This window comes from Lactuca virosa, chromosome 5 (genome assembly GCF_052849685.1).
Source record: "Lactuca virosa cultivar CGN04683 chromosome 5, Lactuca_virosa_CGN04683_v6, whole genome shotgun sequence".
In the NCBI taxonomy this organism is placed as follows: domain Eukaryota; kingdom Viridiplantae; phylum Streptophyta; class Magnoliopsida; order Asterales; family Asteraceae; genus Lactuca; species Lactuca virosa.
This window is the reverse complement of record NC_136430.1, coordinates 230,693,432-230,765,520: the sequence shown is the minus strand read 5'-3', so window position 1 is coordinate 230,765,520 and position 72,089 is coordinate 230,693,432. Positions and strand designations below refer to the sequence as shown.

At 41.5% G+C, this 72,089-nt stretch overlaps 2 protein-coding genes and 1 long non-coding RNA gene across 3 annotated transcripts; 2 read left to right on the top strand and 1 right to left on the bottom strand.

The window, feature by feature from the left end:
- Positions 1-38,006: 38,006 nt before the first annotated feature.
- Positions 38,007-38,957, top strand: LOC145117188 (protein FANTASTIC FOUR 3-like). The gene has a single exon (XM_079053487.1). The coding sequence runs from the start codon at positions 38,057-38,059 to the stop codon at positions 38,657-38,659; it is 603 nt and encodes a 200-aa protein (XP_078909613.1). The 5' UTR covers positions 38,007-38,056; the 3' UTR covers positions 38,660-38,957.
- Positions 38,958-44,736: 5,779 nt separating this feature from the next.
- Positions 44,737-49,660, bottom strand: LOC145115776 (mitogen-activated protein kinase kinase kinase NPK1-like). Its single transcript, XM_079052137.1, has 17 exons — positions 49,136-49,660; positions 48,994-49,035; positions 48,450-48,515; positions 48,125-48,235; positions 47,952-48,032; positions 47,795-47,872; positions 47,623-47,705; positions 47,438-47,519; positions 47,232-47,332; positions 47,118-47,157; positions 46,897-46,956; positions 46,771-46,817; positions 46,475-46,679; positions 46,177-46,386; positions 45,260-45,576; positions 45,111-45,178; positions 44,737-45,027 (listed from the first exon to the last, which is right to left on the bottom strand). Exons 1-17 carry the CDS (start codon positions 49,457-49,459, stop codon positions 44,927-44,929), a joined length of 2,016 nt encoding a protein of 671 aa, XP_078908263.1. The 5' UTR covers positions 49,460-49,660; the 3' UTR covers positions 44,737-44,926.
- Positions 49,661-53,576: 3,916 nt separating this feature from the next.
- On the top strand, positions 53,577-54,364 carry LOC145117413 (uncharacterized). Its single transcript, XR_013712647.1, has 3 exons — positions 53,577-53,748; positions 53,878-54,177; positions 54,329-54,364. It is a non-coding gene; the product is annotated as an uncharacterized LOC145117413 (long non-coding RNA).
- The last annotated feature ends 17,725 nt before the right edge of the window (positions 54,365-72,089 follow it).

Below are 72,089 nucleotides of genomic sequence, written 5' to 3'. Positions count from 1 at the left end.
ATTGGGAAGAAAAACCTTTTTTGGACCACTATTGTTGCCATTGTCAATGTCCACGGAAATTTGGGAGACAGATCCTTCAAACACTTTTGCTTCACTTGTGCTCTTAAGCATTTCTGCTTCAGCAACAATCAACATAGGAGTTAGATCAATTAGGGTCACGTCGTGGTTAGTCATATAGTAGTCCTTAATGAACTGACTATATGACTCAGGAAGTGAAAGTAGATCCAAGTCAATGGCTAGCTCCCTTGGGAAAACGACACCCAACATTCCCAATCTATCAATGTACGATTTCATATTCAGAACATGTGCACACACAAACTTTCCATCTTGATGTTTGCATGCCAACAGGGCTCGAGTGACTTCGTATTTTTTAGCTTGAAGGAAACTTGACTTGGGGAGAGTCACTGGAGGAGGAAGAAGAATTGAATAAGCATGACCTCCATTTCCACCATTTCTAGAAGAAGGGAACACACTTTCACCTTGACCGGAATGTGGAAGGTCATCTTCAGAAGGTAGAGGAAAAACATTTCCTAAAGAACGAGGAAGACCATTCTTGTTTAAACTTGACATCTAAAATAAGAGATAAGAGAATTTAAGTTAGTTGATTTTAATCCTTAATTTATTAACCCATAAATTTAAACTAAGGCTAGGATCCCTATTTTCGATTCGAACTTTGAAGAGGGATGTCGTAATCAAATTTGAATCTATTTTAGGTAGGTAAAACATTTACCAATTTCAATCTCATGAAACTCCTAGATCATTTGAGATTCATTGAATCTAATCAATGGCATGTTTAATCTTGATTATGCTCTCAATTTTGTGACTAGGATGCCGAGGATCACAAACGAGATGTGAATAACCATGAAAATTAGCTTGGTACTCTCGATTTTGTTTATCATCTCCTTTTAATGTGCCGGTTAACCATACACGCTCCATTAATCAACGATAATTTTTGAGACACCCATTACCACCCTTTATTAGTCCCATATTAATGTGCCGGTAATCCACATGCACTCCACTAACGACCTATAAAGTGTAGTGTGATATTTCATGGATTAGCATGTAACACCAGTCAAAATAGGTCAATAACAATCACATGTGATTATGCCAATCATGTAATGTGATTTTGTTAAACTAGTAATGTGATAAACTTACTATGTAATTCATGATAAAGTATGAACTTTCATACATAATTTATGATACAACTCAAAGTATACATCCATACGATTCCAAAAATATAGAGAACGTCTGAATCTGACTTCGCATGAAGAAGTTATGATAAACCGAACACTATAAATCTCTATAATAAGAGGAATTTAAAATTGACTTATAATTAGCTATTGGACTCTAAAATAGAGTTGTAGTGCTCGTAAATACCTACGTGTGGATATAAAGAACGTCAAAAACGGAGTTCGTATGTAAAAGTTACAACCTTCCGAAGATACAACTGTCAGAAACCCTAATCTGACTGGACTCACGACGTAAGCATAAAAACTCACGACGTGAGGAGTCAAACCGCCACATTTTGAAGCTAGAAGTCTACGTAACGATAACCCAAAAGCTCACGACGTGAGCAAGGTTTTCTAACGACGTGAGGACGCTGCAGGACACGAATCGGAGCTAGAAAACACACGTTAAGGCTACGGGATGACTCTTACCATAACTCACGATGTGAACCTATCATGTTCACGACGTGAATGGGCCAAAATCAGCCTATAAATAGCGATCAAAGCTCATTCTCTCATTACACCTTTTCCTTTCATTCTCTCTCGTTTCCGAAGTTCGTTTCCCTTCCCGAGCCTGACTACGACGAGCCTCTGACCATTTAGATTCTATAGATCACGCTACTAGGGTGAGTTTCACGGCCCCACTTTTAAAATTTTCGGTGGAAAACGCATGCTAAATATTGTATACACGTTAATATTATGTCTATATGATAGTATATTAGTATCAACGTAAATAGTTATATTAACCGCGATATAGTTGTTTAAATATAATAATTTGAATATATACAAGTATTATCAACTTGTTAGCATGTTATTATACTAATGTAGATCTTGAGTTATACTTAGGATTCTATATATATGTTGTGTGCGATATAGTTCCGAAGTTATATTCGGAAGTTCTATATGTTAATTTATAAAGTATGTTGCTATTATTGGTTTTATGTCAAGATAAAACTTGGTATGCTATATGTTGTTATTGTTAGTTTTATGACAAGATAAAACTTGGTATGTTATATATTGTTGTTGGTTTTATGATAAAACCTGTTTTTTTCCTCAAGTTATAACTGTTATACTGCCTAAAGTAATATGAACTTAGGATTAATGTTTAAAAGCAAAGTCTAATAACTTAGGGTTTTAGACACGAAAATGCTTTTGTTGTTAGATCTATAGGAAGTCGTTGAAGTCTACATGAGTAATCGTATTCATCAACTAAGATTGGGGATCTTAGTAGAAATCCTCTGAACTGTAACCGTTAATCCCGTGTGAGCGAGGAAGTCGTGTATAATTAGTATACGGGTTGACAACCCCACTCGTGGTTGCTAGCTACAATCAAATTTAAGCGAGTGACGAACTATCCTTTTATTTGTTATTTGTTCCGGCATCGATGAAGCGTGCGGTGTTCCTCATGGAAATCATGAGTGGGTTGTCCTCATGGAAATCATAAGTGGGTTTTATCAGAGGTATTATGTCAAAGCAGTGGTTACAGGCTCATGGTAGCAAATTTTAGAAGCATTATACTTTGACGATATACAAGTATAAATGTTAAGTATAAGTTTCCCAAGGACTTATACTCTAAGTATAAAAATCGGGTAGGTATATTACTTGTATATTAAGTAGACCACTATACCTATTCTACTTACTTGTATAGAATTGAAATAGATTTATACGTAGCGGTTTTACTCGTATAGAATTGAAATAAGATTTATACGTAGCAACTTAGTTTGTATGGAATTACAAACATTTATATTTATAATATATAAGACTTATAGGTATATACTTATTTGGTAAGTAAACCATTATACCTAGGATATATATATATATATATATATATATATATATATATATATATATATATATATATATATATATATATACACTAAATGTTTGAGAGTCAAAATGATACTTTCAAAACTAAACTTTTGAACTCAGAAAAAGTATTATTTTTATATGGAGTCAAAACCTATGAACTCACCAACTTTATGTTGACGTATTTTAAAATGCATGTGTTTTCAGGAAGTTGATAACTATGATACAAGAAATGATGTTACACTGCCCGGTATTTCCGCCGACGGTCGGGGTGTGACATAGCATCAAATTCACATTTTTCCTAAAGTAACTAAGAGTGAGATTTTAGAAAATAGTTTAGTTACTTTTCATCATTATACTTTTAATGAGCTTATGTCATATCAAACCCGTTCGGCTAACGACCATCCACCAATCATGGGAGCGGTGGGTAAGAGTGGATACCCAATGATGGTCATTTTATAGGCCGCTTCCTTAAATTCACCTTATAGATCGGCTTCGTAAATGAGACGTACTAGCGGTTCGATTGACTTAGTCTTATACATAATGTAAATATTAAACATTTAATTTTACATATAGTATAAGGTGTATTTTAAAACATTTTAAAATTCCAAGGGTTTAATCTTTTAATAAATTAAACTTTTAATTTAATTAAATTTAAACCATCTTATGGATTTATTGATTATCTTTTTATTAATCATTTAATTATATTAATAATAAGATACATAAGGATGTATTTTAAACTTTTCAAAATACTTGTGTTTTTAAATCTTAAATTTCGAAATTAAAAGAATTTAATTTAAATTTAAAAATTAAAAACAAATGATTTAATAATTGTCTATTAAATAAAAATTTAATTAATTTATTAAATTAATTTGAAGATTATCCAATTAAATTAATCAAGATAATTTAACCTAATCCTCTCCCCACTAATTTTCTAAAATCATGGGAGGGATAAATCAAATCTTACAATTATCCAATTAATCAAATAATGAGATAATTACCAAACACAATTATCCATATCAAAACCCTAATTTTCGAAAAAGGAAAATTTTGGGGAGGATGGCAAGGATTTAAATCCTTGCCAAAATTTCGAAATTTTGGGGGGTAAGGAACCCTCCTCAAAATCGAAACTCTTTTCCAATAAGGTTTAGTTGCCATAAAACCTAATTTGATCAAATTCAAACAATTGCATTCAATTCAATAGAAAACAAGTCAAGGCTCTGATACCACTGATGGGTTTTGAGCATAACAAACAAAAATATATGTGTGCATGCAACCCTAATTTTCTGATCTATGTTTTCTTTAATTGAACATACAACATTTTGTACATCAATTGGGAAACCCTAATTCTACTAGAACATTTTCGAAATCCCTAACAGGGTTAGGAAAACATACCTTATTGTTATTTAGTAATAACAATGAAATCCTAGTTTTCAACTTAGAGAGCAAGTATCACAAGTGTCACGCCTCTAATGGTTCACACCCAAACTAAGCAAGAGGATGAGAGAGGAGAGAGGATGAGGAGAGCTAAGAATTTCGGCTATTCCTCTAAGGAATCAACTGGCCAAAAATAAGAAGGGGTAAGGCCCTTTAAATAGGTGAGGTAGCTTAGAGCCAAAGCTAGGGTTTTAGGAGGAAACCCTAATTCTATTCGCTTAGGGACCAAGCAGCCTAAGAATCCCCATCCAAGAGCCCTTGCACGAAAATTCTTCGGCCTTCCTAGAATTTTTCGTTCAACCTCTTCTAGGGAGGTTCTAGAGCCCATTTCCTCAACTATCAATAAATTGCCAAACAACCCCTGCACTTTTAGTTAATTTAATTAATCCTAAAATTAATTCCAATTAATTTCTGATTAATTATTAATTAAATAATATGATTTCTAATTAATATATTATTTTAATAATACATTAATAAACCATTTATTTCAATTTATTAATCAAATAATAAATTCAACCTCTCTCCAAAAGTCATCCTGTCTAATTGCTAGTTATGAGGGAAACCCAAAAGGACCATGCTACTATCAATTCGATTATATACCAATTATAGTTATGGGCTTAGACATCTAATCTAACAAATCCTTCACCATATCCAGCCACCGGCGTTGCCTATTATTCAAATTCGGCTGATCCATCAGATACCTTAGACTCTCGTGATCCGTGTAAATGGTACAGCAAACCCCATAGTGGTAATGTCGCCAAATCTTGAGGGCGAACACCACAACCCCCAGCTCCAAATCTGTAACACTAAAAAAAATTGAAAATTAAACTTTTTAAATAAACGCAAAAACCATCATTCATTACAATTTATTTTGAAAATGAGTTTCACATCAGAGTTTTCCCAGAAATCATAACACAAAACATAAGGAGGTGCACGATCAAGCCTTCGCCTACCCGCGATCATCTGAAGTACCTTAAACATAACCAAAACTGTAAGCCCAAAGCTTAGTGAGTTCCCCCAAAATACCAATAAATAACAAACAGTACAAATATAATATCAACATGCAATGGGTCCACAGCTAATAGACTGGATTACCCCTGAGCCCACAGCATAAGTATGGCTTGCCCCTTTGGCCCACGGCTTATGTCTAGCTTGCTCCTCGACCCTCAGTACGAGTCTGGCATGCCCTTCTTGGCCCTCAGCTCGTATTTGGAATGCCCATGAGCCCTCAGTATGAGTCTGGCATGACCTTTCTGGCCCTCAGCTCATATCTGGTATGCTCCAGGGTTTGTTGGCTACAACACAAAGCAGTACAACCTTAACACAACCCACACTATATGTCGACATATAACAGATAATATCATAAGCAGATAAACAAGCAATTCACAGGTAGTCCTACATATTTAGCATAACAAGACTAGCATGCATAACTATATCATACTCAGCATATCAGCGATATCAGGTTATCAAACCAATAAGCCAGCCTTGGTTCCTTCGACCCGAAAGTATAGTAAGGAAGACTCACCTCACACTGACGTATGAAACAGAACCTCTGGCTGCTAGCTCACGAAAACCTCGAAATATCATAATAAATAAACCTCCGATTAATAATTATATTATCACCTTCTTAACTCACAGTTGTCTATTAACCTTTATTAACTGGGCCAAGCCCAAGTCCAACCTTGTTCCAAAAAGGTCCAAAATATACAAGGCCCATAGTTGGCCCAATTTTCCACATTGGGCCTAACTCCCTAATAGACCTCGTCCTAAGGCCCAATTCCATTAACTGGCCGAGAATACTTCTACTAAGAAAGTCCATTAAGGGACTAAGCCTAAACTGACCCAAAGATGGCCCAAAACCGAAGCCCAACTCGCAAAAGCCCAATAGAGAGCGTACGATGGGCGTATGCGAGACTCGCATTGACTGCAAACGGGGGCATTGAGTGCGTACATGGGGCGTACTCCATTTACGTGGGGCGTACCCTCGCATAGTTCAAAACTCTAATAAGTGCTTAATGGCTTAAGCACTTAAGCCCAAATTCCAGATCCATCGACCAAATGTATCTCAGAACCATAAAGTCTCAAACTTTAAGACTTTGGACGTCCAAAAAGTCCTAAATGCATGGTCTTAATCCATTAAGACCTCCTATAAGCAACATGACTCCAAACTAGCCAAAGAGACCTCATTTTGATAACTTAGAACCCTTCCTATGGTCTGAAAGGACAACTCAAAACGTCCAAGATAACTCATGCACAATATTGGGACTTTTGGGACAAGAAGAGTACCAAAAAGCTAACAAAACAAGATCCATACAATACAAGCACAAAGGCAGAAGCTTTTTACCTTATGGAGCTTCTAAATGACAAGATGATCTCAGATCTACATGCTTGCTTCACTCTCCAAAGACCTTGATACTTCTTTTTCTTCTTCAACCACACAAGAAACACACTCTTAGCCAACACACATACAAAAGAGAAGCTAGGGTTGCCAAGAAACGATCTCAGGACTTGTAGGCTGAAAGGATTGGGTTAAAGGGTCCATAATGGGGTTTAAATACCCAACAAACCCTAAAAGTTAGGGTTGCACTCGGACATACATACGCCCTGCATACATATGCGTACGCCATGCGTACTAGGGCGCGTCCTAGTACGCCTAGCGTACTCATATGTACGCCTAGCATACTCCACCTCCGACCAAAATTACCAATTTGCCCCTCGGACCTCTTAGGGGTAAGTTCCACCAAATTCAAAGACCAACATGACATATTAATTTACCGAAGGAAGGATATGAAAATACCTGGAAACACAAGATGTTACAACTCTCCCCCACTAAAACTAGACTTCGTCCCCGAAGCCTAGCATACTCCACCTCGGATCAACTCTCCCAAATGGCCATAATATAGGCACTCTTGGTCAATCGATCCACGATGACCCAAATGGCATCCAAACCCCTTGCCGTCTTCGACAACTTGGTGATAAAATCCATCTAAATTTGTTCCCATTTCCACATGGGAACTACCAGAAGCTGTAGCTTTCCATGCAGCCTCTGGTGCTCGAACTTGACCATCCTGCAGGTCAAGCACCTCTCGACATACCAAGCGATCTCTCTCTTCATGCACGGCCACCAATAACTCAATCTCAAATCCCGATACATCTTGGTGGCCCCCGGATGGATAGAAAAGCGAGACTTATGAGCCTCTTCCAACACGATCTAGCTGACCCCACCAGACACATGAACCCACACCCGACCATAACGGGTCAACAATCCACGATTGTCCGGCACAAATCTGGTGATCTCACCCTGATCCTCTCAATCTTCCAATTTTCCTCTCGAACACCCTCAGCCTGAGCCTCCCTAATCAAGCCCATAAGTGGAGAATCCATAGATATCCACATACACGCCACCTCAACAGAAGATCCAACCGACTTATGGCTCAAGGCATCTGCCACCACGTTCGCTTGACCCGGATGGTAAAGGATCTCGTAGTCATAATCCTTGACTACGTCCAGCCACTTACGCTGCCTCATGTTCAGGTTCGGCTGATCCATAATATGTCTCAAAATCTTGTGATCCGTGTAGATAGTACAAAAAACCCCATAAAGGTAATGCCTCCAAATCTTGAGAGCGAAAACCATAGCTCCCAACTCAAGGTCGTGCGTGGGATATCTCGTTTCATGCGGCTTCAGCTGTCGTGAAGCATAAGCTATCATTCTTCCCTTCTGCATGAGGACTGCTCCCAAACCGGTGATGGATGCATCAATGAAAACAACAAAATCCTCAATCCCCGCTGGGAGGGTCAAAACTGGGGCCTCGCAAAGTCTCTGTCGAAGGGTCTCGAATGCTGACTGCTGCTTAAGGCCCCACCGAAAATCCACCACCTTCCTCGTCAGACGAGTGAGGGGTACCGCAATCATGGAGAAATCCTAAATAAATCTCCGGTAGTACCCTGCCAAACCTAGAAAACTCCTGATATCCGAGGGAGACTTCGGAACCTCCCACTGCATCACCGCCTCGATTATGGCCGGATCGACCAAAATCCCATCTTGGTTAATGTGGTGTCCAAGTAACTGAACGTCTCCCAACCAAAACTTGCACTTAGAGAACTTATCATAAAGTCGTTCTCACCTCAAAACCCTCAGGAGCTCGCGAAGATGCTCATCATGCTGCTCTCTGGTCTTGGAATATACCAAGATATCATCAATAAACACGATAACCGAGCGATCGAGCATTGGCCTACATACTCGATTCATCAAATCCATAAATACGGCCAGCGAATTGATGAGCCCAAACGGCATCACCACGAACCCGTAATGCCCATAACGAGTCTGGAATATGGTCTTCTCTACGTCCTCCTCCCTCACCCTGACCTGATGGTACCCAGACCTCAGATCTATCTTGGAGAACCAAGATGCTCCCTGCAACTGATAAAAAAGATCATCAATCTGCGGAAGGGGATAACGGATCTTCACTGTCAACTTGTTCAGCTCCCGATAATCGATGCACATCCGGTGTGAACCATCCTTCTTTTCGACGAAAAGAATCGGCGTTCCCAACAGAGAACTGCTCGGACGGAAGAACTGCTTCCCTAGCAGCTCCTGCAGCTGAGATGATAGCTCATGCATCTCAGGCGGTGCCAATTGATACGACGCCTTGGCAACAGGGGCCGCACGTGGCACAAGGTCGATCATGAGCTCGACCTGCCTCTCAGGAGGCACACCGGGTAAGTCCTTCGGAAATACATCAGCGAACTCCCTAGCATTCGGAACATCAATAACTGCTACCTGATCCCCAAACCGCGTATCCACCACATAAGCCAAATAACCAGTGCATCCGTGCTGAATATACTGTCGAGCCATGGCTGCCGAACTAAACCCTGAACCCAATCTGTTTCCCTTTCCATAAATAACCAGTTCTCCCCCACACGTGGTTCGAACTACCACACGCTGGCCCTCGCAGTTGATCATGGCATCGAAACGGCTCAGCCAGTCCATACCCACGATCACACAGACATCCCCTATTGGAATCGGAATCAAATCGATCGGAAAGGACACCCCGAAGATCTCCAGAACACATCCCCGATAAACCGAAGAGGCAGAAACCCCATGTTCGTTGGCGATAAAAACTTACAACGGACACTCCAACTCTCCGGCTGGCACCATAGTCAAACAACACTAAAGCAGGAAAAGAGTTTACTAGGAACGTTCCTATCAGAGATACAATGATGAGCACAATACAAGCATAAGCAATCAGATCAGAGATAAAGGCATACCAGTCACAACATCTGGGTGCTGTCCTGGCCTCCTCGGCAGTGAGCTGGAAAGCGCGACCTTGATCCCTCGGGGGATCCACTCTGCCCTGACTCCCGTCAGTGATCCTCAATGTAGATGGTGCTGGAGTCTGCACCAGCCTGGAAGTGAGCGATGGACAGTTGGCCTTCACATGGCCAACATGGTCGCAATGATAGCAAATCCTAGAACTGAGTGATGGAGCCTGCTGGCGGCAATCCCTCGCCATGTGACCCTTCCGGACACAATTGTGGCACCCAGAAGATGACCAACAAGTACCCTCATGTGCCTTGCCACAAGTGTGGCCCTTCCAGCCCCCGGATCTGTCATCAGCAGTCTTAAACCGCTTTGGCGTAGGCTGCGACTGCGTCGGGGCCTGTCTCTGCTCCCTAAACTGAAGCTTTATCTCAAGCTCACGCAGCCTAGCGGCCTCCTATAACTCCAACAAAGTATCACACCGTTGGGTAGAAACAAACTGCCTGATGTCCGTCTTGAGCATGCTCAAGTAACGAGTCATCTGAGCCTGCTTCGAAGCAAACTCAGGGCAAAACATGGCCCTCTCGGTAAACATCCGGGTGATCTCTGTCACCGACTCTGATCTCTGCCTCAACTCTCTTTCTCTCTCTCTCTCTCTCTCTCTCTCTCTCTCTCTCCCCAAGGAATGTAGCGAGTGCGAAACATATCCCTAAACTGATCCCAAGATATTGCATCCTTCTGCTGATCGGAGTATGATCCCGTAATGAGTATCCATCAATCCTTCGTTCCGGACCTCAGGAGGTTCAGAGCGCACCTGACCCTCTGGTCAGCAGGGCATGAACAAGTGAAGAAGCATCCCTCCATGTCAGATAACCACCTTATGGCCACAATCGGGTCCTGAACTCCATCAAAACTCGGGGGCATCGTATTATCGAAGTCTTGATACTAAAAAGCACGTCCTGTCCCAGCACCTGCAGCCGCCACGACTGCGGAGGCTGCAGCAGCAGCCGTCTCAGCGATGGCTGCGTAGCGGTCATCAAAGAACTCCGTCATCGCGGTCTTGATAGACCTGAACATCTGTAGAATCTAACCCCAAACGATAGAAACTACCTCCTCACGGATGATCTCCTTGACACGGTCCTCTGACAAGGTTCGCCCACCGTGATTGCCAGCTCCCGATCCCGACCCGGATACGGTCTCGAATCGTCTCGTAACCACCATACTGAAAATACACCAGGAAGATATCAGATAATCCACATAAATAATGGGGAACCAACTCCCAACAAAGCCCTATGGGTTGTGACTTCCTTGATACGCATACGAGTCTTGTGCTTTCAGTAGTACGGGCCCATACTACCTTCCACACCTACCCGTTTTTGTCTCAAGGATCATCACAACACCCTAACAACACCCAAACATAAACGAACGCGCAGTCCTCACTCCTAGAAGAAAACTAAATATCTCACTACTGATCGACTGACCCCTTACAACTCATCCATGAAACTTCCACCAACCCTACAACACTCGTATATGCTAGGCATACATAACATTGGACCCTATAGACATTCGAATATATGATCCCACCCTAAGCCCTTCATCAAACAAGAACAGGAAATAAGGCCAAACCAAACATTCTCAGGCTATAAGATCTTAGTTATATACAACCGTGATGCATATACTAAGCAACTACAGTAATGATGTCAATTCCATAAAAGAAAATATCCTAGGCTATCAGGCATCAATTAATCAGGCAATTCTATCATGCAATTCCTGAAGATCCCCAGCCTATCACTAGCATGCTGTTTTAACTTATCACAATAACAAACAATAGTATGGTATTTTGGGGTCTACTTACTGGCTCCGGCTGATCGTACACATCGCATCCTCCTTTAGTATTTTGAAAACCGTTTTGAAAAATTATTTTGAAACTATTTTCCTTAGTTTGAGACTGGATTCGCACGAGTGTTCCTCCAATTCACTCAAGACAAGGCTCTGATACCAACTTGTAACACTCATAAAGTTTTTTAAAAATTAAAATTTTTAAATAAACGCAAAAACCATCATTTATTACAATTTTTTTTTCAAAATGAGTTTCACATCAGAGTTTTCCCATAAATCATAACACAAAACATGAGGAGGTGCACGATCAAGCCTTTGCCTTCCCGCGATCATCTGAAGTACCTGAACATAACCAAAACTGAAAGCCCAAAGCTTAGTGAGTTCCCCCAAAATACCAATACATAACAAACAGTACAAATATAATATCAACATGCAATGGGTCCATTTCTAACAGACTGGATTACCCCTAAGCCCACAGCATAAGTCTGGCTTGCCGTTTTTGCCCACAGCTTATGTCTGGCTTGCTCCCCGGCCCTCAGTACGAGTCTGGCATACCCTTCCTAGCCCTCATCTCATATCTGGAATTCCCATGAGCCCTCAGTATGAGTCTGGCATGCCCTTTCTGGCCCTCAACTCATATCCAGTATGCTCCAGGGTTTGTTGGCTTCAACACAAAGCAGTACAACCTCAACCCAACCCACACAATATGTCGACATATAGCAGATAATATCATAAGCAGATAAACAAGAAATACACAGGTAGTCCTACAGATCTACCAAACTAGCATAACAAGACTAGCATGCATAACTATATCATACTCATCATATCTGTAACACCCATACAAATCATGCCAATTTAAAACTTCTTAAATCGTTCAAAAACCAATAATTATTACAAATTTGTTTTCAAAATGGTTCCATGTCAGAGTATCCCAGAATCAAATCATAAAAATATAAGGAGGTGCACGATCATGCCTTCGCCTTCCCGCGATCATCAAAAGTACCTGAAACAAAACCAACAACTGCAAGCCCGAAGCTTAGTGAGTTCCCCCAAAATACCAAAACCATACAAACCATATCAATATCATATAAACAGCATGCATGATCCATCAGCCAGACCGGACCGCCTCGCAGGGCCATCAGTCTATCTGGATCGCTCTCTGAGTCATCGACACGTCTGGACCGCCTCTCAGGGCCTTCAGCCTATCCGGACCGCTCGTCGGGCCTTCGGCCTAACTAGTACTCCCTAACCGGGTCTGCAGTCTATCCAGGCCACCCTGGGTATGTTGGCACAAGCACAAAGCATGACCGCCTCAACCCAACCCCCAATCAAACAATCATGTGCACATAAATATCATACGCTAGCTAGCATGTACAGATAGTCATACATATCTAACAGTTCACTAACATAGTATCATCTTATAACCAGGATACCGATCTAACAGATCACTAACCATAGCATCATCCTATATACCAGGATACTGACCTAACCGGTCACTAACATAGCATCATCCTATATACCAGGATACCGACCTAACAGGTCACTAAGCATATCATCATGCAATAACCAGGATAACAATCCAAAAGAAGGGTCGGCATTGGTGCCTTCGACCCTGTTAGTATAGTGAGGACAACTCGCCTCACAAGTAGCTCAAAATGATGATGTGAAACTCCCCAAATACAACTCCAAACTCAAACACCTACATCCACCAATGATCCACTTCCATAAATTTTCCAAATTACTAAAATACATCCACAAGTCAAACTGGTCAACCCTTGGTCAAAGTCAAAGTCAACGGTCAAGGTCAACAGTCCATCTTGACCCAACTCGTCGAGTGTAGCTCACTGACTCGTCGAATTCCTTCAGAAGTCAAGATATTGCGAAAACCCCAGTCGACTCGCTGACTTTCCAGACAACTCGTCGAGTCCATGTAGTGTCCAAAAATGTCGGGAAAACCCTAACCAACTCGTCGAGTTACCTCTCTAACTCGCCGAGTTCATGCAGAATCCAGAAAGCAGGAAACCCTCATTCAACTCGTTGAGTTGACTATGCAACCCGTCGAGTTCCTTCAGTCCATTTCTTATTCAGATGCTTTTTAAGTGAAACCAAAGCTCAAAACTGTAGATCTAGGCTCCTAGGGTGTTGTTATCACGTAAAGTTGCAAACTTTACGTGCATGCAAGGCTCTATGAAGCTAAAACACTCATAACTAGCCTTAGAAGAAGGTTTTGGACATGGAGGAGGCCCAAAGCTTCATAAATCTTGAGGCTTTATGACCATAAGGGCCTAGAGGAGTCCCGATCTGACACCATGCCCTTGTGACAATCTCAAATCCGAAAGTGACCCTGTTTTGCACTAGAAATGACCATATATGAACATAAGAAGAGATCATACAAATGGAAGGCCAAGGTAAAGACTTCTTACCTTCAAATGAAAGCCTAGACGATGTAGATGTTGGATCTACAAGCTCTTTCTTGTTCCAAGCTTCTTAACCTTCAAGCTTCTTTCACAAATGCACCAAAAACACCCTTTTAGCCTCTCATACACTCAATAATAGGGTTTAGATCGATTAGGGTTGCTTATGCCCGTAAAAAGGTGGTAACGAGGCTAGAGGAAAGGACTTAAGGTCCTTTAAATAGGGTGCAAACCCTAAAAATTAGGGTTTTCATGCACAACCTCTACTAGTCGAGTTGGGGTCCTCCAACTCGTCGAGTAGACGCCATAAACCACGCGGGCTGACTAGGTTCGACACGAAGAGTTGGGGCCTCCATATCATCGAGTTCCCACAATAAAACGAATACAAAGCTTTTAAAGTTTATGCCTGGGAGTTGGGATGTTACAATTCTCCCCCACTTGAACTAGACTTCGTACTCGAATTCTGCAGCGACGAACAACTTCGGATAATGCTCCTGCATCTCTGCCTCCGGCTCCCAAGTCCACTCGGATCCCCTCCAATGCTCCCATTGTACCTTTACCAAAGGTAATTCCTTGTTCCGTAGAACCTTCACTTTCCTCTCCAGAACGGCCACTTGCCACTCCACGTAATTCAGGCGCTCATTGACCTGTATATCATCCAATGACACCATTGCCTCCTCATCTAATGTGCACTTCCGCAACTGTGAAACATGGAAAGTGTTGTGGATATGACTAAGCTCCTCTGGGAGATATAGTCTATACGCTACTTTGCCAACCCTGGCAATGATCCTGAATAGCCTGATGTATCGGGGACCCAATTTCCCCCTCTTCCTGAAGCGAATCACACCCTTCCAGGGTGAGACCTTCAGGAGTACCATGTCACCGACCTGAAACTCCAACTCAGATCGGCGCCCGTCGGCGAGCAGTCTGCAAACACTGTCTGATCTGCCGAATCCTCTCGGTAGTCTGCAGAACTACCTATGTCCGTCCTATCACTCTGTGGCCAACCTTACCCCAACAGACCGGGGTGCGGCATCTTCGTCCATACAACAACTCATAAGGTGGAGCACCAATGCTAGAGTGAAAGCTGTTGTTGTAGGAGAACTCTACAAGGGGTAGGTAGAAGTCCCAGCTCCCACCGAAGTCAATAACGCAAGGCTCTCAGCATATCCTCGAGGGTCTGTATAGTTCGCTCACTCTAATTTTCTGTCTGCGGATGATATGTTGTGCTGAAATGCAACCGCGTACCCAGTTGCTCATGGAACTTCTGCCAGAAACGAGAGGTGAACCGAACATCTCGGTCTGACACGATAGAGAACAGAACTCCATGGCGAGCAATGATCTCGCGGATATACATGTCGGCCAATTTCTCGGACGATGAGCTCTCCCGGATAGGTAGAAAATGTGCACTCTTGGTCATTCGATCCACGACGACCCATATAGCATCATATCCCTTCGCCGTCCTATGCAGCTTGGTGATAAAAATCCATCGTGATCTGGTCCCATTTCCACATCGGAATCTCTAGAGGCTGTAGCTTGCCATGCAACCTCTGGTGCTCGGCCTTGACCATCCTGCAGGTCAAGCACCTCTCAACATACCAAGCGATCTCTCGCTTCATGCACGGCCACCAGTAGCTCAAACTCAAATCCCGGTACATGTTGGTGGCCCCCGGGTGAATAGAGAAGCGAGACCTATGAGCCTCCTCTAGTACAATCTGTCTGACCCCACCAGACATCGGAACCCATACCCAGCCATAACGGGTCAACAATCCCCGGCTATCCTGCACAAATCGGGTGTTCTCGCCCATGATCCTCTCAAGCTTCCAGTTCTCCTGCCGCATACCCTCATCCTGAGCTTCCCTAATCAAGCTCACGAGTGGAGAATCCACTGATATCCTCATACATGCAGCTGGAACAGAAGATCCAGTTGACTTACGGCTTAGGGCGTCCGCAACCACATTCGCTTTACCAGGATGGTAAAGGATCTCGCAGTCATAGTCCTTGACTACGTCAAGCCACTTGCGTTGTCTCATGTTCAGGTTCGGCTGATCCATGATGTGTCTCAGACTCATGTGGTCCGTGTAGATAGTACAGCGGAACCCGTAGAGATTATGTCTCTAAATCTTGAGAGCGAATACCACCGCTCCCAACTCCAAATCGTGTGTGGGGAATCTCATCTCATGCGGCTTCAACTGTCGCGATGCGTAGGCTATCACCCGTCCTCTCTGCATGAGGACCGCTCCCAGTCCCGTGATGGATGCATCACAGAACACTATAAAATCTTCAACTCCCTCCGGGAGAGTCAAGACTGGAGCCTCGCAAAGTCGCTGTCTGAGGGTCTCAAAATCCCTCTGCTGCTCAGGCCCCACCGGAAATCCACCCCCTTCCTCGTCAGACGTGTGAGAGGTACTGCAATCTTAGAGAAATCCTATATGAATCTCCGGTAGTACCCTGCTAATCCCAAGAAGCTCCTGATGTCTGAGGGAGATTTCGGAACCTCCCACTGCATAACCGCCTCGATCTTGGCCAGATCGACCAAAATCCCCTCCTGATTAACGAGATGTCCAAGGATCTGAACCTCTCGTAATCAAAACTCGCACTTCGAGAACTTGCCATAAACCCATTCTCGCCTCAAGACTCCCAATAGCTCCTGAAGATGTTCCTCGTGCTGCTCTCTGGTCTTGGAGTACACCAAGATATCATCTATGAACACGATGACCGAGCGATCGAGCATCGGTCTGCACATCCGATTCATCAGGTCCATAAACACCATCGGCGTGTTGGTGAGCCCAAACAGCATCACCACGAACTCGTAATATCCATAACAAGTCCGGAACGCGGTCTTCTCCACGTCCTCCTCCCTAACCCTGACCTGATGGTACCCGGACCTCAGGTCTATCTTGGAGGACCAAGATGCTCCCTGCAACTGATCGAAAAGATCATCTATCCTTGGGAGTGGATAACGGTTCTTCACCGTCTACTTGTTGAACTCCCAATAGTAAATGCACATCCAGTGTGAACCATCCTTCTTCCTGGCGAAGAGAATCGGCGCTCCCCACAGAGAACTGCTTGGACGAATGAATTGCGTGCCCAACAGTTCCTACACCTGTGATGACAGATCCTGCATCTCCGGATGCAATCCGAGTAACTCCTTCGGAAACACGTCAGCGAACTCCCTGACTACTGGAACCTCTGAAACCGAGGTATGATTCCTGACTCGCGTATCCACCACATACCCTAGATAACCCGCACACCTGTGTTGAATATATTGTCGAGCCCTGGCGGATGAGCAGAACCCTGAACCCAACCTCGTGCCTTCGCTGAAGATAACCAGTTCTCCCCCACTTGGGGTTCGAACTACCAACCGTTGACCCTCGCAGTCGATCATGGCACCGAAACGACTCAACCAGTCCATACCCACAGTCACACATACATTCCCATGGGAATCAGAATCAGGTCTATCGGGAAAGATACCCCGAAGATCTCCAAAACACAACCCCGATAGAATGAAGAAGCAAAAATATGGTGTTCGTTAGCGATGGAGACTCGCAACGGACACTCTAGCTCTCCTACAGGCAAGCCAAACTCCCTACTGAACGACCGAGTAACGAAAGACTGACTCGCCCTGGAGTCAAATGATACCAAAGCAGGTATGGAGTTCAATAAGAATGTACCTAACATGGTACAACACATATAAGCATAAAACAAATATAATCATTTAGTCAAAGAATACAAACATACCAGCAACCACATTTGGTGCTGCCTTGGCCTCCTCGGCTGTAAGCTGGAAGGCGCGTCCCTGGGCCCTCGGGGGCCCTGCTCTACCATGACTCCTGTAAGTAACCCTCAGTATATCCGGCGCTGGAGCCTACGCTAGCCTGGCAGCGATCTATGGACAGTTGGTCTTCATGTGACCAACCTGATGGCAGTGGTAGCAGAACCTCATATCCTGAACCGGGGCTGGCTCGCGGCGATCTCTCGCAAAGTGCCCCTCCTTGCCGCATTTACAGCACGAACTACCAGATCTACAAACCCCCGAGTGACCCTTCCCGCACTTGCCACAAGTGCAGCCACGCTGGCCTCCCGACCTAGAATCAGCGGTCTAAGATCGCTTTGCGCCGGCTGTGACTACGCCGGGGCCTGCCTCTACTCCCGTAACTGTAACTCGATCTCAAGCTCACACCGCCCACGGCCTCTTGTAACTCCAACAATGTATCGCAATGCTGGGTGGAAACAAACTGACGGATGTCAGTCTTGAGCATGCTCAGATAACGTATCATCTAAGCCTGCTCAGAAGCAAACTCTGGGCAAAACATCGCCCTCTCGGTGAACATACGGGTGATCTCTATCACCGTCTCAGCATCTTGTCTCAACTCCAAGAACTCCTGATCTAACCACTCCCACTCGACCCGCAGAATGTAGCGGGAGTGGAACATCTCCATGAACTGATCCCATGTCACAGCAGTCCTCTGTTCATCAGTATACGACCCTGTCATCAACCTCCACCGATCCTTTGCTCCGGACCTCAGCAGGTTCAGGGCACATCTGACCTTATCGTTAGTAGCACATGAACATGTGAAGAAACATCCCTCCACGTCAGACAGCCACCTCATGGCTACAATAGGGTCCTGATTCCCATCAAAAGTCGGGGGCTTCATGTTATCGAAGTCCCGATACTGGAAAGCCCGGCCGGTCCCACCACCAGCGGCTGCTACGGTTGCGGAGGCTGCAGCGGCAGCCGTCTCAGCAAGAGCTGCATAGCGCTCATCATAGTATTCCACCATAGCAGTCTTGATATGCTCAAACATCTTCGACAACTGTGCCCGGAACAGAGTAGCAACCTCATCATGCAGGATCTCTCGAATCCTGGCGTCCAAATCATCCGACCTCATCTCACCAATGACCTCGGGCACTGTTGGTCCCTCCTGACCGCCATCTCCTGATCCTGATCCGGATCCGGTCACAAATCGTCTAGTAACCACCATGCTGAAAATATACCAGGAAGATATCAGACATTCCATATAATAATCCGGGAACCAACCCCCAACAAAGCCCTAGGGGTTGTGACTTCCTTGCTACGCGTATGGGTCCTGTGCTTTCAGTAGTACGGGCCCATACTACCTTCCAAACCTACCCATATTTGTCTCAAGTATCATCACAACGCCCTAACAATTTATGTAAGCATGGAGAGCACTCAATCCTCACTCTTAGAGGAATGCTAAATATCTCATAACTGGCCGACGGACCCCGCACAACTCATCCGTGAAAATTCCACCAACCCTGCAACACTCGTGTATGCTAGCCATACATAACGCTGGACCCTATAGACTTTCGAATACCTGATCCTACCCTAAGCCCTTGATCAAAACAAGAACAGGAAATAAGGCCAAACCAAACATTCTCAGGCTATAAGATCTTAATTATGTACAACCGTGATGCATACACTAAGCAACTACCGTAATGATGTCAATTTCATATAAGGAAAAACCCTAGGCTATCAGGCATCATATAATCAGGCAATTCTATCATGCAATTCCTGAAGATCCCTAGCCTAGTACTAGCATGTTGTTGTAACATATCACAAAATCAAATAATCCGTAAGGTATTTTGGGGTCTACTTACTGGCTCCGGCTGATCGTACACTTGCATCCTCCTTTAGTATTTTGAAAACCATTTGAAAATCATTTTAAAAATCTTTTCCTCAGTTTGAGACTAAATACATACGAGTGTTTCCCCCAATTCTCTCAAACCAAGGCTCTGATATCAACTTGTAACACCCATACAAATCATGCCAATTTAAAACTTCTTAAATCATTCAAAAAAATAATAATTATTACAAATTTGTTTTCAAAATGGTTCCATGTCAGAGTATCCCAGAATCAAATCATAAAAATATAAGGAGGTGCACGATCACGCCTTCGCCTTCCCGCGATCATCAGAAGTACCTGAAACAAAATCAACAACTGCAAGCCTGAAGCTTAGTGAGTTCCCCCAAAATACCAAAACCATACAAACCATATCAATATCATATAAACAGCATGCATGATCCATCAGCCAGACCGGACCACCTCGCAGGGCCATCAGTCTATCTGGATCGCTCTCTGAGTCATCGACACGTCTGGACCGCCTCTCAGGGCCTTCATCTCTGGTGGTGCCAGTCGGTACCGCGTACCCAGTTGCTCATGGAACTTCTGCCAGAAACGAGAGGTGAACCGAACATCTCGGCCTGACACGATAGAGACCAGAACTCCATGGCGAGCAATGATCTCGAGGATATACATGTCGGCCAACTTCTCGGACGATGAGCTCTCCCGGATAGGTAGAAAATGTGCACTCTTGGTCATTCGATCCACGACGACCCATATAGCATCATATCCCTTCGCCGTCCTATGCAGCTTGGTGATAAAAATCCATCGTGATCTGGTCCCATTTCCACATCGGAATCTCTAGAGGTTGTAGCTTGCCATGCAACCTCTGGTGCTCGGCCTTGACCATCCTGCAGGTCAAGCACCTCTCAACATACCAAGCGATCTCTCGCTTCATGCACGGCCACCAGTAGCTCAAACTCAAATCCCGGTACATGTTGGTGGCCCCCGGGTGAATAGAGAAGCGAGACCTATGAGCCTCCTCTAGTACAATCTGTCTGACCCCACCAGACATCGGAACCCATACCCGGCCATAACGGGTCAACAATCCCCGGTTATCCTGCACAAATCGGGTGTTCTCGCCCATGATCCTCTCAAGCTTCCAGTTCTCCTGCCGCATACCCTCATCCTGATCTTCCCTAATCAAGCTCACGAGTGGAGAATCCACTGATATCCTCATACATGCAGCTGGAACAGAAGATCCAGCTGACTTACGGCTCAGGGCGTCCGCAACCACATTCGCTTTACCAGGATGGTAAAGGATCTCGCAGTCATAGTCCTTGACTACGTCAAGCCACTTGCATTGTCTCATGTTCAGGTTCGGCTGATCCATGATGTGTCTCAGACTCATGTGGTCCGTGTAGATAGTACAACGGAACCCGTAGAGATTATGTCTCTAAATCTTGAGAGCGAATACCACCGCTCCCAACTCCAAATCGTGTGTGGGGAATCTCGTCTCATGTGGCTTCAACTGTCGCGATGTGTAGGCTATCACCCGTCCTCTCTGCATGAGGACCGCTCCCAGTCCCGTGATGGATGCATCACAGAACACTATAAAATCTTCAACTCCCTCCGGGAGAGTCAAGACTGGAGCCTCGCAAAGTCGCTGTCTGAGGGTCTCAAAATCCCTCTGCTGCTCAGGCCCCACCGGAAATCCACCCCCTTCCTCGTCAGACGTGTGAGAGGTACTGCAATCTTGAAGAAATCCTATATGAATCTCCGGTAGTACCCTGCTAATCCCAAGAAGCTCCTGATGTCTGAGGGAGATTTCGGAACCTCCCACTGCATAACCGCCTCGATCTTGGCCAGATCGACCAAAATCCCCTCCTGATTAACAAGATGTCCAAGGATCTGAACCTCTCGTAACCAAAACTCGCACTTCGAGAACTTGCCATAAACCCATTCTCGCCTCAAGACTCCCAATAGCTCCTGAAGATGTTCCTCGTGCTGCTCTCTGGTCTTGGAGTACACCAAGATATCATCTATGAACACGATGACCGAGCGATCGAGCATCAGTCTGCATATCCGATTCATCAGGTCCATAAACACCATCGGCGTGTTGGTGAGCCCAAACAGCATCACCACGAACTCGTAATATCCATAACAAGTCCGGAACGCGGTCTTCTCCACGTCCTCCTCCCTAACCCTGACCTGATGGTACCCGGACCTCAGGTCTATCTTGGAGGACCAAGATGCTCCCTGCAACTGATCGAAAAGATCATCTATCCTTGGGAGTGGATAACGGTTCTTCACCGTCTACTTGTTGAACTCCCAATAGTAAATGCACATCCAGTGTGAACCATCCTTCTTCCTGGCGAAGAGAATCGGCGCTCCCCATGGAGAACTGCTCGGACGAATGAACTGCTTGCCCAACAGTTCCTACAGCTGTGATGACAGATCCTGCATCTCTGGTGGTGCCAGTCGGTACGGCGCCTTGGCTCAAAATGATGATGTGAAACTCCCCAAATACAACTCCAAACTCAAACACCTACATCCACCAATGATCCACTTCCATAAATTTTCCAAATTACTAAAATACATCCACAAGTCAAACTGGTCAACCCTTGGTCAAAGTCAAAGTCAACGGTCAAGGTCAACAGTCCATGTTGACCCAACTCGTCGAGTGTAGCTCACTGACTCGTCGAATTCCTTCAGAAGTCAAGATATTGCGAAAACCCCAGTCGACTCGCTGACTTTCCAGACAACTCGTCGAGTCCATGTAGTGTCCAAAAATGTCGGGAAAACCCTAACCAACTCGTCGAGTTACCTCTCTAACTCGCCGAGTTCATGCATAATCTAGAAAGCGGGAAACACCCATTAAACTCGTTGAGTTCCTTCAGTTCATTTCTCATTCAGATGCTTTTAAGTCAAACCAAAGCTCGAAACTGTAGATCTAGGCTCCTAAGGTGTTGTGATCACGTAAAATTGCTAACTTTACGTGCATGCAAGGCTCCATGAAGCTAAAACACTCATAACTAGCCTTAGAAGAAGGTTTTGGACATGGAGGAGGGCCAAACCTTTATAAAGCTTGAGGCTTTATGTCCATAAGGGCCTAGAGGAGTCCCGATCTGAAACCATGCCCTTGTGACAATCTCAAATCCGAAAGTGACCCCATTTTGCACTAGAAATTACCATATCTGAACATAAGAAGAGATCTAACAAATGGAAGGCCAAGGTAAAGACTTTTTACCTTCAAATGAAAGCCAAGACGATGTAGATGTTGGATCTACAAGCTCCTTCTCGTTCCAAGCTTCTTAACCTTCAAGCTTCTTCAGCAAATGCACCAAAAACACCCTTTTAGCCTCTCACACACTCAAGAATAGGGTTTAGATCGATTAGGGTTGCATTTTGCCGTCAAAAAGGTTGTAAGGAGGCTGGAGGAAAGGAATTAAGGTCCTTTAAATAGGGTGAAAACCCTAAAAATTAGCGTTTTCATGCACAACCTTTACTCATCGAGTTGGGGTCCTCCAACTCGTCGAGTAGAGGCCATAAACCATGCGGGCTGACTAGGTTCGGCACGACGAGTTGGGGCCTCCAACTCGTCGAGTTCCCACAATAAAACAAATACAAAGCTTTTGAAATTTATACCTGGGATTCGGGATGTTACAATATCAATGATATCAGGTTATCAAACAATTGGCCAGCCTCGGCGCCTTCGACCCGAAAGTATAGTGAGGAAGACTCACCTCACACTAACGTATCAAACAGAACCTCTGGCTACTAGCTCAAGAAAATGGAAAACCTCGAACTATCATAATAAATAAACCTCCAATTAATAATTTGATTATTACCTTCTTAACTCATAGTTGTCTATTAACCTTTATTAACTGGGCCAAGCCCAAGTCCAACCTTGATCCAAAAAGGGCCAAAATATACAAGGCCCATAATTGGCCTAATTTTCCAAATTGGGCCTAACTCGCCAATAGACCTCATCTTAAGGCCCAATTCCATTAACTGGCCCAGAATACTTCTACTCAGAAAGTCTATTAAGGGCCTAAGCCCAAACTGGCCCAAAGATGGCCCAAAGTTGAAGCCCAACTCGCAAAAGCCCAACAGAGAGTGTATGTTGGGCGTACTTCGAGGGTACGCGGGGCGTACACGAGCCTCACATTGACTGCAAACGGGGGCGTTAAATGCGTACGCGGGGCGTACCCTCGCATATTTCAAAACTCTAATAAGTGCTTAATGGCTTAAGCACTTAAGCCCAAATTCTAGATCCATCGACCAAATGTATCTCAGAACCATAAAGTCTCAAACTTTAAGACTTTGGAGGTCTAAAAAGTCCTTAATGCATGGTCTTAATCCATTAAGACCTCCTGTAAGCAACATGAAGCCAAACTAGCCAAAGAGACCTCATTTTTATAACTTAGAACCCTTCCTAGGGTTTGAAAGGACAGCTCAAAACGTCCAAGACGACTCATGCACAATATTGGGACTTTTGCGAAAAGAAGAGTACCAAAAAGCTAACAAAACAAGATCCACACAATACAAGCACTAGGTTAATCCTAAACTCCACCCGCCTTTCCGGAGGCACCCCAGGTAAATCTTTCGGAAACACATCCGGATACTCCCGCACAATCGGCACATCATCCATGGTCGCCTTACCCTTATCCTGGGTATCCATAACATAGGCGACAAATTCAGAACAACCCTGATAAATATAGCATATGGCCCTTGTTGTTGAACACAAAATCAGCCCCCGCTGAGATCTCTACCCCTGAACCAACAACTCTCCCCCACTTAGGGTTCGAATCCGAACTAACTGGTGCTTACAATCGATCACCGCTCCATTGGGGCTCAACCAATCCATACCCATGATAACCTTGTTCTTGCGCAAAGGAATAGGAACCAAATCAATCGGACACTGGTCGCTGAACATCTGAAGAATACAACCCATATGAACCCTTGCTACCCAGACAGATCGATCATCTGCAATCTCGACATCTAAAGGACAATCCAGATCCCCTGGAGCTCCGGCAAACCTCTTGCAAATAGCAAGCGATACAAAGGATCGGGTAGCCCCCGAATTAAACAATACCAATGCAGAAATACCATTCACAAGGAACGATCCTAAAATAAAAACATATAAATATAATTAAGCAATCCAATATAAATAAAGATATAAGGAGAAGATACATACCAGTAACCACATCAGGTGTTGCGCGAGCCTCCTCGGCCATCAACAGAAAAGCCTTGCTCTTCACCACAGGTGCATCCGCTTTGCCCTGGCGGCCATCGGTGATCCTCAGGGTCGCTGGAGCGGTGCTACCACTGGTCCCGCTACTGCCAAAATCGAACAATGGGCCTTCCTGTGGCCCCTTTGATTGCAATGGAAGCAAATCATATCAGATACTTGGGTTGTGGCGATAGTAGCAGTACAATCCACGCTAATATGACCCGTCCGACCGCACTTGAAGCAGCCAGAACCACCCACCATGCACTCCACATCATGCATCTTTTCGCGCTGGCCATAGTGACTCTGGCCCTACTGGCCTCTCAATCTAGAATCAAATAATTTTTTCCTCTTACCCGAACACCCAGAAACCTGCGTATGATCTAGCTTCCTCTTCCTCTCCATCTCAAGATCAATCTCCTTCTCCCTAGCCCTCGCTATCATATCCTCCAGTGTCCTGCAACTGGATCAGCTCACAAACTGCCGAATGTCACTCCTCAGTATCTCATGGTACCTCACCTTCTTCATCTCCTCATCTGCCACATCTTGCAGAACCAATAGCACCCTCTCACTAAACATCGCGATGATCTACGCCACCGTCTCAGTAGTCTGGAGAAGGTTCTGAAACTCCGTCATCAGCTGCACCTCAATCACTGGCACGAACTCAGCTCGGAATTTGGTTGTAAAGTCATCCCATATCATCAAATCAACAGCCTCAGTACCAACTGAGCGCCCAACCTCCTCCCACTAGTCTTAAGCTCTGTCTTTCAGAAGACAAGAAGCACAACTGACGTTTGCCCCATCGGGACAACTGCTAGTGCGGAAGGAGTTAGTGACATCCGCTAGCCAACGCCTGCTCGCAATCGGGTCCTTCTCCACACAGAAATCTGGAGCCCCACATGCCCGGAACTCCCTGAAGGTTAGTGAACGTGTCCCAATCAAAGCTACCATCTCAGAACGAAAGGAGCCCAAACGCCCCTCCAATACCTCCATGATACCCTCCTTGATCATACCAAAGATCAAAGGAGTTTGCTCAAGTATGCTTTGGGTAATCTCAGACAAAATGAACTCCCACATCTGATCATCCAACTGCCCGGATCCAAAACCTGAGCCCGAGCCCGAGCCCTTACCAGCATAAGAACCACCAATCGGTCTGCCTTGAAGAGTCACCATACTGAAAATAGATCATATAAACCATCAGAATACACATCAATATATATATATATATATATATATATATATATATATATATATATATATATATATATATATATATATATATATATATATATATATATCGAGGAGTCTCATACTCTATAATCTCCATGGTTTCATCGTAGTTCTCCTTGACTCGAGTATGGATCCTCTACTTCCAGTAGTATGGGACCATACTACCTTCCACATCTATCCATACTTTCCTCAAGGATCGCTTTGAATCCTCCAAGTCACTCCCTATCCACATATACAACCCTTCACAAAACAAGGCTCCCAACACTAAATCTCTTCCTAGGTTTTCCCTAAGGTAAACACCATACCACTCTCTGCCATCAACTGCAAAAGGAACTCCTACCCGCACCCTCTAACTAGCTTACGAATACAATTACATATCATCGACACCAGATAATTCTTCGAATGAAAGGGACTCAAACAAGAGCTGTACAATAGATTTAAAACCTAACCTTCTAAAAATATTTAGTTTCTGAGATATGTAACTTAGCATATCCGCTTACTAGTTAGCTGATGTTAGTGAGAACTCCTAAAAAGCACAAAGCAAGCAACATTCGAGCATCGAGTAATCGGAACAAGCATAACCTAATTAGGCCACCCTGTCACTGACTGTTCAATATAAGCATGCAAGACTACAAGCTCATATACTAAGCATAAAAAGGCATCTCTCCTACAATTCTATCATGCAAACCCTGAGCAGTTCCTTAGTCCTAACAAGCATTCGATTCACAGATTCATAGATCAAAGCATATATAAATCATGTATGGGTATTTTGGGAAAACTTACTTGAGCTCAGTCGATTGCATGCACCACACCCTTTTCTTTTATTTGAAACTCTTTTTATAAAACATTTCTTTTTGAAAAAGTTTGCCAAACCCTCAGTTTGAGTTCAGGCATACCCGAGAGTACATCCGAATCCCTCAAACTAAGGCTGAGATACCAACTTCAAACTTCCCAAAAACATAGACCAAAAAATGTTGTTTTTAAATTTATAAAACCATTATCCCAAAACATCAATATAAAATCATGGTGGAACAAAGTGTATCAAATACATCACGAACATCAGAGTACTCATAAAAATGTGGAATGAGCTGGTGTGTGCTCTGCAATCGTCCCGGCCTATTCCCTTTCGAACCAGAAGTACCTAAAACATAAAATGAAAACCGTAAGCACAAAGCATAGTGAGTTCCCAAAAATACCACATACCATACATAATAAACACACAGTGGGCCTGCCCGACATACAGATCTGTCAGTCATCGAGCCCCGCCCAGTATACATATAAACATATAAACATATTATCATACAAACACATGAGATAATCACAAAGATAATAGCATACAGAATAGTCATCGGTCCCCGCCCATCATTGAGCCTCGTCCGGTAAACATATACACATAACACATGCAGGAGTCATGCAGACAACTAGCATACTAACATATCAAACCAGAGTCTGATACCCGTGCCTTCGATCCGCTAAACACAGTGAGGAAACTTACCTCTGTATCTGAATAATAGCTGATGAAGCCCTGACTTCGAATCTCAGCTCTAATTGACAACTAACCATCAAAATACCAATTATAAAACATAATCCACAATACCCAAAATACCCCCCCCCCCCCAACCCTCTTAGGTCAAACTGGATCAAAATGGGTCAAACGGTCAAAAAGTCAAGAAAAGTTAACTCAACTGACCGACACGTCGTGGTAGCCCTTTACCACGTTGTGGCGTGGAATACAAAAAAACAGTCGCGACCAACCCCGACACCATGTCGTGGTGGCCTTACCACGTCGTGGTAACTGGATTTTCAACAGCTTAATGTATTCACCCATTTTCTTCGATCCTAAAGGGTCTCCAACTTAGATCGGGTCCATAAAAGGGTCTAAATGGATAAAGTTTCCAACTTTATTCAACAGAACCCTCCAAAGTGTATAGATCTCAACTTTAAGGTCCAAAAGACTACATGTCTTAAGAAATATTCACTTAATCCTTAAGGTTACTTGTCCAAGGGCTCCAGAAGAGTTTCTAACACCAAACACATCATAAAAGTCAGTGTTTTTCAGACATCTATGTCCAATGCATGTCTTGGACTCTTATTAGGTCAAATTAGGTCAAAAGGGCCAAGATTCCATGCATGGCCTCAAAACTCAAATCTAAATCAGATCCAAAGAGTCAAATGCTCCAAATGCCTAGAGATTCATAAAGTTGCATGCTTTATGAGATTCAACCTTCCAAAGCAACAAGGCATAGAGAAAAAGTGGACAAAATCCATAGATCTATCAACTAACTCATCAAGATGATGATTTTATACCTCCTTAAGATGCTTGAGGAAGATAAACTTTTGGACCTATGTTGCTTTGGACTCCCAATATGATCTTCCATCACCTTCTTCCTTCACAAGAACCAAACACACACACTTTATGGCTAAAAACTTACACAAGGGATCTAGGGTTTGCAAGGGATGATTTAGAGAGATGGATGCTAATTGGAGGGAGGCTATGAGAGGTTAAGGAGTTTAAATAGGGCTCAGCCCTAAACTTTAGGGTTTTCTCTAACAACCACCACCACTTCATGGCAAAATCACCACATCGTGGTGGTTCATTAAACTCCAGCGGTCCAAAAGCTTATTGACACGTCATGGTGAGACTTCACCACGTGGTGGACAAAGAAAGAAATCATACACAATCGGAAATAACTTCATACCTGAAATCGAGTGTTACATCGGCATTGGTGCCTTTGACCCACGAATATAGTGAAGGAACTCACCTAACAACGATGATGAACTCCTGGTGCTCTACTGCTAACAAGACAAGTGCTACAGCATACCTAGATAATCTTACAAGGTAAACCTTTAGTCTACCTTCCAAAGATAACGGTTGGCAAAGAGTCAATTCCAGTCAAAAAGTCAAATTCAATGGTCAAATATGACCCTCTATATTGTGGCCATCCTTGCCACGCCGTGGCCTTCAAATGACAAGACATTCGCGTTTTCCCTAGTCGCCACGTCGTGGTAACCTAGACCACACCGTAGGCACTAGGTTCAAAATGTCTTAATGGATTAAGTAGAATCCTCTAATACCAAAGGTTCTAAGGTCCAGATCTGATCATTTCAAATTTCCAAATGGATAAAGTTTCCACCTTTATCCCCTGAGACCCACCAAGACGTCTATATCTCAAGTATTAGATCCAAAAAGGCTAAAAATGGAAAGGGCTCAAACATTAAGCACTTAATCCCAAAAGTCCTTAGTCCAACTTTTACAGAATGCTTCTAAGACTCCTAATGGTCCATTAAAATCGAAATTTATGGACATGCATGACCCATGCATGTCCATCTTCAAACTAGGTCAAAAGGGAACAAAATTACCCAAAATGTAAGTATGGTTCCCATATTACTACAAAAGTACAGATCTAGGAGATATGTCATTTAAGGGACATAGAGAAACCATAAATTTGCAAACTTTATCTCTTAATATCACTCAAACCACTCCAAAAAGAACCAACCGTGATCCAAAACCTAGATCTATGAAGAAGAACACAAAAAGGTTGAAGCTTGAGGAATTACATGGAGTCCAGAAGATGCACACCAATGGAGGAAAGGATCACTTGATGAACCAAGCACTAATTCTTCTTCTTTTTCCTTCAAAACCACCACAAGTTCACTAAAATGAGCACAAGAGCACCAATGAGGATTAGGGTTAGGGTGTCTGGGTTTGAGAGTGATGGAGGCTGAAGATGGACAACCCTAGCCTCCCACTTTCCTTTAAATAAAGCGCAAATCCCTGAAATTAGGGTTTCCTTAAAATTATCCGCCACGTTGTGGCCCTTGTGGCCACGCCATGGTGGGTCCTTTTAATCACAGGATCAAGAAATTATCTTCCACGTGGTGGTGATGCCTCATCATGTCATTGCCACCTGCTGCATCAACTCAGTAGTCTGGAGCACCACCTCCGTGCTACCCATGACTCGTTGACTAACCTCTCCCCAAAAAATTAGGGCCCGACACTTCATCCCATAGAGCATCTCAAAAGGAGGTCGATCAATACCAGCGTGGCAGCTATTGTTGTAAGAAATCTTAGCCAGTGGGAGATACATATCCCAGCTACCGTGGAAATCCATTACACAAGCTTGTAGCATATCCTCCAAAGTCTCGATAGTCTGCTCACTCTGACCATGAGTCTGCGGATGAAATGCCATGCTTAAGTGCAGGCGAGTACCCAACCCCTCATGAAACCATTTCCAAAATCTGGAAGTGAAACGTACATCCCGATCCGAGACTACTGATACCGGAACCCCAAGTCGTGCCACAACCTCTCGGATATAAATGTCGCCTACTTCTCCACAAAGATTCTCTCCTGAATGGGAATAAAATGTGCACTCTTGCTCAACCGATCCACAATGACCCAAATCAAATCCACCCCTCACGCTGTTCGTGTAAAATTCGTGATGAAGTCCATCATGATATCTTCCCATTTTCAAACGGGAATACCCAACGGCTCCATTTTGGTGTGAGGTCGCTGATGCTCAGCCTTGACTTTCCTGCAAGTCAAGAACCGCTCCATGTACCAAGCCACATCCCGCTTCATTCAGGGCCACCAATAATCAGACCGGAGATCTGTGTACATTTGCATCACACCCGGATGAATAGAAAATCTTGACTTGTGGGCCTCCTCCATCATTACCTGTCGTACGCCACCCCAGTACGGGACCCAAACCATCTGATGTAAGGTCAACAGTCCCTTACAGTCATAATCGAAAGAGGAGACTTGTCCCACAATGTGCTGACTCTTGTAGTGTTCCTCTTTCTTGGCCTCAACCCGAGCCTCACTAATCCGCTCCAATAATGGAGTAATCACCGTTATCCTCAAACATAGATCTTAAATAGGTGCGCTCGTCACCTTGCGACTGAGTGTGTCGCCCACCACGTTGGTCTTTCCGAGGTGATAAAGGATATCGCAATCATAATCCTTCACTACATCCAACCACCTGTGATGCCTCATATTTATTTTTGGTTGACCCATCAAGTACCTCAAGCTCTTGTGATCTATGTAAATGGTACAATGGACCCTATAGAGGTAATGTCACTAAATTTTGAGATGGAAAACCACCGCCCCAACTCCAAATCATGAGTGGGGTAGTTCGCCTCATGAGGCTTCAGCTGCCTAGAAGTGTAAGCAATAACCCGACCCCTCTACATCAAAACCACACCCAGTCCCGAGATCAACACATTATAGTATACCACGAAATCATACACACCCTAAGGAAGAGTCAAGATGATCAGAGCCTCTTACAACCTCTGTCTCAATGTCTCAAATGCCACCTGCTGCTCAGGCCCCTAGCGGAAAGTAACTGCCTTCTTTGTCAACTTGGTGAACGAAACTGCAATCCTAGGGAAATTCTCGATGAACCTTTGATAATACCCTGCTAAATCCAAGAAGCTCTGAATCTCAGATGGAGACTTCGGAACCTCCCACTGCATTATGGTCTCGATCTTGGCTGGATCAACCAATATCCCCTTCTCATTGACAATGTGCCCCAAAAACTGCACTTCGTGTAACCAGAACTCGAACTTGGAGAACTTGGCATAAAGCCTCTCCCTCCTCAGAGTCTCCAGAACATCTTGCAGATGATCATCATGTTACTCATTGGTCTTAGAATAGACCACGATAGTATCAATAAATACAATGACAGACCGATCCAACATCAGTCTACACACACGGCTTATGAGATCCATGAACACTGATGAGGCATTGGTGAGCCCGAAAGGCATCACCACAAACTCATAATAACCATAACGTGTCTTGAAAGCAGTCATCTGGACATCCTCATCTACGACTCTCATCTGATGGTAACCTTAACACAGATCGATCTTGGAGAACCAAGATGCACCCTACAGTTGGTCGAACAAATCATCAATCCTCAAAAGCGTATAACGGTTCTTCACCGTTAGCTTGTTCAGCTCCCGATAATCAATGCACATCCTGTGGTAGCCGTCCTTCTTCATAAACAAAATTGGTGCTTCCCATGGTGAACTATTCAGTCCGATAAACCCCTTGTCTAACAACTCTTATAGTAGTGTAAACAACTCCTGCATCTCTGGTGGTTCCAACGCTATAAGGTGCCTTGGTTATCGGATTCGCACCTCGTACCAGATCAATACGAAACTCCACGTGTCTCTTTGGAGGCACTCAAGGAAAGTCCTCTGGGAACACGTCTGAATACGCTCAAAATACTGACACATCCTCAATCGCCCTCTTCCTCTCCCTCATGGTGTCCAATACATAAGCCACAAAACCTGAACAATCCTACTGAAGATATCTCCTAGCCCTCGCAGCTGACTAGAGAGTCGGTCCTCATTGAGCACTCATGCCATGAATAACTAGTTCTCCCCCACTTGGGGTTTGAATCCATACTAACTGGTGCCCACAACCGATCATTGCCCCATTAGGGCTCAACCAATCCATCCCTACAATGACCTTGTTCTCGGTCAAAGGAATAGGAACCAAATCGATCGGATATCTCTCTCGGAATACGTCAAGAGTACAACCCCGATGAACTCTCGATACACTTATTGGACGATCATCGGCTATCTCAACCTCCAACAGATAATCTAGCTCCCCAGGAGCATCATCAAACCTCTTGCTGATTGCAATAGATACAAACGATCAGGTGGCACCCAAATAAAAAAAACAAAGCAGGCAATCCGTTCACCAAGAACGTCTCCTAAACATTACAACATGAAACATAAGCATAAAAAATAATGAAAGTTCATAAATAAATGGAAAAATACCCATAACCATGTCAGGAGTCGCACGCGTCTCCTCAGTCGTCAGCTGAAAAGCCCTACTCTTCACTACAGGGGCTGCCTGCTTGCCCTCCTGCCAGTGATCCTCAATGTCGTCGAAGCGGGTGCTACAACCACTCCTCCAGCCAAACTCAGGCAATCGGCCTTCTTGTGGTCTCTCTGATTGCAATGAAAGCATATCAAACCTAAAACATAGGTGGTGGTGGTGGAAGTGTAATCTCTACCTAAGTGCCATGTCTTGTCGCACTTATAGCAGCCGAACCACCTGCCCTGCACACTCCACCATGCATCTTTCGTCACTTGCCACAATGCCCCGACCCTATTGGCCCCTCGATCTAGAATCAAAACTCTTGGGTTTCTTCGCTGAAATCCAGTCATCTGCACCTTCTCTGCCTTCCTCTTCCCGATGTGCTCCAAATCAATTTCCCGCTCCTAGGCCCAGGATATCATGTCCTCCAATGTCAGACAGGCTGAAAAACAAACAAATTCCATGATATTTGATCTCAGCATGTCATGGTATCGAGTCTTCCTCATCTCCTCATCTGCAGCATACTAGGGTACCAATAAAGCTCTCTCTCGGAACTTGGCGGTGATCTCCACCACGATCTCAGTCGTCTGACGCATATCTAGGAACTCCCTCGCTAGCTATTGCACCCCAACAGCCGGTGAAAACTCTGCTCGGAACCGGGTCACAAAATCCAACCAAGTTATGGCCTCAATGGTTGTAGCTTCTAGAGTATAACCAACCTCCTCCCAACAATCCCGGTCTCGCTCCCTCAGATAGCCTACAACGAACCTCACCTTTGACCCCTCAGGGCAGAAGCTAGTCATATGAGCACACTCGATGTATGTTGTCTATCTTCTGGCGGAAATAGGGTCCTTCTCCCCAAAGAACTCCGACACCCCACATCCCCTGAAATCCTTGAAGGATAGAGAGCAGGGCGCATAATGACATGCAGTTAGCTCGACCCTAACGGTCCATATACGATCCTCCATCAACTTGATGATACCCTCCTTGATCGACCCGAACATTACCAGGATCGCATCAAGGATGCCTCTCGTAATCTCATGTGTGATGAACTCGCATAATCCCTTGTCAATCGGTTTGATGCTCGATCCTGAGCCAGATCCAGATCCTGAACCTCCTTCTCTGCCATGTGTCATCACCATGTTGAAACATAATACATAAATAATCAGTATACGCACAAAAAGTTTCACACTACTCGAATTCCTTAAGGCCTTCCTTTTCTTAGGTATAGATCATGTGCTTTCATTAGTATGAGCCCAATACTACCTTCCGCACCTATTTATACTTTCCTGAAGGACTGTCTCAAATCCTCCAAGATACTTCCCTACTATCATTTACTTCACTTGCGCTATAGAGCGCCTTACGCGCTAAGACACATCCTAGCCTTTCCTAGGGTTCTTTTCCACACCACTCTCTGCTATCGGCTGCATAAGAGACTCCCCTCCAGTGTCTTCTAACTCTTTCACGAATACAACTACATGTTACCAGCACCAGATAATTTTCGACTGCTAGGTCCCACTATACAACGGTTGGAATCAAACAAGAGTTGCGCAATAGAGTTGAACCTAAACTTCGAGAATTATCTAATCCCCACAACATCGAATTTAAAGTATTCGCTTAATATTAGCCGACACTAGTAGAGTCCCTAGAATCAAAAAGCAAGCAACATTCGAGCATTGAGCTCTAAACCAGAGCACTACCTAACCAAGCCACTCTATCTAATCATTTGAAATCCATACTAGCATGCAGTTCTAATTAAGCGTTCATACAACTGACATACAAAGTCATCTCTCCTAGCATCCTACTATGAAATTCTGAGCAGATCCTTAGTATTAATCTAGCATGTTATACACATAAACATATACTGAAACAATAACATGTATGGGTATTTTGGGAATACTTACTTGAGCTCGGCTGATTGCGTGAATCACACCCCTTTTCTTTATAATAATTTATTTAGAAAACACTTTTTCATTCAAATATTTTCAATTACTTAGTTTGAGTCCAGACACACCCAAAAGTGTGCTCGAATCCCTCAAACCAAGGCTCTGATACCAACTTGTAACGTCCCAAAAAATTACTAGGTAAAAATTTCATTTTAAGAACCAACCAACATCATTTATTCATTTCAAAACACATCAAAACATGATAATGTATAAAATAGTTATTAGAGTACAAATCAGGTCATAAAATGCGGAATGCTGGTGGATGCGGTGCGATCATGCCATACCCTTCCCTTTCGAACTGGAAGTACCTGAAACCATAAACATAAAACTGTAAGCACAAAGCTTTGTGAGTTTCCCCAAAATACCCCATATCATACATACATAACAATTCAAAACATAATTGGTTCTATTTCACCCCCTTCGTTCTCTTTCAATCGGTACCGGATCTATTTCACCCCCCTTCGGTCTCTTTCAATCGGTATTGGGTCTATTTCACCCCCATCGGTCTCTTTCAACCGGTACTGGTTCTATGTCACCCCCTTCGGTATCTTTCAACCGGTATCAGGTCTATTTCACCCCTACAGTTAAGCATATAATCATATCAACAAGAGTCACAAAGACAACAAGCACATACAGGCATAATAATAAATGTCACAAAGACAACTATCATCCTACAAACATAATCCAGTGGGCCAACATTGGTGCCTTCGACCATGAGTACAGTGAAGGAACTCACCTAACAACGATGATCAATTGTTGCTCCTCTACTGCTAACAAGACAAGTGCTACACCACACCTAGATAATCATACAAGGTAAACCTTTAGTCTACCTGTCAAACATAAGGGTTTGCCAAGAATCATTTCCAGTCAAAACGTTAAAGTCAACGGTCAAAGTTGACCCTCCATGTCGTCGCCATCCTTGCTACGTTGTGTCCTTCAAACGACAAGAGAGTCGCATTTTCTGTAGTCGCCACATCGTGGCAACCTAGGCCACGCCATAGGTACTGGGTTCAAAATGTCTTAATGGATTAAGTCGAATCCTCCAATACCAAAGGTTCCAAGGTCCAGATCTGATCGTTTCAAATGTCCAAATGGAGATAGTTTCCACCTTTATCCCTTAAAGATCAACCAAGAGGTCTAGATCTCAAGTCTTAGATCCAAAAAGGCTAAAAATTGCAGGGGCTCAACCATTAAGCACTTAATCCTGAAAGTCCTTAGTCGAACTTTTCCAGAATGTTTCTAAGACTCCTAATGGTCTATAAAAATCCAAACTTTATGGACATGCATGTCCTTCTTCAAAATAGGTCAAAAGGGAACAAAATGACCCAAAATCCATGCATGGTTCCCATCTTACTACAAAAGTCCAGATCTATGAGATATGACATTCAAGGGACATAGAGAAACCATAAAGTTGCAAACTTTATCTCTTCATGTCACTCAAACCACTCCAAAAAGGACCAATCATGCTCCAAAACCTAGATCTATGAAGAAGAACACAAAAAGGTTGAAGCTTGAGGACTTACACGGAGTCCAGAAGATGCACACCAATTGAGGAAAGGATCCCTTGATGAACCAAGCACTAATTCTTCATCTTCTTCCTTTAAAGCCACCACAAGTTCACTAAAATGAGCACAAGAGCACCAAAGAGGATTAGGTTTAGGGTTTCTGGGTTTGAGAATAATGGAGGTTGAAGATGAGCAACACTAGCCTCCCATTTTCCTTTAAATAGGGTGCAAAACCCAGAAATTAAAGTTTTATGAAAATTAACTGCCACATCGTGGCCCTTATGGCCACGCCGTGGCGGGTCCTTTTAATCCCGCGATCAATAAATTTTTTGCCACGCCGTGGTGATACCTCACCACGTTGTGGTTACCCAGAGTGGAGACTTAAATTAGGATGGATTAGCTCATACATGAAATGGGTGTTAGATAAATGTACAAGAAGGAAGTTATGGGTGTTCATGGGTGGCGATTAGTGGCCACCCGAGGCGGATAAATAAAAGGGGAAGCAAGCGAGTAGTGCACATTCTTCGATTGGGAGATATAGATGAGGAGGTGAGTGAGCGAGAATGAGAACATGAGGAAGAAGCGGGAGTGAGAGAAATAGTCGTTATTTTGATATCTTCTTATATTTTTAATTAAAATTAATTAAAGATATGTAAAAAAAGATAAAAAGGTTAAAAATTCATTTCATGTGGCTGAAGGACAAAACATACAAGATTTTGAAACCACAAGGGTTACACATATAACACACGGACTAAACTTGCTAATATAAAAGACCATATATACTATTTTTGTAATTTTGTGTTAATTTTATATGGATTTAGGGCATAGTAAGCTTTTAATAGCTTTTGCTTTTAAGTTTTTTTTCTAACAAAAACCTTGAATTAGACAAAAAGTAGTGTTAGCCTATACAAGCTTTTAGCTTTCCTTTTAAGCAAAAGTTCATAAACAAAAAGCTACTTCAAAATTAGTTATTGGAGTTTAGTTTATACTTATAAAAATTAACAACAATTTTTATGGAACATTTTTATATAAAATCATAATTTCCAGTTTTCTGTTATCAGTTATTTTTGTAAAATACGTCCTTAATTATACAAAACTTGTGTTACTAAATACATACTCATGCAAAATATTTCCTAATATATATTCTAATTGGATTCTCAATTTCTTTATAGAGTATAAAATTTCACATAGATTATGTAAAAAATAATTCTATAGTTGAAACGAACATTTAGTTAACTATAACATTACATGATCAAAGAACTCATCATACAATATAACATAAGATATATGATCTTTAAGAACAGGAATAAGGTTCGCTAAACGGCTAAACCCTCTCAAAGTTCATCAATTTTAGCTTTAATTAAAACTGGATGATTTTGTGAATATCAAGATCTTTTGTGCTTTGCAATAGAAACTTACCAATACAAGTTTAACCTTTATTTTCATTTAAAGGTCCTTTGATTTTGGATAAATCGTAACTATTCAATTTTGTTTTGGATATTTATAGATAAATATAATATTAAATAGTTGTATGATTATTGATTGCATAAATAGTAGTGTATGACCCTGTGGCACAACAACTAATACTATAATCGAAGTGGTGCAAAAAGCTTTCCATTTCCCACCCACACCTCCTCGTTACCACTTCTAGTCGCTATAAATTGGCATCCTCCCCATTTGATCCTGTCGCTCATGTTCTAATTTCCATCAGAAATTAAACCACCAAACCATATCTACATTTTTTGCAATGTCTACGGTGGTGTGTCAACAAGGTGTGCATTCTTGCATCGAGTCCTCGCTTGTTTTAGAGGCAACCACCATGAGACTCAAACTAATGGCACCAAAGTGTTGCAAAGAAGTCATTAAACATAACGATTATGGTTCTTGGAGTTTCCTTCAGTCTCTTTCCTCCCAAAAGCCCATTGAAAAAGAAAGCTCTTATGTCCATCCTTGGGTCAACCAATCTTCGCACTCAAAGCTCAGTCAGAAAAGCCTTGCACTCTGCACAGAAAGCCTAGGAAATGAGAGCGGGAGTGACACTAGCCAAGGGAGCGTTGCCTTGTTTTCAGAATCCAACAGATTGGACACAAGGAGCCAAGAAATAATTGCTCCTAGGGAGAAAATTAGGGTTTTGGTTCCTCAAATGGGATCAAAGAAAGTTGTTTCTCGTAGCTTTCCACCCCCTTTGACTACAATACGTAGTTCGAGTTTGTTTCATGTTAGTCATCACCGGGAAGGTGGAAGGCTAATCATCCAAGCAGTGGAGGCACCATACAAGAATAGCTGTTTTCAAGCTGAAAGGAGCCATGGACGTCTACGGTTGATATGCACGAAGAGTATGTCAAGATGATAGATCTTTGCATACAAATCAAGAAACCATTCAAGCATATACTAACAAAAATACTGGATACGACTATGACCATCGATGATGATGATGATACAATTGATGTTGTGATGGAACCTAAAAGCAAAGAAAAATATATTGTGCCAATTAGGTGAACGGAAGATGGCATGGATAGAAAGGACTTACATGTAATTGAGAACCTTTTTGGTTGGTTACCTTTTGAAGCTTTTTTAATGTCTAACCTTTTTTTCTTGGGTAGTGATTTTTTTTTATCAAAGCAAATGTCATCAAATCTGAAAGAATATGGAAGTTTAACTACATGAGTTATAATATTGTTCCCTTTGTCCTGTGATGAGATTGAGTTCTATCATTTCTTATGTCACTTCTATTTCTGGAAAACCCTGACACTTTTATATTGAAGGAATACCATGCTAATGCTTGTCACCTCAGATTTGTATATCAAGTATTAAAATAATATTAGTAGTAACAAATGTGTTTGTATGCATGCTTCCATCGATTACTGCTCGTTTATATATATATATATATATATATATATATATATATATATATATATATATATATATATATATATATATATATAGTGGCGAGTTTAGAAATAGAAAACCACATGTCTTACTAATTTTTTTATATACATTTTTTATAAAAATCTAAAGGTTTTTTATAGGTAAGATAGGTCTTAAATTTTTTTAAAGTAGGTCTCTAAAAAAATTATATATTTTAATTTTAAATAAATTAAAAAAATTAGGAGGGTCCTAAAACCCACCTTCCTTATACATACCCTCCCTATATATATATATATATATATATATATATATATATATATATATATATATATATATATATATATATATATATATGGGGTCCGCTTACAGTAAGTACTCAAAAAATTGTGAGTAAAGCGAAGACAATTCTTCACTACCTATTTCGTCAAAGGCACAAACGTCAAACTCAAATACTTACCCGTGATGCGTTTGAATGCGACTCACGTCTGTGGTAACTAATACGGACTTGATGATTTAATCACGTGCAGCGAACATCTATAGAACGTCATTTAAGTGGGTTTTATTATTTTTTTTGTTTTTTTCCTTTTTTTTCGTTAAATAAATTCAAAAAAAAATAAATAGATATATACTCGGTTTTAACGTTTTTATTTTTTGTTTTTTTTAATTATTTGTTTTTTTTCTCTTTTTTTTGTTTTTTTAATTGAAAGATCAAGTATGCTCAAGAGTCATATTAAAATGATATTGCTAAATAACATATGATGCTAAGGGTCACACTAACAACAACTTGATACAATTGATTATTTATTAGAAATTAATTTTAATAAATTTTCATAAACTCTTATAATAAAATGAGAAAATATTAATTTCATGGAAATAGTTATTTTACAATACAAGTAACATATTATTTGATAATGTATGAATTAATAAGTCAATATTTTAGACTTGGAAAGCCTTTTGTCTTTTAGGAAAAGACAAGGTTTATATCTTATAAACTTTGAGTTTATAAAATATAAACTCTTCTTTTCTTTTTTCCACATATGGTCGGCCATGCTAAGGGGAAAAGAGAGGCATGGTTTTCTTATTTGTTTAATCAAAAGAAGTCAAAGCATGGTGCATGCATGGGGACAAGGTTGTCTAAAATGTTTAATGGTTAAGGACTCTTGGATTAACATTCTACTTTAAAGAATGGAGAGTGGATTCATTTATGGGTTACTCTTCCTAGCAAAAGTCGAGAGCTCTTCTTTCCCTCTCCATATTCTCTCAAGTCTTGCACTTTGAAGATAATTGTTGCTTACATCCTCTCTTTAAGTCATAATCTTGTTTTGACTTAAAGCTTAAGAGTTGTAACTAGCATTACATCAAGTTCGCACATTGTTGGTGTCTTTTTGGGTTCATCCATCTTCTTCAACATCCAAGCCTCCCCTAGATTTCATGTTATGGATTGTGTTTGATATAAATTTGGTAACACTTGTGATATAAACTTTTTTACAAAGCGTGACTTAATGTCATGAAATATTTTGAAATCATAACATTTTAAAATCGCTAAAAAGATGGGTATTACAACTATGGGGTGACCGTTTCTTCCTGATTTAGTGTTCTCTATAAGTGAATTCTCTTTTAGCAGGTTTGAAGTCTTAGGATTATAAACCTTATATGTTATTCTATGTCCATGGTTTGATGGGTACTTTTTCAGAAGAACAAGCAAGTGAGAATAGATTTGGATTTTCGGTAATTGGGCATATAATGACGAGATAAGGAGAGATTTAAAACTAACCCAAACATCATAAGCATGGAGAACTTGTTGATTTTAATGTATGTTACAAATTTTCCAAATCCAATGGATGTGAAAGGATTGTTGAAGGAGTGTGAAAGATATGGAATGGTTTCCAATGTTTACATAGCTCGTAAGCTATCTAAGTAATGGGAAAAGGTTTAGATTTGTTAGATTTATCAAGGTGGAAGATTAAAATCGTTTGGTTCAAAATTTACGTTCTATATGGGTTGGAAATTACATTTATTTGCTTCGGTAGCAAGATTTAATAAAGATGAATGGAAACCTAATGATATAGATGAAGACTTAAAAATGAATAACTCAAAACCTACAAACAACATGAATGCCGATAACAAGGATTCAAGGAATCCGTATGCCTTGGTGGTAGAAAAAGGAAAAATAGCAAAGAAGAATTTGGAGACCAAAAAGAACAATCCCAAGCAAATGGTAATTGAAGGAAAATATCCTTTGAAAGTGACGGATGCTTCATGTGTAGTGCTAGGTAAGGTCCAGGATGTAAATTTAATTACTAACATTCATAAGGTTTGTAAAAAGGAGGGCTATGAAGTAGTTTAGATCAACTATATGGGAGGTTTGTAGGTACGACTTCAGTTTAAGTCTCTTCATGTCTAAAATTCAAACAACACTAAGATTGTAAGTGGTATTTTAAGGAATTAAATTTTCTTTCTAAACACTTTTAGAGGAGAAAAGATTGGTTGGAATTGTATTTGATAGTTTCCTATTCTGTACACAGACTCCTAATGTCTTTTAAAAGTTTTCTAGTAATTAGGGGAAGTAATGTTTATGAACGAAGATCAAAATGAGGCGGAACGTATGTATCAAAATAACAACTAGAAGTCTTATTACGGAAACAATTGCATGGAGACAGAGGAAACAAAAAATGTCGATGTGGGTTCCAAAATGGAGTCTGAGGAGGATGAAACAAAAAATGAAAACGAAAATGGTGTTGGGGGAGGAGAATAAATTACAAAAGTTGTCTTTGTTTACTTTTACCGAAATGGTCCATATGTATACTCTTTAGGTTAGAGACTTTGACCATGAGATTTTTGTATGTTGGAAGATTTAATCCCTTTGTAGCAAAAAAATTATAAAATTGTTCCTATAATTTACAAAAAATGTCTAAATGCAGATTTTTTTACTGCAAATAGTCCGTGTGTTTAAAAAAATATACAAAAATGATCCCTGCTTAATAGAAAATTTACAGAGTACACTCCTTACAAAGCGGACATTGAAACTTATGGGTTCGGCAAAGAAATTGGAAATACCGTCCCCATAAAAGAGAGAGGGCAATTTCTAGTTTTATAACACTTATCTAGTCATTGATTGAAGTTATTGCAATAGCAATTTGTCAAGATTAGTTACCTACTAGGACGAACATTGCTAATCCACTCGGGTAGTGTTTCGTACACAAAACAAGATCTGATAGGACTGAACTGATTATTTGTGTAACATTTGATAAGACTAAAACAATAATACATAACAAAAGGAAACTAAAACAATAATACATAACAAAAGGAGTTTGTTATGTGCTACTTTGTCTTGTCTCTCATCTACTATATGCTACTAGGGCTGTAAACGAACTGAACGTTCGGCGAACCGTTCGTGAACTGTTCGGCGGGAAGTTCGTTTATGTTCGTTTATTTAATAAAGACAAAACTTCAAAAATGGTCCCTGTGGTTTCCGAAAATATCAAGTTTAGTCCCTAAGTTCAAAAAACCTCACAGATGGTCCTTGTGGTTTCAAAACTTTTAACAAATGATCTTTTCCGCTAACTCCGTTAACATTTAGCCGTTAAGTGAAGGGCATTTCTATCATTTCACAACCACAGGGACCATCTATGAAGTTTTGCCTTAATTTTTTTAAAAAAAAAAAAAAGAAAAATAAATATAATTATTTAATATTAAACACCATCTCTCTCTCTCTCTTTCTCTCTCACTCACTCACTCACTCACTCTCTCTCTCTCTCTCTCTCCCTCCCTCTCTCCTTCTCTCTCTCTCTCTCTCTCTCGTGAATCAAATCATTCTTCGTTGCCCCCACCATCGCATCATTCCTCACCGTTTGTCACCACCAAATTCTACCACCGGTTCCTCTGGTAAACACTCCGATCCCCATCCCATCCTTCTCTTCCTCCCTAAAAGTTCACCAAGAAATTGAGCCTGAGTAACAGACATGAAATCGTTTAGCAACCCCAATGAAATCATTCACAAAATCAAGAAAAGGGTTCTCCGTTTTAGTCACCGGATCAGCCAGAAGATGAAATGGGGACAGCCCTCCTCCACCCCTCCTCCTGTTGATCGGAAACAACCAAATACCCCTGAGGATCGCTGCTTCCCTCCGCTGCTACTTCGCTGTTTCCTTCCCTTCCTCCCTCGTGTTTGTCCAATGGAACAGAGAAGGAACGGCCAAGGAGGCCACCGGAGCAACCCCCTTGCTGTAACAGTCACCCAACATCATAAGTTGCCTTCGTTTTCTTCCTTCATTTTGGCGATTGTCCAAACCCCCCACCGAACCACCTCTTCTTCCATTCTTCTTTCTCCATTCGATCCAGTGTTTCCCATTCCCCTCGATTTGTAATCGCCGACAACGAGTGAAGAGCCAAGGGGAGTTTGCCGGAGATCGACTCCCTTCTTGCGATCTATTTAACCATCAGACCACCATTTTGACTGCTTTCATTCGTGTTCCTTCTTCCCTTTCCCGATCAATGAAGAAGAGTTGTAAACCAACAAGGGGTTATCGGTCTCGACGGACACCCTTTTCCCTCCTCGTGATTTCCCAGCCGCACCGGACCTCCCATCGATCTGCCTTTCGTTCGTCTGTTCCTTGCCCAATCTGATGGATACGATGATTATTCAAGGTCAAAGTTGGTTTGGCTTTTTAGGGAAGATGAAGCTATAAGAATACGTATTGTACAAGTCTCAAAGCAATGGAGAGAGAGAGAGAGAGAGAGAGAGAGAGTGTGTGTGTGTGTGTGTGTGTGTGTGTGTGTGTGAGTGAGAGAGAGAGATCAAATTTCTTTCATTTTTTCTTTTTTTTTAATAAAAAAATTAAGATAATAAGAGAAAACCTCATAAATGGTCCCCGGATATTGAAATGATGAAAATACCCCTCACTTAACGGTAGAAAGCTGACGGAGTTAGGCGGAAGGACTAAACATTAAAAGTTTTGAAACCACAGAGACCATCTTTAATAAATGAACGAACATGAACAAAAATTATCGTTCGTTTAGTTAAATGAACGAACATGAACAATGGTCTCGTTCGTTCATTTATGTTCGTGAACGTTCGTTTATGATGTTCGTTTACGTTCGTTTATGTTTGTTCGTTTAAGTTTATTTATATTCATTTATATTCAATTTTTTTTATTATATTGCTATATTATATGTTCGTTTATGTTCATATATGTTCAATTGTGTTTTTTTATGTTTGTTCGTTTATGTTTGTTCGTTTATGTTCGTTTAGCATGTTCACGAACATAAACGAACAAACATGAACAAAGTAATTTGTTAAACGAACGAACATGAACAAGAAAATCCCGTTCGTTTATCCGTTCGTGTTCGTTTGTTGTTCGGCTAACTTAAGCGAATGAACATGAACAAGACCTTGTTCGTGTTCGTTTGGTTCGTTTACAGCCCTATATGCTACCCAAAGTCAAAAATGAAAAAAACATCCGATCTAACCACAAACCTAACCTTTTTTCAATCCAAGCAAATGAAATATTTTTTTATTTTCATATTTCACATATAACAGGATCACAACAAATAAAAAAATAAAAAAAAAAGGGTAATATTTATATGAGGGCGACCACATGGATTTAATACAAATTGAGGTGGTTTTGCTCGCCGTATTCGTTGGTCTCATCTTCACTTTAAATAATAATATTACAACTAAATACAATAACTAAATCAAAAACAAATCAAAACCCAACATTACACTCTTGCTCTCATCATCTTCATGTATTTAATTTCCAGGAAACACAAACCTCAATCGTTCTTTTTGCTTATTTATAATCCGATCCTTTGGGGACAATGTTTTTGCTACCCCTGCTTGCCTCATCATCTCTGCCACATTCATAATTGTCACAAGATATAGCAAACATACTTTCATTTTTTTTCTTAAAGGATGGAAGAAAAGATAGATTTACCTCGTTTTCTTTCAAGCTCTTCCGCGAGCTCTTCTTTCCATCTTCTTTGCCTCTCTGAGAAGCTTGCCCTATAAAAATACAATATTTTTAGTCTCCAATAACCACAAAATAAGAAGCTAAATTTAAACAGAGCTTATATAGTCACAAACCTTGGACTAATGGCCTCTACTTGAGAATCATTCTGAGGAGACCGACATTCATGTGGATTTTGATCATTTACACCAGCAACACGCGATAAGCTCTCAGAATTATTATTATTATTATTATTACCAGGACTGGAAATGTCAACAGCTGAAGATAATCTCTTTCTTAGCCGCCTAATAGGTGATCTGCTGCTTTTCGGAGGTAAGTGCAGGTTGCTTGATAAATTTTCCTTGTTTTCATTCCCAACAGGAGTAATTGTTGTATTCATGGAGTTGTAAAATTCTTCATATAGAGGCGTCTGCATCTTCTTCAGATCTAAAGCCTGTTTTCCACATACCCAAAAAAAAAGTTAACCATTTGTTATACAGTACACAATACATGACATGACATAACAGAACAGAACCAGGTTGTACTGTTTTTTGTTGCAGTTTGACTTTTGATTGGGATTAATGTGAACGAGACAAGAAATGTAATTCTTTTCCCGCTTGAAAAGGTGGAACAATATTTGACAAACACTTGCTCTCCATCCCTCGTATGTGCAAATGACGTAAATACCCTCATCAACCTCATCATTGAAAATAGCCCTAAAATGTTTGTCCAGTCCCTTCCCATTAACTCCTATCCCATGTAACAAACACGGCCTTCGGCCGTGTTGTTTACACAGGATAGAACTGGAAGGGACTGAACAAGCTTTTTAGGGCTATTTCCAATGATGAGGTTGAGGAGGGCATTTATGTCATTTGCACATATGAGGGATAGAGAGCAAGTGTTTGTCAAATATTGTTTTACCTTTTCAGGCGTGACAAGAATTACATTTCTTGTCTCATTCACATTAATCCCAATCAAAAGTCCAACTGCAAACCAAACACTGTACAACCTGTCATGTCATGTCATGTCATGTCATGTTAGAAACAAAATCCACCTTCTCATTAATGAATGCTATGATCTTTGTTTCTGTAACTTCTTCTTCCTCCTCTACCCCTGAAGGAAAACTAAAACCATTATCTCCATCTGCAGTCATCTCACAAACTTCATCTGGAAACAATTTAGCAGCTACATCCTTTCCAAATTCAGGACTCGCATCAAACTGACATGCCACGTCATCATCAGGTTCCATCATGGGGTTAAAACTCTGTCTCCAATCACATATTGTTAGAGCCATAATATCCAAAAAAAAAATACCATAAGTGCATTTTGGATGCCATCTATGCAGTTATTACCTTATTGGCATCATTAAATTCAAATTTCATAGATGTGTTCCCAGCCATTAGATCATCATCATCCATTTGACACATGTCATCATCATATCTACTTGAACCCCATCCAGAAAATTTCTCAGGGTATATAGTTGAGCACCTTACACTATCTTTATCATCAGCATCCACCATTCCACCACTACCACTTGTTTTCATGTTCATGCATATGCTGCAATAGCAAATCAACTTTTCATTTATTGAAATAATTTATATAAGTAATAAAAAAAAGGATAAATCATAAATCTTATGGATTCTCTCACCTTCTAGGTTGCTTCATGGATGTTGGAATTTGATTGCTAGGTGTTGCCTATATAACAAAAGTGTAATAATTTATAGAAAAATATTTTAAAAAAAAATTAAAGGAGTTTTTATGTTAGAATACTGACTATAACTGATGTGCGAAAGACAGGATGAGACTCCTCATACTCTCCAGTAACAAATGGATGCTGCAAAGAATTAGAAAACACAAACCAAAACTTTTACTTTATTAAACAAATAAGTTTAAAAGGAAAAGAAAAAATGAATAACATTTTTTTTTGTTTCCATATTTTAATTGTTATTCATTTCCAGTTTAGTGACTATAAATAAAGCTTGAGATGGAAATCACCTGTAGTAACTCTGATGCATCAGGCCTGAGATTTGGTTCCCTATCATAGCATAAACCAATAAAGGTAAGAAAAAAAAATAAAAATAAAGATAATAATATAATATGAATTCATACTTTTGGAGGCATTTTAGCAAAAAATCCTTTGCTTCTGCAGAAAGATGATCTGGTATAGGTGGATGAGCTTTTGTTGTTCCTATATGAAAGAGAGCAGCAACCTAAACAAAAGAAAAAAACACCCATGATTTATTTAGTACACATACCTAGGAATAAATTCTGAAACCTTAAAATCTCAGAACAATAAATTGTAAACAAACAAACACCTCCTGATATTGTTGACTCCATGGAGGCTTTCCAGTTGCCATTTCAATAACAGTGCATCCAACACTCCATATATCAGCAGAGCTACAAAAATAACAAATAAAAACAAAATAAATTTATTCAAATACCTTTTTAAACATCATTTATTTATCCAAAAAACAATTAATGATTAATTGATTATACTAACAAGCTATGGCCAGTTTGGAGTATAACTTCAGGAGCCATCCAATATGGGGTACCCTTCATTGACTTTGCGCCTGTCATTGTAGCCTAAAGAAAAAAAATATATTTAAAAAAAATCAGTGTATAAAGTAAAAGTAATTAATAATAATTAGGGCATAGCATATTAGCATGCATACCAGCTCTACAACTTTCTTTGAGGCACCAAAATCTGCAAGTTTGATCCTTCCTTTATTATCAACAAGAATATTTGCCCCCTGTTGTCACAAAAAATGTCCACATATTCAACTACAAACATGAACTCATATCAGAGAGATAGAGAGAGAGTGAATTTACCTTGATGTCCCTATGCATAATACCATTTTTGTGGAGATATTCCAGCCCTAATAATAATTGTTTTGTGTACATTCTTATCACCTGCTCCATTTAGAAACTAAAGTTAAATTTCCAAGTTCCTTATGAAAAGATTCCATTAACTAAAATTCAAAATTATGGTAACAGTAACTTACAGATTCAGGGAAGGAACCAAATTTTCCTAGGAGTGATGAGATGGATCCACCTGGAACAAATTCCAGGAAGATATTTAATGATTCCTCCTCTCTAGCAGTTCCCAGATACCTCTGTAACAAAATAAAAATAAAAAAAACACATAAGGTACATTGGCATAACATGATTATGTAGCTTTTGGATACTCTATGTATACAGTTATAGGTGGATAATGATGTATCTTTGATGATATATATGGATGATGATAAATGATTTTGAGAATTGCTATTTTCCTGGTGTTGGGATTTACCAAATACAAGATAATAATAAAAATATTTTGCAACTTACAACAATGTTTGGATGTGAAAGATTCTTCAATAACTTCACTTCTTCTTCAAGCTCCCGGATGTGTGCCTATCATGAGTGAAAATGCTCCATTAAGCTACCAATCTTTGAATACAGAGTCAAATATTCTATAATCTATATTACAAATCAAAATCTTGCAGTAACAAAGGTTACTTGCTCAATTTTCTTATGAGAAAAATGCTCCATTACTTGTATGTTACAAATCCAATACAAGTTTTGTGACTGCAATTTGTGTTAAAAAAATATGGTAGATGTCATATGATAGAAGTTCAGGATATAGTTAGTGCTGTGCATCCTGAATTGAATTGTGATTAGCTAATTAATAGATCAGAGTGTGATCACTTAGTAACTTATTGATCCAAATCTGAGCCATTACAAAAGTGTAAAATAAGAAACAATCAGATTATATAGAAGACAAGTGATGAAAGATAAATCAACTTATTGGTTATTTCCTCATTAGAATGGAAGCTTCATGAGGTCTAATCACAACCATGAGTGATTAAAACTTATGTAAATAGAAACACACCTGCGTTTTGTCCTTTGAAGCAGTATTTACAACAACAGAAACCTGCAGATGAAAACAACAAAGAACAACATCAATACCAAATCTATAAGATTTAGTACTACCACAAGCAACATGCAGCATATGCCAATTACGCCTTAAAAACCTGTTTGACAGCAAGTAGCTCCCCTGAATCGAGATTCATTCCCATATAAACCCTACCAAATGCCCCACAACCGATTAATTCTCCTTTCCGCCATCGGATCTGGGAGCCGGCCTCTTCGTTTTTGGTCTTCGCCACCGGTCTGCTTGGAGGTAGGGCCTGAATGGAAGACTTAGAGAAAAGTCCGATTTTTGATTTACGAATGCTTGAACCGATCTTTTCGACAAATCCACCGAAAGAATCGCCGACACCATTTTCATTTCCCCCACCGCCGGCGGAGGGTTTGAACACTAGAGATCGACGAACTGAGCCGATAAAATCTTGCATCACTTAGGGCCAAGTGAAGAAGTTGAGATTAATCAACTGAGGAAGTCGAACACGAATGTGTTACCAGGTTGTCCCTTGATCTCTTCTTCACTTGCAATGATGCGATGAGAGAGATAGAGAGAGGAGGGAACCGTTGGAGGAATTGGATTTCAAAAATGCAAAAATAAACAAATCGAAAATGGTAGTTTACGTTAGAGGCTTTTCACTCATGAAGCCCTAAAAAGTCTCATTTTCAAGGTGGTTTTTAATGTTTATGTCGATAAATAATAGACCATTGTTGAAAAAAGTATTTTAAATTCTCCTAATAAGAAGTTTGATAAAATGTTCATGTATTTATTAAAACGTGACACTGTGTATTGAGAAAAGAACAATTATATTTTTAAGGTTGTAATTCACAAAAGGTTAATGTCATAAAATGGTTAGTAATATTTTTAATTTATTTTTAAGTCATTTATTTTTCAACTATAGACTATAGTCAATAAATCAATTATTATTTTTATATTTATTATATCGTTAAAGTAGATTTCAGTCCAGAAAAAAGGTATTAAACATCTTATATGTTGTCCATTATATTCATCTAATATAATATAATTTGCTAATTTTTGTTCACTTAGCCTTTTAATCATAGGTCTACGAGCTAACAAAACTCGATCATAGCAATATACTATGTACACCATATAAAATCGAAATTCAATCTAATGGTATAATAAAACACACACAAAAATGTCTATCTAGTAGAGACAAAAGATGATTAACTTAAATATTGTAATTTTTATTAGGAAATTAACATACTTCATTTTTTGTTTTTTCATAAGAGTTGTCGTTTTTAATATCAAAATTGTATATAATATAGGTGTAATTTTTAACTGTAATTTTATTGAAAGTCAAATTAAAATACTCAAGTTCTTTTGGTTTTGGGCTCGAAATTGATTTCGTCTATGATCATATCAAAAAACCAATAAGTATAAAACAGTTACAAGCACCTCCAATATGAATAAATGTAATTATCATTGCAAAGATGATCAATACCATTAATCGATCTTAAACTCGTTCCATGATGTTGGTTCGGCCATAAAATATTTTATTGTGGTGGAGAATCAATGATCCCGGATATTTTTGTTCTTTTTTTCGGAAGTCTAGTTGTTGAGAAGTGAAATTTCATACAGGATGTTCATGGTTCAAACATTGGCATACCTAAAATATTACTAGTGTTTCATGATTGACCTCTCACATAGGCGTTGGGACGGGTTAATATGGATTTTTCAGAGGGTGTGGTTTACCATTTTTAAATTGGTTCTTTGTTTAAGGTTTAGTGAAACTCAATCGAAAAGATATCAAAAAAGGGTAAACAATTATTCCACACGGAAAATGTATCATAGAAGATATTAAAATAAGAAACTGTTTACCAAACATGGAAAAGGAAATTAGTTGGATTGATATTAATATAATTGAAATATGTATACTTTGTTAACCTCCCACCAAGGTGAGATGATCAAGGACCCATCGATAATCGAGGTCCAACTCCACTACTAAGTGGTCACAAAAATTGGTTGCAACTCCAACACCACATGTATTAATATAATAACATGTTGTTTATATGCACAAATTATAACGTCCCAAAAATACTAAGTAAAATTTTCATTGACAAATCAATCAAACGTTCATTCATTACTTTCAAAAGATAGATAGAGTATAATGCATTCTCAAAACATCAGAGTAAACTATAAAAAGATATTGTGGAATAAATCTCCAGGGGATGCAGTGCGATCAGGTCGGGCCTTTTCCTTTGGAACCAGAAGTACTTGGAACATTTAAACATAAAACTGTAAAGCACAAAGCTTAGTAAGTTCCCCAAATTAACATATACCATACATAACATTGGGCCATGCCCACACAACTAATGGGCCCCGACCTCTATACATGCAAGAGTCACAAATACAATCTAGCATCCTACATAATTAGTGATAAAACTCACCTCATAGGTGCAGTCGACAACTAACAAGCTCACACAATCACAAAGCAGGTGCTACACACCTCCTACAGAATCATACAAGGCAACCCTTAGTCTACCTTCTAAACCAAAAATTTGACTAAAAGTGAAACTAGTTCAAAAAGTCAACAGTCAGAGTCAACTCCAACTGACATCCATGTTGTGGCCGACCCATGACCACGTCATGGCCATTCAACTTGGTCACGATCAAAATCCGCTACCATGTCGTGGCAGGCATGCCACCACACCGTGGCAGAGTCCAGGCATGTTACGTCCTAAATTTCAAAGGCAAATTTTTCATTTTTATTTATTAAAAATATACGTCTTACAAAACATTACAATTTATTATTATATCAAAAAATATTTTATCGGAAGTCTATAAAACTTTATTGATGCTTCGATGTCAATACAGTCTTGCATAAGCCTTTCCACGATCAGATGAACAAACTGTAAAGCAATAATTCAACAATTGTAAGTCGAGGCTTAGTGAATTCCCTCAAAATATTCCATACCACAACATATATACAATGCATACATATAATAGCCTTCAACATATAGTTGGTCCGCCCCTGGCCTTCAGTATAAATTCGGTCCACCCTATCTTTGCCTACACCATATAGTTGGACCACACATTGTCCTTTAGCATAGAGCTAGTACGCCCGAGCCTATTGTCCTTCAGCACAGGGCTGGTCCGCCCTCAACTCCACATATAGATATATCAACATACATATAGCAACAATCCACATAACAGGGAACTAACTAACCTAGTCTAATTGCCTAAGTGCATACTACAAGGTAATTATATCCTAACATATAGAGGATACATACTGGAGTATACAATATAGTGAGAAGACTCACCTTGACAGATTCTCAAAGGATTAACAGTTAACCAGACAGTTTAGCTGACGACCAATACTTTAACGAGGATTAACATATATTACTATAGTTTATTAGTTCTCTGGGAATCTGTAATGTAGGCTTGATCTAACACTAATCCCAATGAATACCGATAGTTCTATCAAATAAGGATCAGCTAGGTCGGACAGTTAGGAGGCAGGATCATTTCGGCGTATAGCTTTTCTGAAATCCAACAACCAAGCCAATGTGACCATTCTAGGCACCTTTCCCGTAAGTAGATCAATCAGTATTATAACTAGAATTACTGATATATATATATATATATATATATATATATATATATATATATATATATATATATATATATATATATCTTTACTATCTTATAAAAGAAATCTCACTATTTCTAAAAATGGATTGAATATAATAATATTATTTTTTAAGACGTTCAAATCATTAAGCTAATAGTACAAGTAGTCTATCAATAAAATAACATTAAATTTTAACCCACGTTTTGAATCCTTATATTTCTTAGCAAATTCTATCTCCTTCCCTGAATTTCGGATAATTCAAAATTTGAAATCATCCGAAAATGCATGTTGATTCAAATATTTCTCCTGCAGATGGCTCTTTGTTACATCCTCTACTATAAAGCCTACCGTGAATCTATTGTTAATGGAGGTTTTGCAACATTTTGCAAAGTATAACATGTTATATTTTTGATGTTGAAGATCTGAAATTCTATCATAGTTAGGTAAGAATCCTCTTCTTGAATCCTTTTTTTCTCTCTCTAAACACAATGATGATCTCGAATCGTTCAGGTTATCTTGCACCCCTATATTCTCACCTGTCTTCACCAATAACATCATCCACCATTGTATTCACAAGATCAACCATCATCGCTGTCAAAACCATCATACACCACCGCATCAGGTGACTCCTTCATATTACTTCTTATTTGTCTGTATCCTGAGTTGGAATCGCAAATCAAAACACCCAGATCTTATTTGGAGTTGTTATTTGCTACACATCAAATGATAGAGCTTCAAGATTTTGTTTATCTCTCCCCTTATTTAGACATATGATCAATTTGTATGTGATTTTTTGGTAACAGAAAGCTCAGATTTTTTTTGTTGCAGATATGTCAACAAAGTGTTTTCATTGCTCCACTTTCAGGTAACATTTTTTACCTATACATGCTTTGATTTCAAAAAACTTGATTTTTTTGGATCTTCTTATGGATGTGATGATTCTGGGAATGGTAGAAAACCTCATTCTCCATCCACAAACCCTAATCTTCTCCCTCTATCTCAGAATACCTTCCTTTCTATTTCCTCACTTCCTCACCTGCCTCAACTCATCGAAAATTGACCATTAGCCCACCAGAAAGTCTATACGACTCTTCTTCCCTTGAAGATTAACTTTCAGACAAGTGAAACTGGTAAATCCCATTCTTAGTTTTTTTGTCGGTTCAGTCCAAGAATTGGGGTTTTTATTGCTTTATATTTGATCTTCTTTTATGATTAATGATATTAGGTCTTCATTGTTAATTTTATTATTATGTATGCAGAAGGCTTCTTGCTGAAGCTGCCCTAGAATGTCTAGAAACTTGAAAAGAAGGTCGTATAAACCATAGTGTTGGTCATTGAAGGTGAATGGATTGGAAATTTGATATTAGAACTTCTGAAAGGGTTGGGGCTAACCATGTAAGGCTGCTAGAACTTCATGTGTATCTTGATCTACATATACTCTAGGTTCGGACAAACCATTTTTTAATAGAGGCTTTATCAATGTCGAGATCAATATGCATAAAAAATGGATCAGGAAAACGATTTTGAGACAGGATGGGGCGAAGGCCTTATCTTAACAGGTTTTTATTTTAATCCTTACTTGTAATTGATTTCATCATTTTTAACTTTTTGTATTTTTATCTTATAAATATCTTGGGTGAAAGCTTTATTATATCAGGTTTGTTCCTAAAAAGGTTTTTACTATGTTTCTTTAATGTGTTGGCTTTGCAGGTTCAAAGAACTCAACCAAGAGGGCCAGTTATAGCACTGTATTATCATTAGTTTGTATATTTTGGCATCTTACTTTCAATAAAGAACGGATAAACACAAGATTTGACATGATTAAGGTAGTTTGTATATTTTTCATCTTGTTTAGTCTAAAAATGAAACCTTTTTCATCATTGGTCCTTATAATATCAAGTTTCATCACATGGACTTCCTGATCATGGTGATTATGGTCCTTATTATAAGGTTCTATATAGATTTTGTTCAATAGTTTAAGGTTTCGAGAACCTAAATCAATATGAATCCTTGAATTACATACGATCGTTGAAAATGTTTTAATTTGTGACCAAACTTGGTTAAAATCACAATGAACAAGTTGACACATGAGCATTTTGGCCTTCTCAAAGGCCTACTTATCGACTTTTGAATCACAACACCTGATATTCTAAAAGTTTATTTTTATAAACTATTATTTAAATATTTTAGCATTATACTTAGTAAGACATTAAATTAATAAAGGAATTAAGGAAAACGAAAAAAAAGAGGACGATAAACAATACAAGTGGTTTGGGTTTGTATAAATGGAAGTACTAACCATTTAATATGGTATGGTAATGCTCTTGAAAAATAGATTCCATTTAATATTCATTTCACGAAGTGAACACAAAATGGTTTTAACTCTAAAGAGATCAAATTATTCGTCGTCCGCCGCTTTGCGCAGGTAGACAGCTCGTATATATATATATATATATATATATATATATATATATATATATATATATTCATAACAACGACTATAAACATAAATATAGCTACACTTAGGACAGAGTAAGCGTAGCTTACCTACAGAGTATTTTGATAAGAACCGAGAGTTAAACGGACATAATACTGACTCGAGATCTCCTACTCGAAGGCTACTACTCGAATGTGTACTCGAGGGCTTTGCCGCAGACCGAAAACTACAGTAAAATGGCTCTATAAAGGAGAATATCGAGAGAGGGAAGTTCTAGGGGTATGGAGTAAGCAGCTTATAAAAGATGTGGATTATTTATAGGCTCACAAGGGGTGCGCGTCGTGCATGCATAGGGCACGCCGCACACATTTGTGTTGTTGGCTCCACCCTCCTTCTACCACGTGTCGTGCTCGGGGTCGTCCACCTCTTACCTTCTAGAAACAAGCCACATGTCACGAAATCGTGGTGCCACGTGTCACATCCACAACATGATACGTTGCCTTGACCCTTGGAGGAGTAGGCGGACGATTTTCCACGTGGCGCCCTCTGGTGGTGTCGCGGGCACCGCGCGCACGAATTTCTAGATTTTCGAAATGGCGTAACTTCTTCATACGAGCTCCGTTTTCGACATTTTTTATATCGCCGGAAAGCTCTCGACAAGATCTACAACTTTCCTTTAGACCCAAAAACCTAATTATCACTCTATCAAAAATTTATATTTTTGATAGGCTTAGACTATTAGAGATCGTTGTAGAAAGCATAACTATTACATACGGACTACGTTCTCGATGTTCTTTATATCGACGTACACCTATGGAAGAGATATTCAACTCTCATTTAGATTACTTTTCCTAATAAACTACCGTTCTAAAATTTGATTTATGTGTCACGCATTGTTATACCCGGTTGCACATAAACTTCGAAAAATCATAACTTTCTCTCACGAAGTCAAATTTGGACGTTCTCTATATCTATGGAAATCGTATTGACGTTTCCTAATTGTATATGATAATTATTTTGGCTCAATATCAATATATTTTTATTTTGTATTTTATAATATTTACAATCTACGACTACGGTGAAAATAGGGTGTTGCAAATCTCCTCCACTTACAAGGATTTCGTCCCCGAAATCTAACTAAATAACTCTGGGTAGTTTCTCATCATCTCTTCTTCTGGCAACCAAGTCCATTCCGATCCTTTTCAGTGTTTCCACTAAACCTTCACTAGTTTGATTACCTTGTTGTGCAAGGTCTTCGTCTTCTTATCCAGGATTGCCACTGATTTTTCCACGTAGTTCAGATGCTTGTCTACATGAATGTCTTCCAAAGGTACAATATCGGATTCATCCATAATGCACTTCCTTAATTGGGAGACACAGTAGGTGTTATGGATCTGACTGAGCACTTCTGGCAGATCTAAACGATAGGCAACCTTGCCCACTCGAGCAATGACTCAAAAACGTATGATATACCTTGGGCCTAACTTGCCCCTCTTTCGGAACCTAATGTTTATGGATGTTACAGAATAGCAATAAGGTTTCCTAAGTTTAGGTAATATAGATGATGTTTATGTGATAATAATGTTGGATTAGATTGTTAGAACCTGAAAGTGAACCTCTAGCAATCCTAAGTACCCATTTTGAAGTGTGTATAGTCCGAAGTGGAAGAGCAGTCCGGAATCTGTCCGGACCAAATGAGGAGAAGATAAGAAGCTGAAGATATTCCGGAATGACTTTCATGTCCGGAATGAATGCTGATCCGGAGTTACAATATTTTGTCTTTATGCATTTATTAAGTTTGTCTTTGTATTGATGTAACGTTTCATAGGACTTAGTCTTTTTGTTGTATTAGTCAATCAGAATGTCAGAAACATTCCTATTGTCCGGTCCTATGTAAGCTTTCTAGTTAATTCGATGTAACCTTCTCTCCTATTTATAGGAGCTTTCAATGCAAAGTCAAACGCGGATCATTCACTCTACTTTTGGCATTTACTAAGTTATTTCAAACATTCTTCTTGTTCTTCATTTATTAGCTTTACCCTGATCATTTATTATCATTCTTTATTTAATGACTTGATCATTTGTTGAATACATTATCTAAGACTTGACTGGTCTTTCCAGTCTAGACTTGAACACTTATTAGCAAGCAGACATTGATCTTAAGCATTCACTCAAGGTTTGAGTTCTCAAACCTTGTCCCTGTGCATCAGATCTATTTTGTTCTCTCAATTGGTATCAGAGCATGAGTGGTTGTCCTTTGAATCCATAAGATTAGATTATAGTTGGTTTGAATTTACCCTGGTATTTCAACCATTTCTGTGATAAGGATAAAAGTTATTCTATATACCACTTTAGCTTGAAGATATCTTAACGTCAATGGCTGCTTCTAATCCTCAGCAAATGATTTCAATGCAAATCACAAATAGTGTGGCTGGCCCTACACGTGCCCCATTACTAGTTGTGGAAGAATATGATCACTGGAAAGTTAGAATGGAAAGATTTTTATTGGCCAAAGATAAAGGTGAAGAAATCTGGAGATCCGTCAAAGAAGGTCCTCATGTTCCTGTAAGAACCACTGTAAGAGATGCTGCTGCTCAGCTTATGGGTCAAGATGAAATTCGTCCAGCTCCTTTAACTGCAGATGATATTGAAAAGCTGCACGCTGATCAAGTTGCCTTCTCAGAAATGGTTTTTGGTGTTCCTCCATCACTCTTCGAGCACATCAAGTTGTGCAAATCAGCCAAAGAGATTTGGGACACTCTTCAGGACCTGATTGAAGGTTCGAAAAATATGAAAGACAAGCGCCTCACCTCAGTTGTGAATGACTTTGATACCTTCACAACCACTCCTGGCGAATCAGTGGCCTCAGCCTCCAACCGTTACTGAATCGTGGTCAACAACATGACTGCTCATGGGATTGTCCGAACTCCCGTGGAGTACAATCTCAAATTCATAAACAGTCTCGGTAAAGGATGGGGAGATGTGAAATCATGTCTCCAAAGCAATGGTTCCTTGAAAAAGTTAAAGCTCTATCAACTTTTTGATGAACTTCAACGACATGAGTCTAATGTTGCTCAAACCATAAGGGAACTCTCCGGAGGTCCCCTTGCCCTTGTCAGCTCTTTCGATTCAATCATTCTGAACTTGTCTACTCCGGATCCTTTCAAATCCATTGTTTCATCTGTTCAATCCACACCCATTTCACCCACACAAATCTATCCTGCAGATGATTCCGAAGCCATGGACTCTGAACTCCGTTTCCAACAGGAGTTTGCTCTTCTTTCAATGAAATACAAACGTCCTTTCAACTCTTCTTTCAAACCATACCAAAACCGATTCCAAGCTCCTCACCACAACAATCCTCAACCATACTCAGCTCCGGAACCTAAACCGACTTCGGAAAATCCTCCCGCATACAAACCAAACCTCTCTAAGCCAAACTCTACTCCGGAAAATCGGACAAACCAAAAATTGTGTGTCATAAGTGTGGACATGCAAACCATTTTGCTAAAGATTGTATGGCTGATGCTCCTCAGAATCCAAAAATCAAGGATTCTGCCTACTACTTCCGAAAAGCCCAAGAGATGGCTAAAAGCGAAAAAGCATTTGTAACAGCCGTTTCGAGAGATGTTGAGGGAGATTGGTCATCCGGGGATGATGATGACATAGTGATTGGAGGGAATATGTGTCTGATGGCAAGACAAACTGTTGAATGTGATGAAGGGTATTGGTCTTCTGGATCAGAAGATTAGATGATGTTGCTGAACCTCACTATTGCTACATGGCCACCAACGATCCACTAGGTTGAAGCATCATTCAGCAGGTAAAATCCATGATCTCTGATAATAACTTTGACTTGTCTCTCTGTGAACCTTTTCTAACCCAAATTCAAACAGATATGAGCATCATCTATAAAGCCTATGAGTCTGCCATAGAAGCAATTGAGAAGGAGTGTGAGTTAAATCGTCTTAAGTTACGTTTCGAGGATAAAAAGTTGCAAATCGAGTCTTTAGAGCGTGAACTTGTAATGTCAAACGATGAATGTATCATTTTAAAAGATAAATGTGAAATCACATATTCCGAACGAAATGTTTTGATCTCTGATAACAAACATCTTAATGCTAAGATAGATGCATTACATAATTCCATAGACATGCTTGAAGCTGACATTCGGATGACTCATAATTTTCGTCATCCATGGTCAAAAGCACCTGGTCTCGGAAGCAAGTTTCCGAAACCAATTGCTAGTCCCTTGAAGGAATTGCAAAATTTGACATTTATGGGAGAAGTTCCGAACATCAAACATTCGGACACCCCTGTATCTCCCTTGTCACCACTTCCTGAGACTACATACCATTTTGAGTCCTTAATTCCTGAGTTTCAACCAATCGTTGTCAAGTGTCCTGATTCCACACCTCTTCCGCCTCTGACAAACCTGGACCTGAATCGGACCACGAAATTCCATCACAGTGTTTCAGATAGGATAGATCAAATTCCAAACATTAGTCCTCCTAACAAATGTGTGATTGAAGAAATCATTCCGCCGACAACTGAAACCACTAACTCTGAGTTTGTATGGGCATCCTTAGATGATAAAGTAGAAATTTCAAGTTGTGTCTCCTCTGATTCTTGCGAATCTGAATCCTTAGTTATCTCAAAAACAAAGTTGGTTCCCATTAACCCCGAGTTTAGTAATCCATCAGCTGGACAAACCTCAAAGTCATCGTCTCAATCCAAGAAAAAACCAATGCTCAATAGGAAGGATGTGATAGATCCTAAAGTGGAAGCACGAAATGCTCACAAAAAGGAAGTTAAGTCTAGGAAAAATTCTCGATTCCTTGAGAACTCCAAAAAGAGTGTATCTCGGAACTCTAGTTCTTCCGCATCTAGGCAAAAACCCTTTGCTCCCACTAAGATACTCAAAAGACCTTCAAGTTCTCCCAGTCCTAAACAACGTAAGACGGTTATCAGTCCCACTCCACCTAAAACTCGTGAAAATACCTCATCTATCCGAAACATTCCTTCTTGGAATGTTTCCTTCGTTTTCATTGCCAAAACTGATGGCACGATTTTTAAATCAAATTCTTCAAAAACCAATGTGCCATCAAACAAACCAAAAAGCACCACGAGAACAACTTTGTCAAAATCCTCAAAATAGAATTTAGTGTGGAAAGTTAAATCTCAATATGATGAAACTATGGTTCCAAAAGTATCAGTCGTTCCCACTTCTCCGGAAGCTCATGTTCCGAAGCACACATCTCCGGAATTCCCAGTCATTGAATATGACTATTGGATTGATGAAAGAACATTATCATTCTATTAGTTTCCCAAAGAATCCAGAAACAAACCTTCTAAATCCTCGGTTGCTTATAAGTCACATCCCAAGCCCAAGACTCGTGCCCTTGTCCCAAAATCTAACTTGGAGCCTAAAAACTCCACCATTCACTAATTTTGCAGGCACTTTGTGCTTCGGAGCAAGAAACAGTATGGTATATTGATAGTGCTTGATCCATGCACATGACGGGGCAGAAGGACTTTCTGCGAGATCTAAAGCTTACACCAAATGCTGGATATGTAACATATGACAACAACTCGAACTCCCAAATTCGTGGTTATGGAATTCTCACCAATGGAAACTTCTCTATTTCCAATGTAGCATATGTAGCTGATCTGAAACATAATTTGATAAGTGTTACTCAACTCACTGATTCAAATCGACGTGTGGAATTTTGCAAAAAGTATAGCTACGTAATGACCGAAGACCAGAAAGAGTGTCTAATCAAGTCGCTTCGCAACAAGAACATGTACCCGCTTGACATCAACATGATTATTGGTAAACCGCAACTTTGCCTTCTCACCAAAGGCGTTCCTGACATCATTTGGTTATGGCACCGAAGGCTAGCTCATCTAAACTTTCGGTACATGAATGATCTCGTATCCGGCAAAATGGTGAGAGGTCTACCTCTTCTCAAATTCGAAAATGATCATTTATGTGCTGCATGTGAGTGTGGTAAGCAGTCAAAGAAAGGTCATCCCGTCATCATTGAAAAATCAATCTCGGAACCTCTAGAACTTCTACACATTGATTTGTGTGGCCCATCAACAGTGGAAAGTTTACATCACAAGAAGTACATTCTTGATATTGTGGATGATTTCACTAGGTTCACTTGGGTTTTCTTCCTCAGGCTAAAGTCAAAAACAGCATCCGAGCTCATAAATTTTATCAAAGGAATAGAAGTTCTCATCAAACTCCCAGTTAGACGCATCCGAAGTGACAATGGTTCAGAATTCACAAACTCCACCATTGAGAACTTTCTTACCAAGAAGGGCATTGACCACAATTTTTCTGATCCTTACACTCCTCAACAGAATGGTGTAGTTGAACGAAGGAATAGAACTTTAGTTGAAGCTGCTTGATCAATGCTAAATTTTGCAAATATTCCACTCTATCTTTGGGCTGAAGCTGTCTCTACTGCATGCTTCACTCAGAATAGAAGTATCATCAATCGTCGTCTCAACAAAACAGTGTACGAAGCAATGAATGGTAGGAAGCCAACAATCTCATTTTTACATGTTTTTGGATGCAGCTGCTTCATCAAGAACAACCGTGATCAGCTTACCATGTTTCAACCCAAAGCTGACGAAGCTATTTTCCTTGGATACTCCGCAAAATCAAAAGCTTACAGAGTTCTTAACTGGAGAACTTGTATTTTGGAAGAAAGCTTTGACGTTACTTTTGATGACAATTTCGTTCGGAATTCTAGTCCCACTCACGTCACCACTCACATTATGGAGACTGATGCTCCTCCTCCGGAATGTGCGAACATTCAAGTAATTCATGAAGTAGACTTTGAAACTCTTTTTGGTCCTTCCGAAACCGCCCTTGATTCAGAATCTCGAACAAGGCACACTCCCAACCCAATTTCTCCTTCGGAAGCCCCTGTCTCGCAAACCGTCTCCGGTCCGATCCCAAGCCTCCCTCCATTTGATTCCGAACCGTTTCAACCTTCTCATGTTGAGGGGGAGAATGCTCATCCCTCTCTTGAATCAAATATGGACGGCTTCCAAGATGCAGCTGCTGATTTCGATGACTCCAATCCGATCAACATTGATGATAATGAAATTTTCTTTGAGTTCCCTTCTGATGATGATGTCAACCTCTCCGGTTCAGAAGTTCAGGGGGAGCATCATCCTCAAGTTCAAACCATTCAGGGGGAGCAACTCAATCCCATTGTTGATATCGGCTCGTCTGCTGCTCAAGAACTTCCAAGATTACACGTCTGGACAAATGATCATCCTCCGAACCAAGTAATCGGAAATCCCAATGCTGGTGTACAGACTCGTTCTGCTACAAGTATCCAAAATGAATGTCATTTCTCAGCATTCATATCCATGGTTGAACCCAAATCCATCAAGGAAGCATTAGAGCATGCTGACTGGATTAGAGCCATGCAAGAAGAACTGGCAGAATTTGACCGAAATGAAGTGTGGACCCTCGTACCTCCTCCTCCGAACCATCCCATTGTCGGTACAAGATGGGTATTTTGCAACAAGCTAGATGATGCAGGAGTTATCATCCGAAATAAAGCAAGACTGGTGGCAAAAGGTTTTACTCAGATTGAAGGGCTCGACTACGATGAGACCTTTACTCCTGTTGCACGACTTGAAGCTATCAGAATCTTCCTTGCTTATGCTGCTCATAAAGGCTTCAAAGTTTACCAAATGGACGTCAAAAGTGCCTTTCTAAATGGTGAACTTGACACAGAAGTATACCTTCAACAACCCCCCCAGTTTTGTCAATCTCTCCTTTCCGAACTACTGTTACAAACTCCGGAAGGCAGTCTACGGACTCAAGCAGGCTCCTCGGGCATGGTACGAAACCCTCACTGATTTTCTCAAGCGCTCCGGTTTCCAAAGAGGAATTCTAGATCCTACTCTGTTCCGAAGATCAAATGGGAAGCATCTCATGCTGGTACAAATTTATGTGGACGACATCATTTTTGGATCTACGCATTCATCTATGGTTGCTGACTTTGCTAAACTAATGATCAATCGATTCCAAATGAGCATGAATCGGGAGTTAACCTTCTTTCTTGGCCTCCAAGTCAAACAGACTAACAAAGGCATCTTCATTCTTCAAGAGAAGTACATTTCCGAACTCCTCAAGAAGTACTCAATGGACACCTGTGCCTCAGCCAAAGTACCAATAGGCTTCGGACACAAGATCTTTGTCGATCCTTCATGTGTTTCAGTTGATGAAAAGAAGTACCGCGGAATGATTGGATCTTTGCTCTATCTCACAGCAAGTCGTCCGGATATTATGTTTTCTACGTGCTTGTGTGTTAGATTTCAAGTAAACCCTAAGATGTCTCATCTTTTGGCCGTCAAGCAAATTTTCCGATACCTTAAAGGTACTAAGGGCCTCGGAATCTGGTACCTAGAAAATGAGAGTTTCCTACTCCAAGCCTACTTAGATTCAAACTATGGTGGACTTCAACTAGATAGGAAAAGCACATCAGGTGGATGTCAATTCCTAGGTGGATGATTGGTCAGTTGGTCATCCAAGAAACAGAACTGTATTGCTCTCTCTACAGCCGAAGCTGAATATATTGCTGTTGCGAGCTGTACCTCTCAAGTTCTATGGATGAAATCTCAACTCCTGGATTATGGTTACCGCTTTCAACGTATTCCTATCTATTTTGACTCTCAAATTGCTATTGCAATTTCTCACAATCCAATTCAGCACTCCATGACGAAGCACATTGACATAAGGTACCATTTCATTAAAGATCATGTTTTAAATGGTAACATTGAACTTATTTTTGTTCCATCTGACGATGAGATTGCTGATGTCTTTACTAAGGCATTAGACGAAACCAAATTCAATGGTTTTCTGAACAAAATGGGTATGATGATTCCAGATCCTCAGCTCTTTCAAGAGACATGTTCTCTTTGATGGAAGTATTTGAAAGAAAATTAGTTCCGATCCTGAAACTTTTCATCTCGGAACTACTTTCCTTCGGAATACATAGGATCATTTTACTTGTCTTTGTTTCTAATTACCTATTGAGTTTTTAAGCCGTTCAGTTCATCCTGCTCACTTATTGTGACAAGTCCACATAGTCATCCTGATCTGCATCTCGGAACCCACTTCATAATGGCATCCCGAAATTCCACTCTGGAAATGTATTACTCTCTGTACTTCGGAACTTCTCAAAATTGACTCCGGAAGTTTTTCTCAACTCTTGTTCCGGAATGTTCCTCAAGTCTCTTTTCTAAAACTTCTTCAAAACCATTTTTCTCCGAACTCAAAAATCATCATTTTGGAATAATGCTCCAGAATCACAATCAATCTTTTACTCCGGAACATAAAACTTTCACTCCGGATTTTTCTTATTGCTCCGGAATTTTAAACTCACTCCGGATTAATTCCTATTTCAGATCTTTCTCAAAAGAAGGTTTTTCAGAACTCAACACTTTACCTTCCGGTTCTCCATCTGTCCGGTCTCATTCATCCGGAATACCAAAAGGTCATAAGGTGAAATGTTGGCAACGGTTACTTTTTAAGGATCCTTATCCCTTCTTCCTTGATTTTCGTGCCACGATCGCACGTCTTCTAAAAGCAACCATTGAATCGCCGTTTGGGTTTTCCATTTCCAGCTATAATCTACTCAACCTTTCCCTTCCCCAGTCACCTCAACCCCCAAAAGCAGTTAGTCATTTAATGCAAACCGTATTGCTTTCGGACCCTCATCATTACTTTTCTAACCCGACCTGTTTCCCTTACCTATAAATACCCTTTCAAACCCCCTTTTACCTCTTTACGCTCTCAAAATCCCCAAAACCTCTAAATTCTCTCATTGTTCTTCGAGCTACCATCAAACTGCAACAATGGCTTCTCCACAAAAAGACACCCAAACTGTAACAATGGCTTCCCCACCAAAAGACACTCTCCCTACATCAACTCCCAAGAAGTCTATCGCGAAGAAGAAAACTAAGAAGGGTTCCAAGGGCTCATCATCTTCTGCTGCACCAAAGCCGTTTCTCAGGGATATCACTCAACTCTTTTCCCTCAATCCCATGGATTACGATGAATCCATCAGGGTTATGATTGAGTTCATCGCCAATCACTCCATCTCCATTCCACTCACCAAAATACCTGAACCACCTCTCCCAATTCATCACCTTCACAGAGCCTTCACCCACATCAAACTTGTAACATTCCAATTTTCAAGGCCAAAATTTTCATTTTTAAATTAAGTACTTCATAAAATAGTGTACCAAAACATTGTCGAGGTTACATCAAATTATAAAAACCATAACGTCATGTCTCAAAATCACAATGTCAAAATTAATGAAAATCAGAGTACAATCCCAGAAACTCCATGCGGAAATCATGTGTGTGTGTGATGCGCTGCTACATCGCCGGCTCCTTCCCCTTGGACGAAGAGGTACCTGAAACCAAAACTGAAACTGTAAGCACAAAGCTTAGTGAGTTCCCCCATCATACCACATACCATATAATATCATCGGTATCTTTCAACCGGTAACTGCCATCGGTATCTTTCAACCGGTATCTGCCATCGGTATCTTTCAACCGGTAACCTCCATCAGTATCTTTCAACCGGTATCTGCCATCGGTATCTTTCAACCGGTAACTGGGGACTATTTCACCCCTATCACTATCATGCAATAACAAGATATAATCATACAGTCAGGCATATCTGGGTACTGACCTACCCTTCGATCCTAACGACCGATGTTAGGAAAAAACTATTCCCTGCCACTACCACTAACACACATAGCATATCATGCAGGCATATCTCATGACCGTATCACATAAACATACCAAGATAATTATCACAAAGACAATTATCTACTAAATACCCATGTTGGTGGGCCGGCATTGTGGCCTTAGACCCACCCCTACTGGAAGGTAACTCACCTCGATGTCGTGTAGTGTCTGAAATGTCCTCGGCGTGAAGGCCGACTCCCTTCGACTCCCCAATCCCTACACGACAATCCTTCTAAGTTATCAATATGAACATGCAACCCAACCCAGGGTCATCTCAATTCAATCAAAGTCAACATTGGTCAAAGTCAACACCCAGTTGACCTGACTCGCCGAGTTGGTCTACCAACTCGTCGAGTCCATACTCCACTAACCCGATCCAACCCCGACTCTACTCGTCGAGTCTAGCAAGAAATCGAAGGGTTCTCTTTCATTCAACCCATCGGGACCATCTTCATCCGACTCGCCGAGTTCATCCTTGAAATCGTCGAGTTCATCTCCCTCATAAGAATGTGTCCAGTCTATGATTCGCCGAGTTGTATGAATAACTTGTCGAGTCCATCTTCAAAGATTGGGAGATTGCCTTGGACTCATCGAGCCTGCTCTAAGCACTCGTCGAGTCCCATGACTCCCAGGCCCCTAATGGGTCTAAACAACTAAGGGGCCTTCCACCCTCGCATCTGGTCCAATCAACGGAAAGGATTTGGCGACAATGCACCCCGACACGCCGAGTCCAAAGAACGACTCGTTGAGTACATCCTTGTCCATTACTATATAGTCGATTTAAATGGGTCTTAACACATCAAAACCATAGATTTGGCCTCCTAATGTCTATTTTACACGTAAAGTTCCAAACTTGGTGTACATGCATGGGGTCTTTGGCTCAAAAAGCCATAAAAGGTTATCTTTAAGATGCATGGGGCTCTCATGGCCATAAATTTGGCACCTTTATGCCATGAGACCCCTCCTAAGGCCCAGATCTGAAGTCAAACTCCATTCATCCCTTCAAAATCCGAAGATGGCTTAGAAAACTCCCAAAATCCCAACCCCAAAGATGAATAAGCACATAGAAGACCAAGAAAAAAGATTTTTACCTTGAATGAGCTGGAAATGGAACAAAATCCTTGGATCTCCAAGCCCCCACTCGAACTCTCAAGCTTCTTTCTCCTTCTCAAGCTTCACAATCCACCAAATGCACCAAAATAGCCATAGAACACACAAAAACGGCTAGGGTTTCGATATACAGCTTTCTGGGAGTGATAAGGACGATGGAGGCTGAGATGAGATGTTCAAATAGGGTGCAAACCCTCAAATTTAGGGTTTCACTCAAACAACACCTACTCGCCGAGTCAGTCTCCCGACTCGTCGAGTAGGTCACTTAAACTTCCCACGGATCCCGACTCTACTCGACGAGTTGGGCCACCAACTCGTCGAGTCCCAGAGAAAATACATACAATTCTTGAATAAAATACATACCAGGAATCAGGTGTTACAAATCTCCCCCACTTATTTTAGACTTCGTCCTCGAAGTCTGCCACTGAGTCTTGAAAAAGCTCGGGGTAATGCTCCCTCATCTCGTCCTCCGGCTCCCAGGTCCATTTCGAACCCTTGCGGTGCTGCCACTGCACCTTTACCAGCTCCACTCTCTTGTTCCTCAGATCCCTTGACTTCCTGTCAAGGATTGTCACTGGCCGCTCGATGTAGTTCAGGCTATCATCAACCTGAATATCCTCCAAAGGTATCACCGCCGAATCGTCCACCAGACACTTCCGCAACTGAGAGACGTGAAAAGTGCTATGAATTTGACTGATTTCGGCTGGCAGATCCAACCTATATGCCACCTTGCCCACCCGGGCTACAACCCTGAAGGGTCCAATATACCTGGGGCCCAGCTTGCCCCGCTTCCTGAATCGAATGACGCCCTTCCAAGGCGACACTTTCAGGAGCACCATATCCCCGACCTGGAACTCCAGGTCCGATCGACGCTTGTCGGCATAACTTTTCTGCCGACTCTGAGCAGTCTGAAGCCTGCTCCGAACCTGATGGATCCTCTCTGTAATCTTGAGTACCACCTCGGTACTCCCCATGACCCTCTGACCAACCTCACCCCAGCATATCGGGGTTATGCACTTCCTCCCATACAACATCTCGAAAGGAGGACGATCGATACTCGCATGATAGCTATTATTATAAGAGACTCCGCCAACGGAAGGTAAGTATCCCAACTACCTCCAAAATCTAACACACACGCCCACAGCATGTCCTCCAGAGTTTGGATGGTCCGCTCACTCTGACCATCCGTCTGCGGGTGAAAGGCGGTGCTAAAGTGCAGACAAGTACCCAACCTGTCATGAAACTTCTTCCAAAACCTGGAAGTGAACCGCACGTCCCTTTCGGAAATCACTGAAACTGGCACCCCGTGCCGTGCCACTACCTCTCTGATGTAGATGTCAGCCAACTTCTCAGCCGAAATACTCTCCTGAATCGGAATAAAATGGGCGCTCTTGGTCAATCGATCAACGATGACCCAAATCGAATCCACTCCTCGCGCGGTTCTGGGAAGCTTCGTAATGAAGTCCATACTAATATCCTCCCACTTCCACAACGAGATATCCAACGGCTGGACCTTGCCGTGAGGTCTCTGGTGCTCAGCCTTGACCTTCCTGCAGGTCAGACACCTCTCCACAACCCAAGCTATGTCCCTCTTCATACAGAGCCACCAATAATCAAGACGAAGATCCCTATACATCTTCGTCGCCCCGGGGTGGATAGAGAACCTGGATTTGTGCACCTCCTCCATCAATACCTGGCGCACACCCCCATGATAAGGGACCCACACCCTACGGTGAAGAGTCAACAATCCCCGGCTATCATAGTCGAAGGAGGAAACCTGCCCCACAATTCGCTCGCTCTTCCGATGTTCCTCCTTCATGGCCTCCTACTGGGCCTCCCGAATCTGCTCCAATAGCGGAGTTACAACCGTCATCCTCAGACAGATGTCCCTGATCGGCGCTGCCTTGCGGCTAAGCGCATCGGCCACGACATTGGCCTTCCCCGGGTGGTAGAGGATCTCACAATCATAATCCTTCACCACATCAAGCCACCGACGCTGCCTCATATTCAGATTTGGCTGGTCCATGAGGTACCTCAGGCTCTTGTGGTCCGTGTAAATGGTACAACGAACCCCGTATAGGTAATGGCGCTAAATCTTGAGGGCGAAAACAACAGCCCCCAGCTCCAAATCATGCGTCGGATAATTCGCCTCGTGAGGCTTCACCTGCCTTGAAGCGTAAGCAATAACATGCCCCCTCTGCATCAATACCGTGCCCAATCCTGAGATGGACGCATCACAATATACTACAAAGTCCTCCATGCCCTCTGGCAGGGCTAAGATTGGCGCCTCGCACAATCTCTGTCTCAACGTCTCAAATGCGGCCTGCTGCTCAGGCCCCCAACGAAAGACCACGACTTTCCTCGTCAACCGGGTCAGGGGCATGACTATCTTGGAGAAGTCCTGAATGAATCCCCGATAGTAGCCTGCCAGTCCCAGGAAGCTCCGAATCTCAGATGGAGACCTCGGAACCTCCCACCTCATCACGGCCTCCACCTTGGCCGGGTCAACCGAAATCCCATTCTCGTTGACAAGGTGTCCACGGAACTGCACCTCGCACAACCAGAACTCACACTTGGAGAACTTAGCATACAAGCTCTCCCTCCTCAAGGTATCTAGAACCACCCGCAAGTGCTCCTCATGCTGCTCTCGCGTCTTGGAATAAACCAAGATGTCATCGATGAAAACTATCACAGACCGATCTAACATCGGTCTGCACACGCGGTTCATGAGATCCATGAACGCGGCAGGAGCATTGGTGAGCCCGAAAGGCATCACCACGAACTCATAGTGTCCGTAACGCGTCCGAAAAAGCAGTCTTCTGCACATCCTCCTCTCTGACCCTCATCTGGTGATTTCCTGAGCGCAAATCAATATTGGAGAACCAAGATGCTCCCTGTAGCTGGTCAAAGAGGTCATCAATCCTCGGGAGTGGGTAACGGTTCTTCACCGTTACCTTATTCAGCTCTCGATAATCTATACACATCCGATGCGACCCGTCCTTCTTCTTCACAAACAAAATCGGGGCTCCCCAGGGTGAACTGCTCGGTCTAATGAACCCCTTGTCTAACAGCTCCTGCAGCTGTGTAGACAACTCCTGCATCTCAAGTGGAGCCAACTGATACGATGCCTTGGCTATCGGAGCCGCACCAGGACTAGGTCGATTCTGAACTCTACTTGTCTCTCCGGAGGTATCCCAGGCAACTCCTCGGGGAATACATCCGCAAACTCTCGTACTACGGGCACATCGCCCACCGTCGCCTTACCCGCCTCCCGGGTGTCCATAACATAGGCGACAAACCCTACGCAACGCTGCTGAAGGTAGCGCCTAGCTCTCGCTGCTGAACATAAGGCTGGTCCTCGTTGTGGCCTCTCGCCTTGAATCACCAGCTCTCCCCCACTTGGGGTCCTGATCCGCACCAACTGTTGCGCGCAATCAATCACTGCCCCATTGGGGCTTAGCCTATCCATACCAATAATAACCTTGTTCCCCCGCAAGGGTATGGGGACCAAGTCTACCATGTAACGCTCCTCAAACAGCCTCAAAACACAATCTCGGTAGACCTCTGATGCTAGCACTGACCGGTCATCCGCAATCTCGACCTCTAGAGGGCAATCCAACATGCCCGAAGACTCAGGAAACTTCTTGCTAAGCACAAGAGAGACAAAAGATCGGGTAGCACCCGAATCAAACAATACCTGAACTGGAATACCGTTCACATGGAACGATCCTAAACAGAGCACATACATATAACATATCAGGATTGTAGCAACATAACATAAAGAATAAAGAGAAGAAATCACACCCGTCACCACATCGGGTGCGGCGCGTGCCTCCTCGACTGTCAACTGAAATGCTCGGCTCCGCACCACTGGAGCCACTGCCTTGACCTTCCGGCCATCCGCAACTCGCGCTGTCGCTGGAGTCGGCGCCGCCGCTGGCGCTGCTGCTGTCGCTGTTGTCAATCTAGGGCAGTTGGCCTTCTTATGGCCCATCTGATTGCAATGAAAGCAAATCAGGTCTGACATCTGCACTGTGGGAGTAGGGGCAGTATAATCCCTGCCAAAATGCCCAGACTTGCCGCACTTATAGCAGCCGGAACCCGACCCAGTGCGACAAACTCCCTCATGTGACCGACCACACTTCCCACAGCGGTCCCGACCCTGCTGGCCCTTTGACCCCGCGTCGAATCCCTTGGGTTTCTTCCCCGAAACCCCTATAACCTGCACAGTCTCTAGCTTCCTCTTCTTGAGGTGCTCCAAGTCAATCTCCCTCTCCCGCGCCCTAGCAATCATGGACTCCAAGGTCGGACAGGCCGAATAGCTGAAATGTTCCCGAATGTCGGCTCTCAGCATATCATGATAGCGGGTCTTCTGCATCTCCTCATCCCCTGCATACTGGGGTACCAACAAATCCCTCTCCCAGAACTTGGCGGTGATCTCCGCCACAGTCTCTGTAGTCTATCTCATATCCAAAAACTCCCTGGCCAGCTGCTGAAGCTCCACAGCTGGCGCGAACTCAGCTTTGAATCTGGTCACGAAAACTGACCAAGTCATAGCCTCGATGGCTGGGGCTCCCAACGAGTCACCAACCGACTCCCACCAATCTCTAGCTCTATCTCTCAAGCATCCCGCAGCAAAGCAGACCTTCGACCCTTCTGGGCAGAAGCTCGTCAACTGCACAGACTCAATGTCTGCGATCCATCTCCTGGGAGCAATGGGGTCCTTCACCCTGTGGAAAACCGGCGCACCACTCCCCCTGAAGTCCATGAAGGACAGTGTGCACGTACCCGTCTGCCTAGACGCCAGATCGCTCCTGAATGCCCGAAGGCGTTCCTACATCAGCTCAACGATCCCTTCCTTGATCGACCCGAAAATGATCGGGGTCGCATCAAGGATACCTCTCGTGATCTCAGACGCGATAAACTCACGTAGCCCGTCATCAACCTGCTCGGATCCTGCACCCGAGCCTGATCCTGATCCTGACCCAGATCCGGAACTTCCTGCTCCATGTCGTGTGGTCACCATACTGAAAATAAACACATAAACATCAGGATCATACATACTCCCGAGAGGTCTCACACACTCTCCAAGTTTCCTGGTTCCATCTTGGCCCTCCTTGACTCGAGTA

Excerpts from the sequence above, each read along its gene's own strand:
- LOC145117188 (XM_079053487.1), top strand. The coding sequence starts at position 38,057 with ATGTCTACGGTGGTGTGTCAACAAGGTGTGCATTCTTGCATCGAGTCC.
- LOC145115776 (XM_079052137.1), bottom strand. The coding sequence starts at position 49,459 with ATGCAAGATTTTATCGGCTCAGTTCGTCGATCTCTAGTGTTCAAACCC. Across the intron at positions 48,236-48,449 it reads TTTCACATCCAAACATTGTT|AGGTATCTGGGAACTGCTAG; the intron begins GTAAGTTGCAAA and ends ATTTTGTTACAG. Across the intron at positions 47,158-47,231 it reads TTGCTAAAATGCCTCCAAAA|GGAACCAAATCTCAGGCCTG; the intron begins GTATGAATTCAT and ends ATGCTATGATAG.